This window comes from Musa acuminata, chromosome BXJ1-5 (assembly GCF_036884655.1).
Source record: "Musa acuminata AAA Group cultivar baxijiao chromosome BXJ1-5, Cavendish_Baxijiao_AAA, whole genome shotgun sequence".
Classification (NCBI taxonomy): Eukaryota; Viridiplantae; Streptophyta; class Magnoliopsida; order Zingiberales; family Musaceae; genus Musa; species Musa acuminata.
In genome coordinates, this window is record NC_088331.1 from 38,413,027 (window position 1) to 38,484,861 (window position 71,835).

At 39.9% G+C, this 71,835-nt stretch overlaps 7 protein-coding genes across 7 annotated transcripts in view; 3 read left to right on the forward strand and 4 right to left on the reverse strand.

Annotated features, from left to right (window-relative positions):
• Positions 1 to 1,936, reverse strand: part of LOC135674197 (WEB family protein At4g27595, chloroplastic-like) — a 3,933-nt gene extending 1,997 nt beyond the window's left edge. The window contains exons 1-3 of the mRNA XM_065183799.1: positions 1,644 to 1,936; positions 983 to 1,187; positions 1 to 888 (exon numbers count right to left, since the gene is read on the reverse strand). The exon at positions 1 to 888 is cut by the window's left edge and continues 1,997 nt beyond it. Coding sequence (XP_065039871.1) covers positions 1 to 888; positions 983 to 1,187; positions 1,644 to 1,663 — 1,113 coding nt within the window. The 5' untranslated portion in view covers positions 1,664 to 1,936. The remainder of the gene's footprint in view (positions 889 to 982; positions 1,188 to 1,643) is intronic.
• A 3,297-nt stretch (positions 1,937 to 5,233) lies between these two features.
• Positions 5,234 to 7,823, forward strand: LOC135674198 (transcription factor MYC2-like). The gene has a single exon (XM_065183800.1). It carries the CDS (start codon positions 5,456 to 5,458, stop codon positions 7,526 to 7,528), a length of 2,073 nt encoding a protein of 690 aa, XP_065039872.1. The 5' UTR covers positions 5,234 to 5,455; the 3' UTR covers positions 7,529 to 7,823.
• Positions 7,824 to 7,931: 108 nt separating this feature from the next.
• On the reverse strand, positions 7,932 to 11,796 carry LOC103985318 (inosine-5'-monophosphate dehydrogenase). The gene is made up of 4 exons (XM_009402977.3): positions 10,702 to 11,796; positions 10,327 to 10,506; positions 8,786 to 9,043; positions 7,932 to 8,159 (listed from the first exon to the last, which is right to left on the reverse strand). Exons 1-4 carry the CDS (start codon positions 11,689 to 11,691, stop codon positions 8,088 to 8,090), a joined length of 1,500 nt encoding a protein of 499 aa, XP_009401252.1. The 5' UTR covers positions 11,692 to 11,796; the 3' UTR covers positions 7,932 to 8,087.
• A 16,924-nt stretch (positions 11,797 to 28,720) lies between these two features.
• LOC135674199 (protein RGF1 INDUCIBLE TRANSCRIPTION FACTOR 1-like) lies at positions 28,721 to 30,358 on the forward strand. Its single transcript, XM_065183801.1, has 4 exons — positions 28,721 to 28,914; positions 29,026 to 29,220; positions 29,498 to 29,713; positions 29,786 to 30,358. The coding sequence occupies exons 1-4, from the start codon at positions 28,855 to 28,857 to the stop codon at positions 30,035 to 30,037; spliced, it is 723 nt and encodes a 240-aa protein (XP_065039873.1). The 5' UTR covers positions 28,721 to 28,854; the 3' UTR covers positions 30,038 to 30,358.
• Positions 30,359 to 35,183: 4,825 nt separating this feature from the next.
• Positions 35,184 to 36,912, forward strand: LOC135674200 (E3 ubiquitin-protein ligase Os04g0590900-like). Its single transcript, XM_065183802.1, has one exon. It carries the CDS (start codon positions 35,420 to 35,422, stop codon positions 36,557 to 36,559), a length of 1,140 nt encoding a protein of 379 aa, XP_065039874.1. The 5' UTR covers positions 35,184 to 35,419; the 3' UTR covers positions 36,560 to 36,912.
• A 573-nt stretch (positions 36,913 to 37,485) lies between these two features.
• Positions 37,486 to 38,730, reverse strand: LOC103985326 (RING-H2 finger protein ATL29-like). The gene has a single exon (XM_009402986.3). It carries the CDS (start codon positions 38,479 to 38,481, stop codon positions 37,750 to 37,752), a length of 732 nt encoding a protein of 243 aa, XP_009401261.1. The 5' UTR covers positions 38,482 to 38,730; the 3' UTR covers positions 37,486 to 37,749.
• Positions 38,731 to 40,408: 1,678 nt separating this feature from the next.
• On the reverse strand, positions 40,409 to 43,441 carry LOC135674202 (NAC domain-containing protein 71-like). The gene is made up of 5 exons (XM_065183803.1): positions 42,869 to 43,441; positions 41,824 to 42,101; positions 41,433 to 41,729; positions 40,966 to 41,233; positions 40,409 to 40,861 (listed from the first exon to the last, which is right to left on the reverse strand). The coding sequence occupies exons 1-5, from the start codon at positions 43,023 to 43,025 to the stop codon at positions 40,758 to 40,760; spliced, it is 1,104 nt and encodes a 367-aa protein (XP_065039875.1). The 5' UTR covers positions 43,026 to 43,441; the 3' UTR covers positions 40,409 to 40,757.
• Between the last annotated feature and the right edge of the window lie 28,394 nt (positions 43,442 to 71,835).

A 71,835-nucleotide genomic window follows, 5' to 3' on the forward strand; every position in this document is an offset into this window, starting at 1 on the left:
CGAAAGTAATTTGGCAACATTCAGGGCATGCTGGTTTTCAACAATTTCGAGCTTCGTCCGCCACTCTTCTTCTCTCTTCTGAGCACTTCTGATTTTGTCTTGCTCCAAATTGCTTGCACGAATCTTGTAAGCTTCCAAATCCTCCTCAGCTCTTTCTTGAGCCGAAAGATTCTCCTTGAGTCGCTCACTAGCTTCATCAGCCAACCTCTTGGCTTCCTTTAATTCCTCGAGAATGTGGGTCTTCTCTGCTTTAGCAGAAACCAATCGCTCATTTGACTTCTTAAAGTCCTCCCGAGCCACGTTTAACATTGCTTTCAAGTCCATTTCCTTCTCAGCTAGCTCTGAAGCTTCAGTGTTCTTACCCTCCACAGCTGAATCAAGCAAAGCTTTGAGGCGGCTAACTTCCCTGGATAAGAGCTCCACCTTGTCTGCATTGATCTCAGCAATCTTCATCGCATCGTCAGCATGGCCCAAGGCACTGTTCTTAGCCTCTGTGGTCATTGCCAGTTCTTGCTTCACCCTCTGGAGCTCCTGAGTTGTGGAAAGCAGTGCCGCAACATCAAAAGCATGCTGGTTCCGAACAATTTCAAACTCCTCCTCCCATTCGTCTTCCTTCTTCTGTGCAGCATCGATCCCAGCCTGCTCCAACTCATCTGCCCGGAACTTGTCAATCTCTGAAGCTTCTTCTGCTATCCTCTGTGCAACAAGCGCATCTTGAAGCTTGTCGTTCGCCTCATTGGCGGATTTCTTTGATAATTTTAATTCCTCAAGAATTCGGCTCTTCTCCTTCTCAACAGATGCCAACTGCTCTTTTGCCTTCTTCAGATCCTCCTGAGCCGCACTCAGCTGTGTCTGCAACTCCAATCCCTTGACCGAGCGTGGTTGCTTCTGCAATTAAAACCGAAAAAAATCCAAGACACCAAGTTATTCTTCAGAGAGAGAGAGGGTAGCTGAATCATACCAAGGGACTCCAGTGTCTTACATCAGAAGTGGTGATCTTAGGCGAACGGTGCTCGATGGTAGGCCTAGATTCAACTGACTTCGGTGATCGATCGATGGAAGCGCGTGATGGCTGCTGAGGTGAAGGCGAAAACGGATCTGTCTTGGTAGATCCACCCCTTCCGGATTTACCAGCCCTAGGAGTTGCTGGTGTGCCTTTGCTAACAGAAGCTTCAGATAATCCGGATCTGTGTACAATGTATGCATCTTAGAGCTTCTAAGCAACCAAATCAAGCAATTGTAGCACAAAGATCAGCAATGCCAAACAAATTTAACCCTAGATCAGATTGAAATGCAAGAAAAACGAGAGTGATAGCAACCCTCAGGGCATAGTCCCATAATTCACAATCAGATCGAGACTACACGAGTGAGAGAACAGAGTGCATATTTAATCCAAACTCGACGAAAAAGATAGGAACTTGACGACCGGATCAAGCCCAATAACCCCGCATGTTGGAACTAGGAGTGAAGGAGTAGAGCACGAAGGCCGAACGGAATCAACGCAACACCGCAGGTTACTAACTTTTCACACGCATTTCAAGCGATAAAAGAGACGGAATGGACCAAAAGATTACATCTTGAGGGCAAAATTGGAGGGAGGCAAGATTCGCCCACCTGAGATCTGGGGAGAACAGGGTACTTACTTGGATTTGGAGGACAGCATCGTTGGCGGCCCGAGAAGAGCAGCAGCGAGGTGGAAGTGGAAGAAAGAGGGAATGCCGACAGGTCGAGATATTGGAGAGGGTTTTGGAGTTTGGGAAAGGGGACGCTTTTGGCCAAGAAGAAGAAGAAGAAGGAGGAGGAGGAGGAGGATTCGAGCAATTATAGCAGTTGGGTTCTGCAAAAGATTACTCTTTCTCACGACTCGTCTTTCTCTGACACCAAAACTGCAACCGCAGTTTTCAGCAAAATATATGTAGGAGTGTTGAAAGGAACTGTCTCACCTTCATATTTATTCATGCCTATACTCTCTCTCTCTCTCTCTCTCTCTCTCTCTCTAGTTAGGTCTGTGCGTGAAGCAAATCTGTCACCAGATTTTGCTCTCTGCAGCAACGAGACTCGTGGTTGACCTCAAAAAATACATTAGAACTTGGCCACTTGGACCTTCGTACTTGTTCTTCTGGCGTCTCGATCGGGAATTATGATGATTACATGTCTGTCTCCCAGTTCGATTAACTATCATATAAATAACATTGCAGACTGCCTCAAGTGGATTCAACTGCTGCCATTTCGATAGAAAGAAGTGAAGAGTTACTGTCCATACGAAGTGATGCTTCAATCTCTCCTACTGTCGCTCACTCTGTTGGCAATTAAGGCTTATTTAAGGCCATACAACGAACACAGCTGAGGACATGAACGACCTGATTTCGTAACAGGAAGGAACCCTAATCTCTGCGATGCTTGTCATTGAAGATAAAGCAGGGCGCCATGAATGCAAGAGAGTAAAAGGTTAAGGTACGGAGTTGACTTGCGTGGCGCGAAAGACCAAATTGAAGTGTGCTTCGACAAATGGCTGGCTCTGTTATCTGTCCACATCCACCTCCACCTCCACCTCCACCTCCGAACTGTCCGTCGTCCACTATCTGCTTTTGGCAGTCCCTTCCGCTGCGTCCAGAGCAATAAAGACGGAAGCGCAGACTTCGTCACGGCACGGACCGAAAGCTTCTCTGTTGCTTTAACCACTGAGGGGAACGAGTAGGTGGAGCGACAGTTGCGTCACAGTTTGCCCTCGTCTCAGTTTCTTCAGCCCAATAAATTGGCCCCATTTCCCATTCGCCCTTACTCCGTCGAACTCTTGGTGTCTTCGGACAGCGACTACCCTCCACTTCGAAGTCAGCTTGACCACTGTTCTGCTGAGTTCCTGTCGATATTTATTTCCACATGCCCAAATGGCATCGCCTATGAGATGCACGACACGGAGCCTGTGGTTATCTAAAGTGGAAGAAAGGATGAAAGAAGAAGACAAACACACGCAGAGATACCTAACGAGCCCGTGTTTGACACCGGCCCACTTCCGGCTGCATTTAGAATCGGGTTCCTTGTTCCATGGCCCAGTCTTGGATGCGAGCGCCGCTAGGGTGCAGCCTTGGGTACGGGTAAACGCACATCGCCGCCGCTGCTGCTGCTGCTGCTGCGAGTGCCACGAACAAAAAGACACAACAAGCCCAGAGGGATTCATTCATTGTGCCGGACCAGATCTCACCCTTCTCCCTCTGGCCGAGGATATCGACACTGTGGTGTCTCTCTCACGTGGCTCGACCATTGCTCTCCATCCGTGTGGATCCCACCATGCCACCTGTTTCCTCCACTCTCATGATGGCGCGTGTACACGTGTCTCACGGCTCAGTCGCTCCGACGCCATTGACGGACGATGATTGAAGTCGTTCGACAATCACGTGCTCCACGCGGCGTCTGTGCCCACGCCGCGATGCCGGCTGCACATGGTGGTATCCACCAGGCATATGTGGAGCTGCGGTACTTCCTCACCCCCTGTGCGTCGCACTGCCCGCGTGTGACCCACCGCCTTTGGGCTTCATTCAAAGCCTTGATAGGTAGGCGTCGGGGTAAAGACTAAAAGCGTCGCCATAGGGCAACAGAGAGCTACGCGACAAGTCACACGTCAGGCGGCTGGTCGTCGTAATGTTGCCGACTTCTTGTACCTCAAAACTGCGTGCGTCGTTGGACTTATCACCCGTTCAGACACGCCGAATATATATTATTGGACGATTTTTCCAGAAAATATCTACATTTAAAAAATTTAATTAATATTTAATTATTTTTTTTCAAATAATATTTTTTAAATTAAAAATATCTAAATTATTCTTAAAAATTTTTATCTTGTTTTGATATATTACAATTTTTTTGACCTATTATGATATTTAATCATTATAACAGAAAAATATAAATAATCTAAATAGACTTCTAATGTCAGTCAAACTAATCAAAAGACTAAAAATATAATATTATATAAGATGTACTGAAAATACTATAAAGGTTAATAAAAAATATTATAATAAAAACACTAAACATGGGTTAAAAAAACCAGACGAAAAAAATTGGTGAAAAAACTTTTGAAGAATATTTTAGATATTTTTAAATTAAAATATTATTTAAAAAACCTAAGATATTAATATTTTCTAAAAAATCGCCCTATATTAATAATTAAAAAAAAAGAATTTTAGAGCTGTCACACCAACCAACTCTCTATTTGCTTTTTATTTTATCTCAACGTTTACCTACAAATAATTTGTATTAGTTGTTTCTGCGGCCTCAGGGTAAACTCTTTTTTTGTTAGATGTTTAGAAACTTTGAACTATGAATCAGATAGCACACGTATAAATTGAACTCACCAGCCAGAAAACTAGCACACATCTATTGAGAAAAAACAAGTCAAAGGTCGTAGAGTTGACTTGGGAGGGGTATGAATCATGTGATGACTAATATAACTCACGTGATACCATAGTTAATCATGTGTATATATATATATATATATATATATGCGCGCCGTACCACATTGTTAAGCATCTTTAAAGTGAATCAATCACATTAATGAGATCATGTGGCACTGATGCGTCCGTCCTGTCGTCCAATAAAATACATAAATAAATAAATAAATAAAAAGAATGGCCGAGCCAACCTTATCACATGGCCATGGGCTTCCGCCACGTGACGATAAGGACAAACGAACACCCAGCGACTATAACGTAACGTGTCGCTCCCTACACCACATCCAATGCTAATGGAACCCCCACCTTTCAGTTTCCATCAAATGGAACCATAGAAATGAGGCCGTGGACGGTGGCGGCCCACTTAAATATTCGTGCGGCTTTGATTGATACCTTTGTGCGCCTGTGATCCCCCGCGAGAGGTTATCGGCTCCATTTGGCACGTGCGACGAATCAGCGGTCAAACAAACCCGCCAGTCTCGCTCGTCACCCGCTTGCTGTTGTGACTTCACCACAGTTAGTTTGGTAGTCATGAGCAGGTTAAACAAACTGCATTAAAATAGACTAATTTCGCAAAAGAAAATGAATTTAAAAAAAAAGGCTTTTCGTAATTGATTAATTGCTTATATAAGGGAAATCAATGAAGCTTAAGAAAAATAAATAAAGGTAAGAAAGAAGAGCAGTGGAAGCATTGAGGAGGCATGGAAACATCCACAGTGAATGGAACTGTACGATTGAAGTGCAAACAAAAGCGCACACACGTGAAATGGACCCACCACCAGACCATTCTTTTGCGTGTGCGTCTCCATCTTTCTCCCCCCTACCACTCCGCTTACCTTCCTCTTCTGCGCCTTTACGCCCTCTTTCCACGCCTTCTTCCTTGCTCTGTCAACGGTAGCTGCCAAGCTCCCTGCTCTGCTCTCTCTCGCGCGCACGGTGGGTGACAGGAACAGAGGGATCCGGTTCATGCGCAGGAGGCGGACCGCCTTCGGTGATCGATCGAGAAGAGGATGAACCTGTGGGCAGATGATAATGCCTCCATGATGGAGGCCTTCACCGATCTCCAGGGCTTCCCGTGGGCGGCTACTCCTACTCCGTCCACCCCACCCCTTCCCACAGCCTCGGACCCGGGGAGGGCCCTCATCGGCCTTCCCACTCCCGCTCCGCCTCCGACGGCGTACTTCAACCAGGAGACGCTCCAGCAGCGGCTGCAGACCCTGATCGATGGGGCGGGGGAGAACTGGACGTACGGCATATTCTGGCAGTCGTCGGTGGACGCCGCCTCCGGGGCGTCTTTCCTTGGGTGGGGCGACGGCTATTACAAGGGTTGCGAGGAGGACAAGCGGAAGCAGCGGGCCGCCAGCGCCGCCTCTGCTGCCGAGCAGAAGCACCGCAAGCGCGTTCTGCGGGAGCTCAACTCGCTCATCTCCGGCGGCGGGTCCTCGGCTCAGGACGAGACCGTCGAGGAGGAGGTCACTGACACCGAGTGGTTCTTCCTCGTCTCCATGACCCAGTCCTTCGTCAACGGCGACGGCCTGCCCGGCCAGGCTCTCTACGCCGGCGCCCCTTCCTGGGTTGCCGGCTGCGACCATCTAGCTGCCGCGCCTTGCGAGCGCGCCCGCCAGGCCCAGCTGTTCGGTATCCAGACCATGGTCTGCGCCCCCGTCGGGTCCGGCGTGCTCGAGCTCGGATCCACCGACGTGATCCTCCACAGCCCCGAGATCATGGGCAAGATCCGCGTCCTCTTCAATTTCGGCTCCCCGGATTCGCCCTCCACTGCTGCCGCATCCTTGATCGCGCCGCAATCTGCAGCTGCGACCCCCGCTGCAGACCAGGGAGAGACGGATCCGTCGATTCTGTGGCTAACAGAACCCTCCATGGTCGAGATCAAGGACTCCGTCTCCCCTGCCCCGGCCGCCGCCGACATCTCCGTCACAAAACTCCCGATCCAACTCGAAAGCAACCCTAGCTCCACTGTCCACATCGAAAACCCTGCTTCTTCTATGGAGATCCAAAAAGCCCTCTACGGCCACCAGCAACAGATCCATCATCCGCAGCATCAGAGTAGCGGCAGTAAACCGCAGAGCCAACCCTTCTTCTCCAAAGAGTTAAATTTCTCCGGGTTCGCCTCGAACGGCTCCGTGGCTTTCCACTCGGTCAAGCCGGAGTCGGGGGACATCCTAAATTTCGCCGGCGGCAAGAGGAATTCCTCGCCGGTCCCTGTCACCGGCAGCGTCTTCTCCCACCACCAAGCCGCCGCTGTGGCAGACGACAAGAAGAACAGCAAATCCACGGGGACGACATCCATGGTGAGCAACAACGATGAGGGGATGCTCTCGTTCTCGTCGGCTCCCACAAGGCCGCCCTCCAATAGCCAACTGAAGTCTTCCTGTGGCGGCGGTGTCCTCGATGGTGCTGATTCAGATCAGTCGGACCTGGAGGCGTCGGTGCGCGAGGTGGAGAGCATCCGGGTGGTGGAACCGGAGAAGCGACCGAGGAAGCGGGGCCGTAAGCCTGCCAACGGTCGTGAGGAGCCTCTGAACCATGTAGAAGCCGAGCGGCAGCGCCGTGAGAAGCTCAATCAGAGGTTCTATGCGCTGCGTGCGGTAGTGCCCAACGTGTCCAAGATGGACAAAGCCTCTCTCCTGGGTGATGCCGTCTCATACATCAACGAGCTCCGGTCAAAGCTTCAAGCTTCGGAAGCCGACAAGGAGGAGCTGCAGTCACAAATGGAGATCATCAAGAAGGAGCGCGAATCCGCCCCTGCCCGCCCAGCGCCGCCGCCTCGATACGACGTCAAGATGATGAAGGGATGCCATGGGGTGGAAATCGACGTCAAGTTACTGGGATCGGAGGCCATGATCCGATTGCAGAGTCAAAAACGGAATCACCCAGCCGCAAGGCTGATGGCTGCATTGCAGGACCTCGATCTCGAAGTGCATTACGCAAGCGTGTCCGTGGTTAAGGACCTCATGATCCAGCAGGCAACGGTGCAGATGTCGAGCAGGGTGTACACGCAGGAGCAGCTCAATGCCGCCCTTTACTCTAGACTGGTTGCCGAGACACCACCATTCAGCAGATAAGTCTGCTGAGAGCGAGGACAGTTTTGGCGAGGATTGCTGGCTCAGCCTGCGTTTACTTGTGGCCGGCCGGAGTTCGTAGTTTATGTGCCGAATTCTGTGTCATCTCTACTGATATATAAACGGAACTGTGGAAGTTGTCATGTCTACTCCTTAGGGTTGCAGTAAGTTTCTCAAAAGTGAGACGGAGCTGCGGCCAGGAAGGTCGGTATTTGTACGCAAGGAAGGTGGTGCTATGTCTCTGTCGATGTATATATACCTATGTTGCATGTCTTCTGCTGCAGCTTTTCTCGGATCAGAGATGGCCTTCTGGATCTTGTTTCATGTGAAACGTGGCTTGCTTCATTTTAGATCTCGCAGGCACTACAGCAGTACAAGAGGCCAAAAGTCATGCTGTAAGAGGCACTGGCATGAACTTGAGGTCCTTTGTTTCTTAGTTGGATGGTTGCCATTATTTAAAATCCAAGAACAATAATTTTTAGATGTGCATGAATCACAAGCTGTCACTCTGGAATAGAATAGAATAGAATAGAATACTTCTCACAAAAATGTCTGGTAGCACTCAGAAGGATTTCTTTTCGTATGAAACCAAGCCATGCACTCCTCCCTCCGCCTGTGCAGCTCCTGTTCGGACCTGGAACAGGAGATATGGACAGAAAATAAGCATCTAAATAAATGAGAACTTACATACAGTAATTTCAACATCTTCCTGTATGACATATAACTGTCTTGTTTTTTAACCTAAATGAAAAAAAAAAAACAGTTGTTCTTGTGCTGAAATTTTCCAACTCATATCCCTTTCCATACAATCCTGGCCTTCTTTGGGGAGGGAGTCCTTAATGAAGTTACAAAAAAAGATAAGGAAATCTGTAATCTGCACAATTTTGGTGGTGGTGGTCATTACCAACATTTCATCCAACAAACAGTAAGAGTATAGGCATATATCTTCAGAGAGAACAGAGCTAGATTACATTGAGATACATTTTAAATTATTCTAAATCAATCACCAAGCAAGCCCCACAATAAATTTTACGAAGCCAATTAAATTGGAGATGAGATATGCAACATGGTGTTTGTTTCGACATTTTCATAGCTCATCATCTGAGAATACCAGAGGCCTCTTCAGTGGTTACAGTCCATCGTATTCTATCACTATAACTAAAAGAAGGAACGAAAGTTGATCCAAATACCAAGCTCCACAATCAATGAGTAACGGTTGATTAGTATGTAACAAGTTTAAGCTATAAAAACAAGTCATACCTCGAATCTTAGCACCTCCGAACGTAACAGATCATGAGCCGACTCCAAAGATGATGCACCAAGATCCTGAAATCCTTGCTTGACAGCTTGCATGGTGTAAGGAATAAACTTCAATATGGAGCCTTTGTCAGCTACAGCACCAACAACTCCCTGAGCAACCTTGAGCTTCAGTGTGTCCCCCAAGTAGCGGGCATCACTACCCTTTGTCATAGCTTCTAAAGAGCCCATGCCCCGATACTTCTTGACTCGGCGACCATTCTGTAAAAGCAGATATCAGGCAGGACAAAGTCATCGCAGTGCAACAACAAAATATCGAGCCCTAGAAAGATAATTGGTGTACAAATGCCATCAAAAGCTTCAAGATAAACATGCTCACTTTGCAAAGCAAAAAAGTCTACACGTGTGTCTTTTGATGATACACTTGAGCATTCAGTCTTAACTGAGTGTTTGCACTTGAGTATTAGTTCTGGGTATCGGGGTCAATTGGTCACTCTTTATATGGCTTCAACACTTCATTAGGTGCTTATTTTTAAGATTTGTCCACCAAACTAGAATTACATCAACTTCTTTTAATTTAGGCAAAGAAGATGTACCTACCTGTTTAATCTCTGCAACCAGACGTCATTTCCTATAAAGAAACATTAAATGAATTGAAGTCCCCATAAAATTATAGGCTTATTCTCCAGACATATTTTCTTTGTGGTTACTACATGATCTCTAGCATGAAAGACAAGGCAACGGGCCTTATGGCTCTGATAAGATGCTACATTCTTTGGTTTGAGAATGTGAATTTGAAAAGAGATATTCATGTTATGTACTCTTTCATTATATGGCATATATTTCAAATGTGAACTTGAGATAGGCATCTACCAGAAAACAGAGCTTTAACATAAAGCGAAGACAATTGTGTAAACCCAGCTATGCGAGCATACAAGATCATCTAGTTTGAAGCATTTCATTCACTACGCTGATCATCAAACAGCACGAGTTAAAACACATGGATATACAGAAGATGTCATACTGTTTAGATGATACGATGATGTTAAAACCATTGACCAGAAATTTTTTGCTCTTTTATGACAAGTTAAATGAAATTTCCTTCCATCTAGGGCCCATTAACAATTCATTCAGCTAAGTTAAAAACTCAAATTATGCCTGACCTAATTAACAATGCATGATCATAGCAAGTCAGAGATTAGATGCATGACTAATTCAAGAATATGTAACATCTGGATATATAGAATGCATGCTGCATGTTGCATGCAGTGGCAGATGATCACAACTCAGAGGTACGTCATAATAAACCAGTAAAGACTAAGAATTTCCCGATCTCCAGGTAATGTGCATGAGGACATTGCACAGCACATGCTGGCCTTGATCATCATGCATAGTTGATGCATTTGAGCAGTTGCCCATGAAAATAAACAAACAACAACAAACGGTTATTACAGCAGGCATAATATATCAACGAGGGAAGTTGTCTAAGAACATAAGCAAATATATCCTAGGTTTTCAAATATTTATCTCTTAATAAAACATACCAGATACTCATAAACACCAGGAGCCTCACCACTACCAGCTAGAAAACTGCCCATCATCACAGTAGAAGCCCCTAAAACCAAAGCTTTCACGATGTGTCCAGAATTTGAAATCCCACCATCAGCAATAACAGGCACATCATGGTCCTTTGCAAAAGATGCAACCTTGTATACTGCTGTTGCCTATGCAAATCAATGCAAGCACAGCGTTTAAATCTCTAATAGTCTTAAAAGAATGTGTGAAGTTATACAGAATGATTACACCTTTGCAGCCACTAGAAGAGGCTTAATGCGTATTGTAAAAATTAGTAATCGACAAAGTATTATTCTGCAGGTGATACAAAGCACAATGGGGATGAGGTAGTAGAGATAGCATACCTGTCCTCTGCCCACAGCACAGACCTCCTGGGTGGTACATATGGATCCCGATCCCATGCCCACCCTCAACCCATCAGCCCCGGCCTTGATCAGATTCTGAGCCTGCGGAATCGTGACAACATTCCCTCCGATGACATCCAACTCCGGGTACGTACTCTTTGCATGCTTGATCATCTCGATCTGGTAAATCGAGTTCCCCTGCGAGCTGTCCACCACCACGACGTTCGTCCCGGCCTTCACCAGATGTTCCAGCCTCTCCTTGTCCGCCTCCCGGGTTCCTATCGCCGCCCCTATCACGAACCGCCCATCAGGTCCCAAGGATGGCACTCCCAACCTCGGGAATCCCTTGATCCTCTCCACGTCGCCCTTGGTGACCAGATCCACCACTTCCCCATCCTCCGCCACCAGCGGAGCGTACTCCAAACCCCCGCCGGCGAGGAAAGACGCCACCTTTTCCAAGTCGTAGCTCGCCGGGGCCGACGCTGGCGCCGGCCTCATGTACTCGGAGACAGCAGCGCCCCTGTCCGCTAGGCCCTCCCAATCGGACTTGGCGACGACGCCGACAACCCTCGATTTGGAGGTACCCGACTCGGTGACGAGGGCGTAAGCGGCGGGACCGAAGTCGGGTACGGTGTCGGAGGGCGAGAAGAAGACGGGATCGGTAGCAAAGGGGATGCGACGGGCCTTTGCGGCGCGGACAATGGCGGCCTGGTCTTCGGGGGGGGCGTTGCAGTGGACGATGGCAGCGCCGCCAAGGGAGGCCATGGCGACGGACATGGAGGCCTCAGAGACGGTGTCCATGGGGGAGGCGACACAGGGTATGGAGAGGGGGAGGCGGCGGGAGAGGCGGGTGGAGAGGTTGACGGCGTCGGCGGGGAAGTCGATGTAACCGGGGAGGACGATGACATCGTCGTAGGTGTACGAGACGCCCTGGGCAAAGAGTCGCGTCGCAGGGAACCCGTCTTCCAGCTCGTAGCGAGGGCCGTTCATGGAGTAGTCGTAAGGTCTTCTAGGGTTTCAACGAAGAGCGGGCAGCGAAAGAGGTCGAACACGAGAGAAGGGGGGGCGGGGCGTTACACCCCTGGACACGCCACGCTTAGAGAGGTTGGTGAGGATCCTATCCAAGAACAATTTTAATTGGAACCCCTGCAAATCGTCTCAGATCTGGACCGTCCATCCACAAGCGGCCGCAATCACCGTCACCAACTTCTTCAAACACCGAACACAGATAATTGGATAGCATCCGAAGTTGGCGGGGGTCGCCACTTTGGCCGCAGCAGTAACCGACGGATATACTAATCGACGGTGGAAATTAGAAGGAAGGAGTGGCACGCATTGGACCGTGCTCGGATGGGTGACAGCGGTACTCTTCCATCTACTTAAGGCTGATACATCATTTATATGGATTGAGATTTTTCCTAATTGTTCGGCAGTCATATCACCAGCTTCGGCCAATGATCTCCTGCAGTGTTATTTCTGGGATCATCTCAAAGCTTTTGATTCGCAAACCAAAGGTGTTCGTCCTGTAGCCACAATCTGACTAATCTCCCCCTTTCCACCTGCGTTCAACAAGCGGTCCAGTTTTATCACAAGATCGGACGGTACAGATTGACACGAAAAGAAACAACTTCGACGGATCCGTCGATCAATAACTCTCGACCTTTCACGGTGTTTCATAAACATATCATACATGCGGAAACTTTACCCATTGACAGCGGTTAATTTGCTGCTTTGGCCGCGTGAAAGGTGGACGACTTGAGACTTTCCTACGGGTCTTATTTAGCTGTAGTCGGTACCGCTAAAGCGGCGGCCTCTCCTGTACCACATTCGTCGATCGTCGGTGCCGGAAAGGGTTCATGGGGCTCGGAAAATGCCATCGCCATCCCCCCTTTCCCCTCTCGTCCTCGCCTCTGGATCCCGCCAATCCCGCCGCACCAACCGATCTCGACCTGGATAGCTCCACTGCTGCTGCTGCTGCTGCCGCCGCCCTCGAGAACGGCCAGAACGACGCCCACCTCCTCCCTCCCTTCGGCCGCGGCGGAGCTCCGCCGCTGTCTACGTGGCTGGCGACCGGTCTCGTTTCTCGCATGAGCTGGAAACCGACGGATCTGGACCGCCGGAAGGCCGGCTCCCTCTCGATCAACCGCGATACGACCCCCTCCGCGCCGATCCCGCCGCTGCCTCCGACGGATCCGGTGAGATCGGTGAAGGAGATTGAGGACCGCGAGGAGGATGACGTTGATGAGGAAGACGAAGAGGGGAGGAAGCAGCCGCAGGGGCGTTCGTTAGCGCAGTGCGGGCAGAGGCGGAGGAGGCGATCGCGAAGGCAGCCGGAACAAACGCCGTAACGGGGCTGGGAGGTGAATGTGTGCTTCCGGCATCTCCACCCCGCTCCCTCCTCCTCATCCTCCGTCGCCCACAGGACCATCTCCTCAGCCATCGATCTCCGGGCGCCTCCCATTTCCTTCTTCTCTGCTTCTCCCCTTCTCTTCTTTGTGGGGATTCTTCGACGACGGTTCCGTTGAGGAGGCGGTCACCTGTGGTGTTCGGCATATATATACACACAACAGTGTGGTGATAACAACCGGTTTAAGGTAACCGCTAATGGCTTACCGGTGGATTTAATTTTGGGTGGGTGGAAGGAACAAACGGCTGGAATGCGTCGGGGAGCATCATGATCTCTTCGAGGAACACGCGATCATGATGATGGATGGATGGAGTGGAGGAAGCGAAGAAGGCATCGATGGAGCACGAGACCGCAATCATAGCGATGTGGGCCGACCATTCTCGTGCACTCACTCGAATACAGATGCAGATTTATATTTCATAATAATTAGTTTGATATGCTAAATTATGTGTATATTTATTAAAATTGCAGAGTCACATACACACACCGACCTCAATTATCGCAATTGATTGGGCTAAGAGACCTTTTGACTCCGGTGGTTTCGGCCATCATCCTCGCTCGTTGTCATCTTTAGGCCGCTTTTCTTGAAGACTATCCTCTGTTTAGCAAATGTAGTTCATAACATTCACTTACCATTGTTTATATCTAACAAATATGTTTTTAGTTCCAATCGATGACATAATTTTTGAAGGAAATGACCGTGGAATATCCTACTTCTAGTTTCATACATATCCTAAAATAATATATTTTAGTTTAATTATTACTATCAATAAGAGTATAATAAAAATATATAATTTTAAAATTAAAATTAATTAATTTACTAAATAAAATGATAAGATTTCTTTTGTATATACTGATCTTAACACTTGTAGGTAACTATAACTTTTAACCAAAAGAAAAACACACACATAATATATTCAAAAGCTATAAACATAATATACTTATAAGTTATCATCCATATCTATGTTGCCATGGGCTTGCATATACTTACTTCCTTATCCAATCACTTGAGTGAGGTTTTAATATTCTTATATGCAAAATAGTATCATATTTTAAAATCATCAACATAAGATAATTAATAGTTAAAACATCATTATAACTTTTTTAGCAAATATAATCCTACAATATAGTATATACAAAACAAAGAGGAAAATTTTACTTCGAAATAATTTAAAACACTTATATGCATATATAGGAAACATATCAAATTTATAAATTTTTATATCTCATATCATAATATATATGAGCATTCTCACATCATACATTATAATATATACATGTATTCCGACATCGCACATCGTAATACATACATGCACTTCCACAATGTATATTATAATATATATGTATATTCTTATACCGTAAGTTATAATGCATGCAAGCTCTCCTACATTACATGTCATAGCACATACTTACATTGCACGTTATAACATATTCATACACTCTCTGCATGTCATAAAAAACACGTGTGCTCTAATATATATATATATATATATATATATATATATATATATATATATATATATATATATATATATATAATTTGAAATAATGATCATATAATTTGAAATAAATTTTTTGAAATACATTAAGCATATGATAATTTATATGACCATTATTTTATAGTGAATTAAACTTATTCGATTGAACTCAAAAATAAAGATATCAACGAAAGATCACATTATATAATGAGCGAGCGTATTAGGAGAGTAATACACCTATCAAATTGGGAGTATAAGGTCATGAGATGTTTTAATCAAGAACTCTACCTCTTGAATTATTAATTTATAATAATTAATTATAATAATTTATAAAAAAAAATTGATAAAATCTCTTTAAAATAAACTATACTTAATGTAAAAATTCATCTAGATTCTACTATCATTTTTGTAATAATTCACTATATAATTAAATAAACTAGTTACTATCAATCGAACCATCACATAATTTTGAGAAGAAATTTTACTTCATTATTTTAGTTGACCAAAGGATCTTGAATTATTATGAAATTTTATAAAAAATTAGGAGATATATAAACTAAATATATACTAAATTTTAGCTTAAAATAGAATTATTTGGAGGTTAAACTATTATCCTAATTTAACTATCAATACCTATGTTTTATTAAAATTAGGATGGGACTGTCTAAACTTATAAATCTCGTTGATAAGAGGTGATATTAACTCAATTCTAAATCTTATATAATCCTAAGAAATGTTTTTAAAATATATTAAAAGGATAGAACATACTCATATCCGTAAATGGGTCAATTTAGGTAGAATAGAAACCTTTCTTAAAAAAATTAGGAGATTACGAGTATCTCAGATTGAGATAGTAATAACTTTATATTTCAATTTCAGATTAAAATCATACTAGAGACCTTAGAACCATAAAAAATCCATACAAGATATATAGAAAAATTAAAAATTAATTTAAAATATAAGTTACTCAAAAGTAGTTGAAAAAATCAGTATATAATTTGTAAAATAAAAATCCTAGGTATAGAGAAAGAATTAAAATTTTCTTATCTTAATCTTCCTTGGGTTGAGGTTTCTTTGACTTCATGAGAAAAGCTGAAAGAATGACGAAAGAAAAAAAAAAAAGGGTCATGAATTATTAGGTTGACAAAAAAGATATTTTTATCTAAACTCATCCTTCAATCTTACTTATCTATCTCAACATTTAATATAACACATATTTTTTTTATTTACATCTTTAATTAACTTTTTATTATTCCATTCATACCTAATTAGTTTATTATCTTCCACCTACATTCACTTAAGATCGACTAAAGTTGAACCACTACTTTTAATCACTATACATATAACTTAGGCTCGAATCAGCTAGTATATTTAAACTTGTTGTATTGAAGAATCATGCCTTTTGGTTGCAAAATATGCTCAAAGTAAACTGTAATATATATATATATATATATATATATATATATATATATATATATATATATATATATATATATATATATATATATATATATATATATATATAAAATATACTTTAATCCTAAAAGTTAAAAACATCAACATGTCATCTGTAAGCATAGACATCATAAATTATATCACTAAGTAAAGATAATATATACATATTATTTATATCTTTATTATCATATCAATTATAGTTGAATGTGTGTAAGATTCAAACAACATTACTTATTACTTACTGAAAGACATGCCCTTTTGCATTTAAGATTGTCAAGTCGAGTCTATTATAGTCGTAAAACATGATTTAGATTGGCCCACTTAAATGTTCTTTATCAGTTGCCGAGAAAATAAGATCAAAGCATCATAGATGGAACGGCATTTGGATTGGGCTACATGAATTGGAAGATGCATATTCTGAAATCAAGATCAATGCATTGTCGAGGTAGAACTCACATGTTCATGGAAATGCTAATCTTGGAAGAGAAAACACAACAAAAACAAATGAAGAAAAGTGCCCTTAGCATCTCCCAAAGAACAAAAAAAATTTCTTGATCGAAAAGAAAAAACAAAATAGAGGCAATCATCTTACCATTCCTAAGTGGATCACCCGAGGGACAACGACAATAGATTCACATCAACTTAGCCTACTATGCCAAATTAAATCATATTCATAGTCATAGTGATCATATAGATTATAAATATCAAATTGTATTTACAGACATCATGTAAGTCGTGAATATGAAACCATTTTCAAAGAGATTATGAGTAATCGATTCTTTATATTTATTCTTGATTATAATCATCTCATATATCGTATCATGTACGATCAGTGAGTCTTTATCTCTAAGTTTTAATGTCACAAGTGAATAGCAATCTTCATGTTCTTCACAATTTTCACGTAATTTGTCTGAGTGCTTCTTGATCAGACACCATCAGTCTTCTAATATATCCAATAAATTCAAGTTAGTGCTACTAATTTTTCGTTAGCATCTCTATAGATTGATTACTACCGACTATGTTTGTTAATTACTTTAAAAAAATATTAAAATTTTAAATATCTAAACTATCTCTCATCACTATAAGTTTTAGTTTTGTATATTTAGAATCATTATTGGTAACATGAGCTTCACCTTAAGAAGAAAATAAGGTACGTCAAATATTATTTTTGGTGTAGGCGATGACAATGAAGACAACAGCCATCTTTATATTTGTTAAAAATTTATTAACATTGGTCCAAGTTAAATCACTTACCATTAACATATATCGAGCCAAACACAAAATTAATCTAAAAATTTAAGCTAGTGGTCAAACAATAATTTAATCCAAAAACCTAAATTACTAGGTTATGGGTCAAATTTAGTATATATAATCCGACTTTATTTTAAATATTTTAAATATTTTAAATATCTTATCTATCAGAATCTACTCAAGCATATTAATACATCTTCTCACATATATTTTTTTTTATTCATTCAAATTATTTTTTTAATCATGCTATGATATTATGTTAGAATTTAAATATTAATGAGTTTTGAGTCAAATTGATTAAGCTTAACATATATTCTAACCATATACCAATTTAACCTAAAAATATATAAAATCTGACTCTTTCAATCTTTAACGGGATGAGACTATTTGCTCATTCTATAACACCCCCAACTTAACTGATAGATAGACTACTATATATATATATATATATATATATATATATATATATATATATATATATATATATATATATATATATATATATATATATAACTTGACTCTATTTATAACATCTTTAATATTTTATCCAAAAATCTGCTCAAACATATGAATCCATCTTCCCACATTTTTTTAATATTTTATTTTTTTTATTTATTTAAATTAATTTTTTAATTTATGCTATGATATTATGTTAGAATTTAAGATGAGTCTAAGTCAAACTGGTTAGGCTTAATATATATCTAACAAAATATCAATTTAACTCAAAAGTACATATAATCTGAGTTTTTCAAGCTTTAACAATCATATAATTAAATCAGATAGGTTTTTCAAGCTGAGGATCATATAATGCCACAATCAGATAGGTTTCCTTATAAGAATGCAAGGTCAAAACCAGAACAAATAACTCTCACAAAAAAAACTATTACATAATTAAATCCATAATCAATCTACCTATAAGATATTCTATAATATATTTAATAAATTAATTATATAATTCAATCAATAATCGATCCATCATGCTTTCACTGTGCATCTAAAAAATTAAGAGATAATCTCTTGGATTAAGTTTAAAGAAGTCTTTTATAAAAAATTATTTTCCTACAAATATTCAAATGCAAATGGAGGAAAGTTTTCTGAGGCAAAAACTGTTGAATTGAGAAATATATGACTTGTTTTATTTATTGATAAATATAAGTTTTGAGGGAGAGATTTCTCGACCCGTAATCTATGATTTATCCTTAAATATTATATTTCCATATATTTCTCTATCAGTTCTTTGATCATGCCCCCGAAAGATTAATCTTCTATCAAGAATGTCAATCTTGAATGTCATAAGCTGCAAGAGAGGAACCTAGCTGAAGTAAGAGAATAACGATGGGTGCGCTTAAATCTATTTTGAGAAAGATAACAGGCGGATGTTATGATTTAGTTGAAGTTTGTGACTTGATTTTTTAAGTACTAAGAGCAGCGCGAGAGTTGTCAGAATTGGCAACGATGTGCACCTCCAAGGATAAGGGGGCAAAGAGGAGGTAGTGGGTGCTTTGCTAGTCATATGTATGTGCCTTGCAAGCCAATCATGTGAGTGCTAACACGTAATCTTTTTGCTTATTATTATTATTTGATATTTTATCACTTTATACTGACTATTGTTTGAATATATTGTGATGTCTATGGATATATGCAATGGAAATCGGATCGTGATGAGATCACGATAATGAGACTAATTCGTCTTTAAACACATATCCTAAATAATCTCGGTCATAGGTTACTCGAGAGGGACATCGAGATAACTGAACAGACTAGTGTGTTGTATACCCGTCCATATGATGAATGCAGCTAGTCTTATAGTTGATCGTGTGGGGACACTATGGATATAGTACAAGTACTCATTGGAGAATTAGTTTACTGATTGATCCACTTACGGAATGCTGGATGGTTGATGATACCTTATTGTTAGACAGCGATTCTGTAGTCATAGTGGTGTATCTGGTCCTTAAACTTAAGATACCAAGGATGTCCTGTACGAGTAATTCATTTTTTGATACCAGACTTATAGATTTGGAGGTTTCAGATCTAATATAGCCGATTATCAAGAGTGATAGCCAACATTACAAGGATTATTGAGTGTCGATAGAGGATCATTCACTCTCAGTGTCATGAGAAGAATATCTTATATGTTCTTGCTAAGAAAAATCCTTGGTTAGGGTCATTCGGATTGAGAGAAAAAGAGTTCTTCGGGAGAATCCGATCAAAGCGAGACTTGGTTAAAAATCGTATGGGTCTGACAGCACCGTACCCGATATACGATCTTTGGGATATTAGATGAATGAGGGACTATAGATACATGATAATTAAGGACAGACAGGTCAATGGATTGAATTCCCCTTTATTGTTTAGGGACTATAGTGTAGTGGCCTAGTACGTCTACAATCGATGAGTCGAGTGAATTATTATGGAGATAATAATTCACCGAGCCAAAAGAAGTTCTAACAGGTATGACTCACGACCAACTTGATATTGGGCCTAGAGGGTCACAGACATATGGTAAGCGTTGTGATGAGTAGAGGTTCGAATATGAGATATCTACCGAATCCTCTATCTTATTGGATATCCAATAAACCCCTGAATTATTGGATTCTATGGATGAGATCAAATAAGAACCCATGAGAGATTATTAGATAGAGATCTACTAATCTAAGAGACTTATGTAGTTAGATGAAGATCCAATACCCAATAGGATAGGATCCATTAGGATTAAGTTGACAGTGGACTTCTATAAATAGAAGAGAACTAGTGGTTCATAGGCTAGAGCTTTTTGGTTCTCTCTTATTCTCCTCCCCCTCTCTACCTCAAAGTAGGCCTGGTGTTTTGAGGAGTGTCGTCGTAGTCCTACCGTATGGATCACCGTTAGAGAGGATGACACTTGACTTTCTTCACCCTCTCCTAGAGATATGCAAGGATTCAGAGATATACGATCTCCCTAGGTAACACAATCTATCTTATACGTAGTTTTAAGTTTTGTGAATTTTTGCGCACCAATCTTCGTACGATGACGAACACATATTTGAAAATTTATAGATTTTATTTTTTTCTATTCTTCCACTACGTATGTGATGTCGCCCCCCAAGATTTTTCAACATGCTTGACCTTGCACTATACAACCTAGGCACTATAGAACTCGACGGAGATCAACCCACGATAGGAGGATGGCATAAGAGTGACAGTAGTAACAGTAAGATGATAATAGTAGTAAGTTGACCCATAAGAGGGTCGCCAAAAGAGTAGCACCAATGGGAGGCTAGTGAGGTTGTTGGAGTAGGAAGGAGGTCGTAAAAGTAGGAGAGAGAGGAAGAATAATAACATTAAGTTTCTTACCATCGTTGGTCTTGGTGGAAAAAAGAGAGATAAGGAAAAGGACGAGTGAGAGTGGTGATAAGGCTTGAAGCAAAGAGCTGAGAGGAGGAGGGTGCGGTGGACACCATGAGGCAGCCATGCAGCACTTGATGTAGAGATGAGCGCTCTAGAAGAGAGTGCTTAGGGTAGAGAGCAGTAGTTGATAGAGTTGCAATGTTGGAGAAGGCATTGATATAGGGAGGAGGAGGTCGTTGGTTATAACAAGGCAAATCAGGGAAGTAAAGGCGAGCGCTTAGCTCGCTTGAAGTCCATTGGCGAGGAAGATCAATGGTGGTAGAGAGCAGAGGAGGAGCAGCAGTAGTGAGGAGTTGTGGTGAACAAGCCAGCGACCTTCTTGAAGTGGATTAAAGGCATCGTAGTAGTTCTCTGAGGAAAGAATGTTATTGTCGCTGTAACAATGATGACAAATTGATGGTGTCTAATATATATTAACTACAGAAATAAAGAGTAAAGTTGCTAAGCAGAGGAAGAGACTGGGCAATGCTATAGATGGATTATCGAGTAAGGGAGAAAATTAATAGCTGGGAGAGGAGGGATTGCTATCGTTAGACAGTGAGAAAGGAGAAGTCTTCGATGGGCAATGACCACGAAGAGAGGCAAGGAAGTAGCGAGCATAGTCCAAAGCATGGAAGCTTAACAAGTCACAAGAGAGAGGGGATAACCGTGGAACAAGAGGAGGAGGAAATAAGAGAGAGGAGTAAATAAGGTTAAAAGGGTGGCGACCACGAAGAGGGCCGAGGAAGGGAAGAGAAGATCTAAACCTAAGAGAAAGCAGGGGTAGATCGGAGAAAGGAAGAGATCGAAGCTTTAGGTCAAAGAAAGAAGAAGACCAGGTAACGTTTGGTGATCGAAGAGTGAGGGTAGTTGGTGGGTTTTTTAGGGCAAAGAAAGAAATCAACAAATGCGAGGATCGACGAAGACCGCCGTGGTGGCTTGGAGTCTACTGATTGGCGACAGATCTGTAGTTGCTATTGTCGACAGTGAAGACAATGAGGAAGAAGAATCTTGCTCAAGGTAAAAAAGAGCTTTGATACTATGTCAAATTGAGGAATACACTATGAAAGAGTCTTGTTTTATTTATCGATGAGACGAGTATTTATACAAGTTCTGAAGAGATTTTTCTTAATCATGCACTCAAATTACATAATCAAATCAGCTATTCAAATATATGATTTATCCTTAAATATTAGATTTTCATATATCTCTCTATTATGATCTTCTATCAAATTAAGTTTAAAAGATTAACTAAGTATGCTAAAAAAATGGTTAGAATAGAGATTTATATCTCGATTAAGAGACAAATCAACATTTGAATTGTCGATGTGATTAATAAAACTTGAATTATGGAAATGAGACTCGAAAAATTTTGAAGAGAGAATCAAATAAAGATTCAGAGCAAAAAAGAAAGGACTTCAAAAGAAGATATGTAATCGTTCATGCTTCCGTCAAAATCAAACTTATTATGAGAGGACCAAAAGGTGAAATATTTAATAATAAACATAGAAAGTACAACAAGAAATGAGTGAAACGTAAATATTATAATAAATTTTATTTTAATAAAGAATAAAGAATGTTGATGACTCTCTAGAGCATGATTATATTATGGTTAGAAGGGTCATAAGATTACCGAATATCTTTTATAGAAAATACATACTCAAAGGGATAGAAGGGTCTAATTTGAAAGGATACCCTCAACTTATCATACCGAGGCTAGCTATAAAAATTCTAAAGCATCAGAAAGGTTTATATTATGAGACCATAAGAAGCTCATATTTCTAATACTATAGTATCAAGTAGTATGTTAGTGTCATATGCATTTGTCTTAATATTATTTGATTCGAGTGCCCCTCGTTCCTATGTGTCTATAAATTTTGTTAAGAAGAAAATTAATATTTATAAATCTTGCATAGTCAATATTAATGGTAAAAAGCTTCGTGCTGATTTAACTGAACTAGAAATATCATTTTTTGATGTTATTATGGGAATGAACTAGTTATCCAATTATTATGCCACCCTTAATTGTCAAAAAAAGATTATAAATTTTTAGATCCCCGGTATAACTAAATTTAATTTTTATAGGTGCCCTACCAATATTCCTCCTTGAATCATTTCAACTATTCAAGCTAAACATCCCGTAACATACTATAAATAATATGTTTAAGTTAATTTTAGATAAATTTGTTTTGACTTTTATTGATGATATTATGATATATTAAAAAAGTAGAGCATAGTAGAAGAATATTTAAGAATTATTTTATAAGTCTTAGGAGATGATAGGTTATATGGAAGTTGAAGAAATGATAATTCTAATTAAAGAAGGTAGCATTTTTGGGTCATGTGATTTCTAAAGAAGGAATTTCAATCAATAAAATGAAAGCCATTGTAGAATGGAATAGATCAACTGATGTATGTGGGGTTCATAGTTTTAGGATTGGCTAGCTATTGTAGAAAATTTGTAGAAAGATTTTCTAGCATTGTTGCACCTTTTAACTCATTTTACACAAAGAAAAAAAACTAAGTTTGTACGGTCAAATGATTGCGAAGAAAGCATTATTATGTCTTTTTGTTATGGAGGCTTGACTATATATAGTGGTGCTTCAAACAACTAAAATTATATAAAATTATTTTTAATTAGTAATAATAGTCTTTGCTTTGAAAATATATAGACATTATTTGTATGGTGATAAATGTGAGATATTTACTAACCATAAAAGTTTGAAGCATATTTTTATTCAGAAAAAAAAAATAAACTAAATTTTAGATAGAGAAAATGACTTGAAGTATTAAAAAATTATGATCTGACTATAAATTATTTCCTTGTATGAATAAATATTGTTGGTACACTTAGTAGGAAAAGTAGAGATAATATTGCGACTATGATCACTACTCAAATATATGTTCTAAAAGATTTGTGAATGTTGGGAATTAGAGTACGTTGGCATGAACTAGGGGTTCGAGTTACTTATCTTACTTACCATTCAACCTTACTTTGATTGAAAGAATTAAATATACTAAGGAGAATGATACTTATTTGAAGAAAATTTGAGATCCCTTCATAATTTAAAATTCATAAATATGGCTCTTTTTGATTTGGTAATAGAAATTATGTGCCAAATAATCTAGACTTGAAAATAAAATTAATAAGAAAAGCTTATAACACAAGTTATATAATGCATCAGATGGACATAGATGTAAGAGAAAATTTTTGGTGGAATAATATGAAAAAAAGTTGTAGAATTTTTTTGTCGATAAATAAAATTTGACCATAGGAGATCATTTGAAAAATTAGAACCTTTACCAATACCTCAATGAAAGTGGTATGATATATCTATGAATTTTATGTCAAGATTACAAAAACTCACCACGAAAATGATGATATTTGGGTGATTATGGATCGAGTTACTAAATCAACTCATTTTATTGCTATCAGAATTGGAATTGATACTTTCACTTGAAAAGTTGGCCAAATTATGTATTGAAGAAATTATTAGATTATATGATATCTTAGTGACCTGTTTCAAATAGAGACCTAAGATTTGAAAAAGTCTTGGTAAGTCTTTAAGAGCATATCAAAGTTTCAGTATAGTTTCACGTCGATAATCAATCAGAAAGAGTTATACCGATGCTTAAAGACATGCTTAGAGTTTGTGCTATTGATTTGGGTGGATTTTGGGATGGAAGATTATAATTAGTGGAGTTTGCTTATAACAATAACCATCAAGCAAGTATTAAGATGTGCCCATTTGAAGTAGTCCTACGTGAAAGAAAATATAGATCTTCTATATGTTAGGATGACATTAGTGATAGTAAGCACTTGAGACCTGATATAATTGAATAAACTATTGAAAAGATCAAATGATTAGATAGCACCTTCAATAATATAGAGTAGACAAAAGAGTTATACTAATAATAGAAGACATGATTTGGAATTTAATATTAGAGATCATGTTTTCCCAAAGTTTCCTAGCAAAGGTGTTATAAGATTTGGATTATGTGGTAACCGAGTCCTAGATTTATAGAATCATTTGAGATATGAGAAATGGTTTAACAAGTAGCTTATAGACTTGTCTTACCACCTGCACTGCACTGGATGGACTCCATAATATGTTTTATTTGTCGATATTGAGTAAATATATTCTTGATCTAGATTGTATAATTGAGCTTGAACCAATTTAGTTGGAAAAAGATTTATCATATGAAGAGCACAACAACATAGGTGAATGTGTAATGGAGTAATCATAGCAAAAAAGAAGCAACTTGGGAACTCGAAGAGATTACGAAGATCAACTAACTTTAATTATTTTTTGATTCAAGTATGTTAAGTTTAGAGGACTATTATTTATTTATTTATTTCTTTTGGGTAGGGGGAAGGAGAGAATGTAAGTAATACCCATGATATGATATGTAATTAAGATTACAATATGGGACATATTTGAAAATCGAAGATATTAGAGTGTTTAGTGTGTAATCTCTATTGTTTTCTCATAAGAGTGTCTTTCTTCTTCTACACATGAAAAGAGGTGGTTTTCTAGAAAAACTCTATGGGGTCAACACCCAATGGGGAATCAAGATCGTGCCACGGAGTAGGTAAGGATTATGATCTTTCTTATAATTTCTTCATCAAAATTTTTAGATCGTAAGAAAAAGAATCTTATGATTTGATCAGGCACAAATCTTGATCTTATAATGAAGAAAAAAAAGAACGGTGTCACAGCAAGTCGTGGATGACTGACTTACGGTGGCGTATGGTGTGATGTGTGTGAGAAAGGAGTTGCACCATAAAGAAGAGATGGAGTGCCTCGTGAAATTTGGTGGGGGAGGAAGAGAATGGGTGATGTGTGTGCATGGTAGATTTGGCAGAGAGAAAGAAATGATTATAAATAAATAAATAAATAAAATGATTATTATTAAGATAAAAAAAAATTTATATATAGGCATTAAAATGGTTTCTATTCACTTATGTTTTTGTTATAAAAATATATTCAATGATTATGTTTGAAACTTATTTTATATATAGGCATAAAGGAATATTTAATATATATATATATATATATATATATATATTTAGATACAAATTTAAATGCATAAAGGATATACAGGTTTAATAATACATTCTTTTGTTACTAGTTTTAAAGTATATGAGTTATGATGCCAATAATATATCTTTTGTTAAAATTTTTCATATCACAAGGAGTAGATAAGATTTGATTTTACCTTGAGCAAATAAATTGTATTATTTTAAGGTATCCAACTCTTAAAGACTTGTCATGTAATAAACCTTTAGTTGAATGTCATTTGGTGAACTTATTTATATTTGAGAGTTCAACATATCACTGATGTTATTTGTGAACATTTTGGATGTATCTATTTTGTGTTGTATGAAGTGGATGAATTTGATTTTAAGCTGTGTGTAAGTTTAGGTCTTCTAATTCTCATAAGGATGTTTTGTGTTGTGTGAAGTGGACGTGACTTATGTTCTCTCTCTCTCTCTCTCTCTCTCTCTCTCTCTCTCTCTCTCTTTTATCTCATATACAACAAAAAATATTTCCAACAATTTTAACATTGCTTATATAAGTTGTGATACAGCCCTCCAAAGCTACCAAAGTGATGACTTTAATCTCAAAGTTGCACGCGAGTCTTGTTGACCTCCCTTCATAGATGATGGGTATGCATGGCATGGCAGTCAAGGTCAAGCAAGCATCCATCAAGAGTCGCTTTAGCACGTGTGGCCCCCACCCCCGCCCCCCCCCCCCCAACCCCACCACAGTTTGTTTGGACTCCAAATGCAATGCACCCTCTCGTGCTTCATCTTTTTCATTCCCTCGCCCCACGTTCTTCGTCCCAAACCAATCATTCTAATAAGGTTTTCCAGTGGACGGTAAGATTGACGTCTTCAATGTTGGGTTGGCTGTTTATTGTGATCCAAAGACATGAGTGAACACACACAGTGGGTAAGAATGTCGCTTTGTCAAAAGTCGTACCGAGGTTTTGCTTTGTAGAGATTGCCGGACAAGCTTGGTTTGGACTTTGGACCAAATAGATGCTTTGCTAATGCAAACAACAGTCGCTGAGATGGACAGCTGACCTTCCTCCAAAGAAGAAGAAGAAGAAGAAGTCCTTATCCTTTACTAATAACCTTATTCGGTCAGTAACCATATATGGATTTGAATTCTATAATATGTTGATTGGGAGTTGCTTACTGTCATCTCCATTATTTTTTTGATTGTACCAATAGGTGTTCATTCAGCTAATGCTGATGGCATTGCTTACTTGTTTCTCTAATTCTAGTGTTTCTTGAAACGCAAGCTTCGTCGATCGTTGACCGACTCATGTGGAAGAAGACATAGTTATATGTATATTATTACCACTGCAGATGCTTATGGTTGAGAGATTCAGCAGTACTAATCACTCATCTAAGGCTTATTTCAATGTTTGCTATCTATCTGGCAAATCAAAACACTTTGCAGATTAGAAAGAAGATGGACATGGTAGGTTTGACTTCCTTGTCTATCTGAAGAAAGCACTACATTAGATAAGTTGGCAAATGAAGAAAGAAACTAGTTAGGCTTGTAACAGTGCATATCATTGTCTCCTATAATATGCATGCTCATGAATGCTCTGCAGGCCCAGCGGCAGGGCAGCAATGGGATGCGCTCTCGTCACTTGTGCTCCGATTCCACGCTGTTACTAACACCCCCATTTCCATGGTCTTTCTCGAGGAAAAGAAGCCATGGCAAGCAATCGAAAGACGACACAGACGCATCCGTCTTTCTACTTGTCCAACCACCCAACCAGCAGATTGCAGCCCCATCACTGTTCCTTCTTTTATGTCTTCCGTTAGCCATGACATCACCTGCCCACCACGAGTGTGTGTGTGTGTGCGTGCGTGCGTGCCCATTGGAGTCGGGTCAATCTTGTCACCTAAACCAGGGTCTCTTCCTTAACCTCGGGATGAGGTTGTCCATGAGGTGGACCGAGGACGACACCCAGCAGAGCTCCATAGCTCCACCGTCACCCACCACTAGAAAATTCTCGGATGCTGAGTACCATCTTCACTAGAAGAATCGCGCACTCTTCGGCCTTTCTCTCGAGTTCAACCTGCATGCAGAATTCCACGCCACCACTGGCCACTGTGGTTGGCGACTTACCATCACTCATCAACTGTATTATTCTATGATAGATATTCTACCCTCAGGCAGTGGATGGGAAAAGGTAAAGAAGCTCGGCGTGGTGTGGTATGGATATCCACACGGAATTCCCCATTCTCCGAAGAAGATTATACTTAATGCCATCATCGGGTTCATTTCATCAAAGTTTCTTTTGCCCCAGCAAGTGCTATGTGAATCAAAAGGAATTGGGGCAAAAGCAGCTCCCCTCCTCCACAGTGCACACTGTTTTTGGAGATAAGGCTTGTTCATATTTGTTCATCATGGAAGTTCCAAATGGGGAGTTGCATTCATCACGAAGAAAATGACCCAAGGAAGAAAAGTCCAGACGTCTAAAACTAAAGCAAACAGCATTAGCTGCCTTTCACATATAATAATAGTAGATGAGAGAACCTAGTGTTAGGTCAGTGGGGTTCCTACCTAATTAATTAATTATATATATATATATATATACATATATATAATGTATGAGATGAACTGATTAAAATGAAGTCTTGGTTTACCAAATTATCAATTACCAGCCAATTAAACATAAAGAAAGTGGTCCAGAGTGCGGTTGATGAATGTTACTTGGACATGAGTGCTGCTGAATTAGACACCACATGGATTGATGAGGACGTGTAGTGACATGTAAGATGGTAGCTTAGTTATTACAAGGCAATTCCATGGTTAATTTATTGGCCAACAAATGAGGCCACAAAGGATGCGCAAGTAGATCAGATGGAGGGATAGAATTGACATGCATTCACAATAAACAAATGGAGGAGGTAATGGTAAGGGCGGAATGGTAGAGAAAAAGGAGACTTCCTAGCAATTGAACTCGACACAATAGAGGAGAGAGAGAGAGAGCGGATAGGAACGGCCACTCTCTCTCTCTCTGTCTCTCTAAAGTCTACAAAGGCCACAACCCCTGCCCTTAGCAGCCCTTCTTCTAAGCCCGCAGTCTTCCTCTTTCCTTGCTCGTGTCTTTTGAATAGAAATCAGCAGGAACACAGACAAGTGGAAGGTGTTGACGATTGAAATGGCGATCGATCAGGAATCCCCCTTCAAGGAGCTCAATCTCAAGAACCGACGAGTCATGGTGATGATCTTTCTTTCATGTATTATCGTTTGTCTTTGTTGGTTCTCTCTAATATTGGTGCTGTGGGTTTCTGATGTGGTGGTTGTCTTGGATGGATTGGTACTGGAACAGGGCGGAGGAGGGCCGGCGGACGACAACCGGTGGCCACCGTGGCTTCGTCCCCTGCTGTCGACGAGGTTCTTCGTCCCGTGCAAGCTCCACGCCGACTCCCACAGGAGCGAGTGCAACATGTATTGTCTCGACTGCACCGGGGGCGCCTTGTGCTCGCTCTGCCTCAACCATCACCGCGATCACCGCACCATCCAGGTCCGCCTCTCTTCTTCCTTTCTTACGCTCTTCCCTTTGCATCCGTTGGCCGGCATAGCCCTCGCCATATGAATGGCGGCTTCTTGATGGAGGATAGATGGATGGATGGGTTCCGCTGTTCCTTCCCTTCCGCCGATAAAGGCAGCACCTTCGGTAGCGGTTCCGTGTTTATTCCACCCAAAGAAATCCCCACCTTCTCTCTATCCATCGCTGGCACTGCTTCATCCCGAGGCAGCGCATTCTACCTCGGATTAATCTCTGTTGGTTGTTGATGCAGATTCGGCGCTCGTCCTACCATGACGTGATCAGGGTGTCGGAGATCCAGAAGGTACTAGACATCACCGGCGTGCAGACGTACATCATCAATAGCGCCCGTGTGGTGTTCCTGAACGAGCGCCCCCAGCCGAGGCCAGGCAAGGGCGTCACCAACACCTGCGAGGTCTGCGAGAGGAGCCTTCTCGACTCCTTCCGCTTCTGCTCCCTCGGCTGCAAGGTCCGCTTCCCACTTAATTCCCCTCCGCCGATTACACATCTATTGTACTGAATGTCGATACGCTGAATTCAGATTTCCGGCACCGGGAACGATTACAACGACAGCAGGACGAACAAGTCGACCACGAAGAAGGCGATGGCAGAAGCATCGGACTCGGAAGAATCATACACCAGCTCAAGCCGGGGCAACGAGAAGAGCAACAACGTGAAGCAGAGCTTCACTCCGTCCACCCCGCCGCCAGCTGTCGTCAGTTACCGGAGCGCCAAGAGGAGGAAGGGCATTCCACACAGAGCCCCCTTCGGAAGCCGCATCTTGGAATTCTAGGCCATGCCGCCCTTCTTCATTACCACCACCCACAGTGATACATACTGATACGCTACTACTACTAGTGTCCACCACATAGGCAAACTTATCGAAGCAGTTGCTGAAGCTTAAACCAAGGCATGGATTCTACAGTTATTACTATGTGATGGGTTAGTTAAGAGGAGGGACAGTTAGGTTGGTGGACTGGGGATATCTAAGTTTTGTGATGGTAGATAGGTTTTGGGCTTGATAAATGTAAATACTGATAAAAAGGGGAGCCATAGGGAGATGGTTGGCTACATAAAAGGATAGAAGAATGTGTAATAAAATGCTCCTTGTCTACTTCGTGTTAAAGATCGGCCATGGGTGCGACGGAGTGTGGTGGCTGCACCCGCCATCTCCAGCTTTTTCCGGTCAAGGCGGGTGGCGTCGGCTCTCGCTTCCTGGGGCCCACGCTCGTGGCCTCCGCCGTGGTGGCCCGCGTGCGTGCAAGTGGTTCGTGGGGACGGGTTCTGTAACGGAGGGGTCCACGCTGGCGGCGTTCCCTTGGTGTTGCGTTGTCCACAGGACCAGCCTCCACCGTTGACGTCGTAATTAACCACCACCACCTCGCTTACCAGAATAAAGTAATTACACTCGGTGCCAAGGAGAATACTTAATCGGGTCGGATCCTAATCTTAGAAAAGTAGAAGCAATAAGGGGAATATGTTTTCTTGGCGACGGTGGCGAGCCCCACACGTGCCGACCGTGGCACTCGGTACGTTTCGTGGCTCGGATTGAGCTTCCACTGTCCGGGTCCCACGTGTCGGCCCCGTCGCGGGAACATCCCGTGCACCTGAGTAGATTTTTTGTTTCCCCTCTTCCTTTGTATGTCGTGGGGGCGTGTCGACAGATGATCATGGCCGTTGATGTGATCTCACGTGAATCCTGCGATGCGAATGTGCTGACTCAACTAGACGGGTATTAATTGGTGGGGGTCCACGTAGGGCCTACGTTCTCCAGCGAGAGGATAAGTATTGAATTAATTGAAGATAAGGATAAATATAGCAGATGGATTCCTGGGCATGGCGTGGCACGTGTTTCTTTCCCTTTAAGCATGGAAAACGCGCGGCTCACACGTGCTTCCTCCACCGACGAACGTACGTATCGGCGTCGTAGCTCGGCATGAACGGCGTCAGATATCAAGTCAAGTCTGACACTTGATCTTCCGCTACTGCTTCTTCCTCTTCTTCGTGTTGCAGTTAAACGAGAGCTTTGGATGCGCATGAAGTGGCCCCTGCCGAGAACAGCAACCACATCCTCCCGTGAATTTGTTTCTTTATTCTCCTCTCCTATCTCATGATGTGAGTTGCTTGCGCATCCTTCATCCTCATCCTCTACCCGACAGCTGCTCTGTCGACTGCGGGACCTTTCGTGCTTGTTCTTCCTTCCATACGGTGGCTGGGAAACCGGCAAAGTCTTGTGGATATGGAGGTAGAGATAGCCAATTTGTTTACGGTAATCGCGGTCTTAGAACGTGATTAGAAAATGAACACTTCCGGACGAAGTGGAACTTTCACACATCAGTCGCACCATTTTACACAAACATACATCATTAGAGGAACACACCTCATCTCTCTGATGGTGTGGGAGAAGGTGGACACCCCCCTTGGAATTGGGTGGCCAACTTGCAGTCCATTATTGGTGATGAGAGCTCGGTTGGACCTCTGAGGAGCGCCCATGCCCAAATGTCTCTCAACCTTCCGGAAAAGTCTGTGTCACAATTGAGGGGATGGGTAAGCATACAGGTGACTAAAAGGGAAACAGTGGAGTAATTCAGGCGTTACTTGTAACTCTAAAAAATGAAACAGCGCAATGACAAGTGACGGAGCCGAACTCGTCCTCCTTACACTGGCTTGGGTCAGTGTTCTTGGTGGCATGTTTCTACTCCACGAGAGCCTAACTCGTGGGCATGTCCTCGAGTGACCTTCCGGACAAGTCCATTAAAGGTTGTATTGTCTATAAACAGGCCCATCACTTTCGATGAGGTGAAGATAGTAGACTTAGTAGCAACATGCTCAAACAACATATGCCAACTAATTTAGTTAGTCAAAATCTTAAAATTATACTAAAAAATCTCTCGAAAATATAGTGGGATCAAGAGATCACAGAAGAAAGTATGGAGGAGAATAAAAACTTACAATCTTTTAGACCTTGAATCTCTGAACTTCTTGGCTCCTTATCTTTGCATTATACGAACCATTTATCTATAGAGGAGTAAACTCAAAATTTTAACTTTAACTATAATAGAAACTCTTATCTAATCACAAAGTTTGATTTAATATTTCAACATCCTCTCTTAAATTAAACTTTACAAAAAATATTATGGAGAGCCTTGAAGCTTTATTGTGTGTAATGATTTCTGGATTCTATTAATTTTTGAGCCACACAATCTACAGTGGTCATCCATGTGCTCAATCTATCTCATTTGTCTTGAACCAATCTTCAAATATAAAATCAATCTGATCAACATAACCATTTGCATAAAAATTGAACTTCTTTATCATAGAATATTCATTAGTCTTTGTTGCCTCTAGATCTTCAATAATAATCTTCAAATCAGCATTAATAACATCTTTTGAATACTTAATAAGTGATTTTATAAAAACTTTGTTTTTATAGGTTGGTAAATGGCTTTTACATTTTTCAATAAAAATAAAATCATCTACTCCAAAAATAATCAATAATATCCCTGCTGCAATATGAATCTTGCTTTAATCTCAATAAGAATACTATTGGGAGAATCTACCATATGTGATGAGGTCTCTTTTTTATCTTTTTCAGTTGAAATATCTTCACTTTTTTCTAGTTCTTGTATTTTTTTATATTTACTTTAAGATGATATATATCTCTTTTATAAATATCTTTAGTGTTATTTTCTCATATTCTATGCTAAAAACCATTCTTTTTTCTTATATTCGAAGAGTAATTCAAAATCTCTATTATCCGTCATATCTTTAAAACCATCAAAGATAATTTCTTTTAAACCTTTCGATCCAAATAAGTTCTCATCATGACTTTCCATCTCTAGTAATTTTTTTTTTTTATCAAATCCAGGTAACAATGAGATCCAAAATAATTCATAAAAGTCATCATCCTTATTTTCAATCATTTCTTTTGAAAGTAATCAAAATTTTAATATGTCGATATTTCTTTGTTATCTAATCAACATCAGTGATCTCTTTTACTTTTTCTCCTATTATAATGTAATTTTGTTGATTGCTTTCTTGATCTCAATATCTTCTCTTATTTGATGGTTGTCATGATCAAATTTGTTCTTTTCCCTCATTAATTTTTCTCTTTCTATTATTTTTCTCTCTAAATAGTCTTATTTTTTTTCTCTAAAGTTTTTTTTAATATTCTAGTCGGTAGGTCATATACTCGAATCTCATCTTTGTCATTTATCCTTGTAAAAAAAAAATATTTGAAGAAAGAAAAAACTCATAAAATTCTAGGCAAAATCCAATACATATAATCGGAATCCTTTCATCCTTAAGAATATTCTTTTAATTTTCATAATATTCACATAAATATTTCTAAGCATTATTAGCACTAGGAAGCCACATGTACATACCAACTGGGATATATTATATTTTTCTGAGAGAGAATAAAGGATTTATTTGTATGTAAGTCTGGGAGACAATCTTTTTCCTTCCTGTATATTATCAACGCTAACTTTAAGGAGTTTGATGATGTTACGGTCATATCAGCAGCAGATGCAGCTTTAGATTTCCTGTCATCGATATTTCAAGCCCCTGCAGAAATGAAACCGTAGATCATGATCATGGAATCTTTAGCGTTCCAAAGTATCATATTGGTGACTCTCCAGAAACCAGATCGATCTGTGACGTTGGAAAGATTGTCAGAAAGATTCGTCTCTCCGTCCCATCTTTTTTAACTGGTCAGTTGCCCATCGTGTTAAACAGTGGCAACTGCGTCAAAAGACTCACGGGAGGAGTCATCAGTCACTACTTTGCATGCCCAGCTCAGTGTCTCACTGCTGACACTCTGAGGGCCCCTGCAGGGATTCACTTGGCCGGGTGGACTCCTAGCTTTTGCGTATACGCGTTAGAGAGAGAGAGAGAGAGAGAGAGAGAGAGAGGAGGATGATGGTGTCTTAGCTTTATCTGATGCCCTTTATTCCAGATTGCCTCTTTCTTTCAAGCTTGTTAAGCTTGTTTGAGACTCCACTTCCTGGTTGGTTTGCCGATGAATTCTTCTCCCGTCACCCTCGGCCTTAATCAGCTTCGTGGATTGTTGAACCACTTCAGAACAATTCGACAAAGCTAGAAGAGGAACGATGTGGCTTCTTTCTTGCAACCGTAAGACCTATCCTAGCTAAATGTCATACCGACAGCATAATCCTCTTCCAGCTTATCTTCATCTGTTTGTTGCATACACATTTCGGTCCAACCTCGCTTTTCTTGAATCAGGAGATCTCACTTTCATAACCTCGGCAGAGAACATTCATTTGCTAGCCTCTTTGATCTTTTTACTGACCCCATCACGTGCTCCAGTTGGTACACGAAAGACTCTACTTCTCTGGTGTCACTCTGGCATTTACTACGAACCACTTGTGTTCTTCCTGCTGTTGTAGAGGTGTTATCTTTATGCTCCATGGAGCTGACTCACCGATGATAACCCACATATTCGATTCCCATGCCATGTTGATCATGTGTTAGTCTAAAGCCGTCGAGGTGGGCGACTGGAACTGTGGCGAAAAGGAGATCAGCAGTTCAGATCTTCGAGAAAGAGACTGGATTCTGAGACAACATGTTCTCGCCCTCCAAGAACAAAAAGCTGTGTCTTTGACTGCCGATAAAGCCAACACATCCTCAGTTTGGTGTACACCGAGACCGACTGTTGGGTTGAGCAGTAAAATCTGATCCCAACATTGGCCATCGGCAGATGCTCACCGAAGCACATGAGCAGTGACCCACTGGAGGATTCCCTTGGCCTTGATTTGACTTCATGTCGATGAGGAGGAGTTTGTCTAATGTCGATTGTCACCAACTCTCAACAATAATGTTGCAGTAATGTTATTGGCATCCTCCTCGGTCAACCAACCATCAACCCTCCCACCACATGTCCATCACCCACCCTAGAAAAGAAAAACAAAGGAAATATGGAAAGATAAAGAGCCAAAGGAGCCTTGACAAAAGCAATCTAACCATCATCTCTCTTCCTCCACACTTTGCTTTGCAATCAAGCACGTCTGATTCCTTCACCACACTTCATAAACCCACCCATCAAGCTGAAGTCGAGCTCTTTGTCTCTCACCACTCCTCTTCCCTTCTCCCTCTTTCAGTCTCCCAGTTCACTTCCTACTTTGATCCCCATCAATTTCTGCGCTGCGATTTCTTCATGGCCGCTTCCGACAACCAACAATCTTGGGTTCCGTATGTGCCGACTAGAGATTGCTCTATGGGCTTCTGTAGCATCTACTGTCCGCAGTGGTGCTACGTCGTCTTCCCACCCCCTCCCCCTGTTGAATTCACCAGCGACAACTCCGGCCTCACCTTCTCCCCCCTCGTGATCGTCATCATCGGTATCCTCGCCGGCGCCTTCCTCCTCGTCTGCTACTACGCCATCGTCTCCAAGTACTGCGGCACCTTTGACTCGCTGCGACGGTGGCTCGATCCGCCCGGCACAGATAACCGCGAGGTCGACGATGGTAATGTCGGACAATCTCGCCGCCATGAAGCTTGGCATGCCTCCCCGACGAACGGGCTCGACGAGATCTTAATCAGTAAGATTGCGGTCTACCAGTATCGGAGAGGCGATGGCATGGTGCAGGGCACCGATTGCGCCGTTTGCCTCAGCGAGTTCCGGGAGGATGACAGCCTTCGGTTGCTCCCCAAGTGCAGCCACGCCTTTCATCTCCGGTGCATCGACACGTGGCTGAAATCGCACTCTAATTGCCCCCTCTGCCGTGCCAATATCGTAACAGTCAATCCAACGTTGCCGCCGCAGTCGCCGTCCGCTCCAGAGTCTCAGAACAACCCTGAGGTCGAAGAAGCTGCACAAGCTGATGAGACAGTTCTGGTTATAGAAGATCTAGTCGTCAATGCAGAAGAGGAGACAGATCCCGGAAGCAGTCGCGATGCAGCAAAGGATCCTTGTTCACAGATCTACCGTGATTCGAGAGGGGTAGAAGAGACGGACGCAATAGTTGAGATCAGAGACGACGACATCCAACCGATGAGGCGATCGTCCTCGATGGACGCTTCGTGTTGCGACCGGGTTTCGATCGCCGACGTATTGCAAATGAGCATGGAGGATGAGTTGCTAGCTGCAAAGGAAAACGGGCTGTGGGTGGCTACCAGCTCCTCGAGGCGTGCAGCGGGAGATCACAGCAAGGTCAGGAGATCGCAAGAGAGCAGGGGATTGCATGGTGTTATGAGCGCAGTGCCGATGAAAAGATCATTCTCCAGCGGGAGGTTCTGCTTAACCAAGCAAGGAAGGCGAAGGAATGGTCTTCAGGTACAAGAAGCTGCCGAATGATCTTTTGTGGAAGAACTCACCATTGTTGAGTTGGACATGAGAGAAACATGGTGATTCTTGGGCGAATAATTCTGGTAAGAGCTCCCTGGTTGTTCTGTATACATGCTTCGGTTTGAGTGGCTTCGAATTCGTTCAACACAGCCCATGCTTGGTCTCCATGTTGTGTCTTTGTTTCTTCTCTTTGCTTTCTTTCTCTTATTCTGCTTCATACGACTTCGACCTCGCGCACGGCCTTCTGGCTTCATCTTTGGTTTTGTTCATTGCCAAGTTATAGGTAACTCAGAAAAGATGATCCTTTGTACGAAAAGGAAATTGTGGATAATTACCTGGTGTTTGATGTATTGTCTCTACAATCTTTCATTGGGTTGGTAATGAAATCAGTTAACATTCGATGAAAACATGGTTTGCTGCAAGCATCGAGTGGGCACGGGAGCACATAAGGTTGTAGACCAGAACAAGCAAAATTTAACTTTTTGTCAGGGATCAAAGAAACCCTCTGGTTCTTTCCTGGGGACCTCTCCATGGTCAGGACAAACTCCATTCGAGTAGCACTCCATTCTTGATCAAAGGGTTAGGTAGGTGGTGGAGGGTTGAGAGGTTGGCCAAAGCCAGGCGGCTGCCCGTGGAGCGTCTTATTCTGAGGAGGTTGACATACTACCCACCTGAATACAGATCCAGTTCAGGTTGATGTTCGCCTTGAAGCTTTTCGGCCTACCAATGGCTTCCCATGAATTATTTCGACAAAGAAAGCTAACAGAGGTGTTTGTGATGTCGTGGATTCCCTTACCTCAGAGTTAATGAAAGTGGACCTTCTCTATCCGCTTCAGCTGACATGCCGAGGAAGGAAGCATGTGGGAGACACAATACAATGTTCTTGTGGGAATGATTCGTATAGCACGAAATCCACCAAACTTAGGGTCGATGAGTTGACATGCAGCAGGATATCGACAAGTGATTGTAACAAAGCACAGGACGCGTCCAACTACATGCAGATTGTAATCTACTAAGCTAATGGCAGAGCCACTAGTAACTTAATATTGTCATCGATTTCAATTCCCGTGTGTTGTTCGTAAGCTCTAATAAATCTCGGCAAAAACTCCGATCAAATCTAAGTCGGAAAGATACGAGCATTTATAGCCACGTGTTTCCTATGAGGTCCGCTCCTTCACGGGCGCTCGCACTGTTCGTCTTCATCGTGCTGCACCCTCGTCGGCATCCTCCCTCCTCTCTCCTGCATTCGTCGGGTTCGAGGTCCTCTCCGGTGCCGATTTCTCCAACCGTCCCTCCGCCCCCTCCCCGTCGTCGTCGATCGAGATGCAATGGCTGTCGCATCCACCGTCGACGGCCTCCCGCACCGCCATGACGGCGGCCTCGTCGGGCGGTGCCTTCAGGTCGCAGCGGCAGAGGGGGCAGGTGGCGTGGGCGGCGAGCCAGGAGTCGATGCAGGGCGGGTGGAAGGCGTGGCAGCAGACGGTGAGCAGGCGGATTACGTCGCCACCGGCGAACTCGGCGAGGCAGACGGCACACTCCGCTCCGCACTTGCCCTCCTGCAGCCCCCTCACCAAGGAATAGGGCAGCGTGGGGAACGACGCCAGGATGTCGGGGTCCAGCCCGCGCAGGCAGGAATCCGCGGCGGCGGCGTTTGAGGTGGTGGGCCGGCGGACGGCGCTGGGCGACCCTCCGTAGAAGAACGCATAGGTGAAGTGGAGGATGTCGCGGAAGAGGAAGATCGAGAGGAAGAAAAGGAGAAGGAAGAAGAGAAAGACGATGGGGAGGAGGATGGGGATGGAGCGGGACGGGGGGAGGGCTTTGGAGACTCCGGCAGCGGGGGAGGGAAAGGAACAGTGGGGGGACGGAGGAGAAGATGGGGAAGGGAGGAGGGAGCGGCAGTGGTGGTGGAACGAAGGTGGGTTGCTCGCCATCGCCAAATGGGTCTGGCTCCGGGAGACCGGTTGGCGGCGCTTCGCATGGAACTTTGGTCGAACAATTGGTGGCGCGTGAACTTGGCCACAGATTGTTACTCGTTCGCTTATTTGCTTCAGAGAGAGAGAGAGAGAGAGAGAGAGAGAGAGAGAGAGAACGGCGAGTGTCGGAGTGGTTCTTCTGTGGTGGTACGTAGGAGGGGGCTGGTAAGGACGTGGGGGACGGGGTTGGGAGGCGGGGAGAGAGGCTCGGTAGAGAAGAAGACTCGGGGAGAGCGGTTAGCGGTGGACGGCCGCTGCTTCGCGTGGTTAGTGAACGGGGCTCATGTGGCTGTGGGCCGCTTCGCGGAGATCGCGTCGTGTGTATGTGTGTGTGTGTCGAGCAGCAAACGCGGCCACTCACACTCCGCGATCGCTTCGGAATACGGACACTTCTCATTTGGATCCGATGTACCCGCTGGGCGACGATGAAGGGTGCCGCATTGCGTCGAGTCCAGCTGACCGCACACCCGCCTATCATTTGACCGCTCCCTTCCTATTTTGACCCTCTTCTTTGTTCGTTCCATCACCACCATGAAACCTTGATGAGATTTGTGCTATATCTGATTTTGATGTACCAAGAAATCTACAGTATCTGCTTCCATGTTTCACCAGTAGTCATTGCAGGAACACGACCCATTTCTGAAATGGTGGAATCGGCTTCTATCCCTTATCGTGAATGCTCGCCGGCGGAAAAGTCCTGAAACCAGTTTGATCGCCGTATGACAGTCGCCGCACACTCTTAAGGTTCTTCATCATATCGATTTCATATTTCGGTGCCATCTTTATCAATCCAAACCACAGCTAACTTCTCACTGTGTTGAGAAAGCGAGCCTTTCTTTTCTTCCTCCTCGACGTTGAGCAACAGATCTGATGTGTCCGGCACATGACCTGCTGCACTCAATCTTTCGCTCATCTAATTTAGCATCGGATATATGCTCTCTGACTCTGGATGAGACTGATCCCCCACCATGAACTCGTATTTGATCCCATCTACCACGATCGAGCTGCACCCCGGTGATTTCCTTATCCCTCTTTGGTGCATCAGGCTCCTCACCTTTCTCACCTCTTCCCATCTCTCTTCTTAGCAAAGATGTTCTACAGAAGCACGTACACGCCAACGTTGTTTGGCTCTATTTCCAGTAGGCGTTCAGCTACGTTCTCGCCGACATCGATGTTGTGGTGGACTCTGCATCCGCTAAGCAGAGCACCCCGCACTGCACCATTTGGCTCCATGGGCATCTTCTCGATGAAGTTTCTGGCTTCCCTGAGCAACCCAGCTCTGCTAAGGAGATCAACCATGCACCCATAGTGCTGCTGGCATCTTGGAGCATGCTCACGTATCCTGAGATTGCCGCACTGGGCGAGCTGCGGTCGACGAGTCCCCTCAGCATCGTGTTCCGTATCATTGTACCGGGTTGCTCCGTGTGGTTGAAGACCATGCAGGCATAAGCCAAGCTTGTGTTGTCTGAAGTCGCAGAGGAGGCCAGACAGAGAGTGGCAATGGACGGCACGCCGTGTACGAAACCAGTTTTAATCATCTGGGCATGGATTTGCTGCAAATCTTTGAGGTTTGAGCAGCTCAGCTCCAGTAAAGGGAGACAACTTGTGATGTTGGGGGTGGGGTGTACTGCTTACAGCGGAATCATCATCTGTGACATAACACAGGTTGAAGAGAAGCCTCAAGCTTTGACTTCAAGGTTTGTCGAATAGCTTCAAGTATCTCTTTGTGTGGTCATGGATAATTGACTACAGTTCATATCTACTGGTAGGACTCACTCACAAACATAGAAAGTGAAAGAAGGGGAAGGAGAGTAACCTGGCACAACACAAAATTTACATGATTCTACAAGCAGGCTTAAGAAGAATCACAAAGATGATGACAAACTTACACAAAGCAAACCATTTAATAAAGATGTTACAGTCATGCTTACATGGTAGATCCATTTAGAGACATCACCACCTGTTATGACTGCAGTGATCTATGAAACCTAATCATACATATTACACATATTTCTTGCCTAAGGAGACAGATGAATTCTTGTATCCTTCCACCGCCAGGCACAGATGTTTGGAATGGGTTGCCTCCATGCAGACGTTCTTGGCACCACTGTAGCTCCAAGTGCAAACACTAAAAGGCATTGCCTGAAAGGGCTGCCCCTGTACAACCAACTGTATTAACGTCTCTAATGGCCTCTTAATATTAGGGCCATTAGAACAGAACACCTTACATTATATCACTTCACCAAGATGTCTTCCTGCAACCACAAGCTCAGATCTTCTCCTTCACTTGCTTGCCTACAAAGAGACGCAGGTACTGCTGGATTCCAAGTCTCAGTGCCTGAAATTAAAAGACAAAGTAAGATACAAGGCCTCCAAGTATCACTAGTCAATAGAAAGGTTTAACAGCTAATATAAGTTGGTCATTCTAAGAGGAAAGTTTACCACTGTATGATGCATTCAGATGTTTTGGTACATCCAATTCAAGGCTATGGAATGTGATGTTTTCTGCATTGCCATAAAATCCCATGCAACTCGTGGGGCTTGGAAAAGAGGGCAAACTTCCACTCCATGAAAGTTCATCCACCATGAAATCTTCCTCCATCAAGTTGACGACATGTGAGGGGGAGAGATTTCCTGGTGTGGGTGATTCTGTTACATTAGTATTACCAACAGTAATTACTGACTTGGAGATGCTCTCATCCGGAGAAGTCTGCAGAGGCATAAAAAATATCAAACAATCATGCAGACAAATTGCTGCTAAAGTTTATTCTTATGACAAAATGTTTCTCTCATTCTACCATTGCAAAGTTTTTTATGCTAATTTCATAAATGAGATCCTCACAAGCAGAAAAGCAGTGAATAAAACCTTCCTCGGCATCTGGTCATGATTAATGATTCTTTATTCATACCTTTGAAGCATTGGCGACCATTTGTGATTCCCGGAAGCCTTTCATTATTGGCTGTAGCTGAACCTCTCTACCGGTCTCTGGAGAAGTTATGGGTGTTGAATCTTCATTTTTTTCAGACACATTTGTGACCACAGTGCAATTTTCTTCCGAAATGCTGAGGACATTGTCAATGTATCCTCTACAGCCAGATTCAGCTGCAGAAGAGGAACATCTTTTAGCTTTGGATTCTGCATGAGGATCACCAGCTTTCAGCCCATGATCATTTTTTTTGACTACACGGCACAGCGCAAAAGCTCCCTGGTCACATGAAATTAGCAAACAAAAGATCAATCAAACAAAAGCTAATAACTTCTCCGACTCAAAGATGTTCTATGATCGAGAAGTCATCTACCAGAAAATTGGTAGATCCTTGATAAAGATCTTCACAAAGACGATACTCATGCATCACCCAACCAGTCCTTTCCCCTCCGGGAGCCCTTCCGCGGTAGAACACAAGGGTTTTTCTCACTCCATATACTGAAGGCTCACATGCAATTTTCCGGTCTTTACCTGTGGCTTTCCAGTAACCAGATCCTGTAGCTCTGTTTGTGCGTGTGCCATTAGGATACTTACGGTCTCGCGGACAAAAAAAGAACCACTCCAAATCTCTTTTAGGAAGAAAGGACTTGTCTGCATTCATTGAAAGAAGGTGATCTCAGATGTTTTCACTCACTTTAACCAAATGAAAATTTAGATATTGAACTTATAACAGTCATTTACAAAACCATTATAGGTTGTAATTCAAAGTCAGATTTCATTCTTTAATAAACTGCATTACTAAAATTAAGTACAGGAATCTATTGACAACATTACTTTATCATGCAGATGATGTTTAAATCTGTCAAAGCTGTATGCTGCGATTACTTTTGGAAGAATACAGAGTGACTGATCTATCACTAACTTCACACACAAGTTTAATGGGTGTACTCAATACCTGTAAGTATGGAAAAAGCTACAGAACTCAGATTTGAGCAAAGACATGAAAAGCCTTCCCTCATCTTTCTAAGGTGCTCGTGTACTTGGTGCAAGTTGAAGCTTCCGCCTATTTCTTTAAAGTGCGCATGCAAGTACCTCTTTTCTATTGTAGTCGCTCTTTAAAACTTGGATGATCAACAAAAACAAAGGTCATGATATGTTAGATTGGTGGTGAGATTAAACTTTCCCAGATCAAACCAAGGAGCAGACAATCAACAAGAAAATGTTGATAGTAATCTTTTTACTCATCATATCTTTTACCAGAGAAATCTACAGATCTTACTAGTAAGCAGTAGAACTAGATGAAGGAAAACAAATCGCAACTCAAACCTCATGATAACATCTTCGAAATCACAAAGCAATATAGAAGCATGGCATGCTAAGGCATTTTGGCAAACACAATCAATACAAGCAGCCATCACCTGGTAAATCCCATGGATCGTACTTGTACAGCTCGATCACCGGAATGATCTCCAGCTCAATGCTAAGTCCAGCGACTTTCCTCTTCAAGTAATACCCCACCAATTCATCATCGGTCGGACGAAATCGGAACCCCGGTGGCAGCGAGACAGAACTCATCTTATCCACTTGGAGGTTTGGGAAAAGGAGGAGGAAACAAGGAGAAACTATCCTTCTAAAAGCTGAGCACGTGGAACTCTAAACTCTTCAGATTTACAGATCCTTGCTCAAGATGAAGATTTGGAATATCCAAAAGAGGAAACTTTTCTCCAATCGAAGCTTCTCCATCCACAAATTCCGAAGGACGAAACCTTTGAACGTCAAAACCATCCTCCTCCGTGAACTCAGAATATCAGAAAGCTTAATCCAAACTCCCCAAAGAAAGGAGAGCAAGGCGTCAGGTAGGGATAAGTGGGTAGAGAAGGTAGTGGTAGTAGAGGAGGGAGCAAAGGGAGAGACAGATTTTATAGAGAGGGAGGAGGAGGAGGATGAGAAGTCGTGCGGAAGCAGCCAGAGGCCGGCTTTGTGTGCCCGAAGCGAGTGGAAGCGCTGAAAGGAGAGAGGCTACGCGGGCCAACGAAATGGCTCCCTTGTTCACACTTGAAAGCTGGTTTCCCGGCAATAGTTAACTGCCACCAGCAGTCGTCGTCTTACTGTCACGCATGAAAAGCACACGATTTCAGCCTTAGTCTTATCCACTTATCATATAAATAAAACAGCCCACAAGTAACTTTAATACCAAAGGTTTCAGACAACAGATGTTTACTTGCATTCACATCTCGCAACTCCGGTAATAGATCGATACGTCTAGATTCTGCTTCTACCAAGAAAGAAGTTCACATTGCTTTCAACAAAAGGAAAAATGGGCAAAAGAAACCATCAGGGTTACAGGTCGAGAGCGATACAGAGAGAGAGAGAGAGAGAGCTGGAAATTTGTCGATGGACTTCCACGTCAAATAGACCCCGGTAACTCGATGATGTACAGTGTCAAGAAATGAGTTGCACGAGACATGGTTAGGTGATCATTTGACTACTATGTAAGATCTCAATCGGAGACAGTCTGATTCTAAATGGCATGCAAACGATTCCCTGAAGGATTCCTACGAGATTCCTCGGTGAAGAAGAGTGGAAAACGGGGATTAGAAAAGGATAATATATTTGATGGAGAATATTGAATTTGTACAGTTAATATGTTAGATTTGATTTCTAAGAGGAGAGAAAGAAGGAGTCATACAATCATGCAGTTATTCTCATTCAATCTAAAGTTACAAAACCCTTCTCCTTGTTTTCTTCCATAGTCTCTCTATTTTAAAACCCTAACTAATACTTCCATAACTTCTTTAAAAGACTCAAACTCATCTCTTGACAGTGCCTTAGTAAATATGCATGCTACATGATCATTGGAGTTGCAGTACTTCACTTAATATTCTCTAATTGTTTCTCTGATAAAGTGATGCTTGAATGTAATGTGTCTAGTGCGATCGAGTTCTTGGCTATTACTATTGCTCATTTATTGTCAAGATCTTCGTTCCTTTAATTTGCATTTCTCTAAGATCTTCAAGAATTTTTCTCAGCTAAATTGCTTGAGAAGTAAGTAGCCATGGATGTTGAAATATATTTAGCTTCTACAGAGGATTGTGCCACTGATTGCTACTTCTTTAAGCTCCAAGAAAATACACCTACACCAGAAGAAATTTTCATATCATCTGTACATCCACTCCAATCACTATCACAAAATTTAATCAGCTTTAGGTCTTCTTGCTTGTCAAAACTTGATTTCAACTCATTTAGTGGCTTACAAATATTGAGTTTTTTTTTTTTGCAACTCCAAAAGATATGTGACTAGGACTATTCATGAATCTAGAAAGCATACATGTAACAAATATAATATTTGGCCTTGTAGCTATGGAGTATAATAAATTACTAATCAAACTTCTATAAAGAGTAACATTAATCTTCTTTCTTTATTTTTCACTAACTAGTAATGATGTTGCTACAGGATGATGATATTCAGATATATTAAACTTCTTCATAATTTTTCTCTTGATGTATCTCAATGTCAAGAAAACACTTCTACCATTTTTGTACTAATTTATGTAAGCATCAAATCATCAACATAAAATCCAACAATAATTATATGTGAACCTTTTCTTGGTTTGGTGTATATCACTCTTATTTTTTGCCAAGCCTTTTTATATTGAAGCATCCATCAATCTCACTGTACCAAGCATGATGCTTGCTTCAATCCATATAGTGTTTTCTTCAACCTATATGCTTTGCTTTCTTGATCTCCAAAGCAGCACTTTGATCAAATATAACATCTCTGCCATGGTATCCATTGTGTTCAGATGATAGAGAATATTGAATTTGTACGACTAATATATTCTAAGAGGAGAGGAGGAAGGAGGAACACAACTACTCTCATTCAAACTAAATTTACGACAGCCTTCTCATTGTTTTCATTTATAATCCCTACTACTTTAAAACCTTAATTAATACTTAATTTATTTATAAAACTGCCCCTCATATTTTTTTTAAATATCAACCCATCAATACCAACAATATTCTCTGAAAACGATAACTCTGATGTGATCCTCCGACATGCATTCCACACGTTGTTGCACAACGTATCACTGGATCGATCTGTTGGTGTGTAAAAGCAGTCAGAAAGCAACGCTGATTAGCTGCTACTTAGTAACCCGGATTCCTTTGAGGACCATGGTTTTGCTTCATGCCTCATCGGAATGCACTATGTTAATCTTTCTTTCTTTAATGTTCTTGATCCCTATCTTTTTCATTTCACGTGAACTTTGGAAAGAATATATAGTCTTTTCAGATATGCACTCCTATATTCGCCTACAGGGGAAGAATCTTTTGCTGCTACATCAGTCTAAATGAATCGGCATCAGTTCTTGTACGAGATCTGTTGTTGCATTGATGCCGTAGAGTCGTCGCGGCTTGGTTCGGTCTCGAAAATACAAGTTCATCAAGGGGGTCCACAGGAGTCATGAGAGGAGACTAGAGTGGAGAGTAAATCTGGTTGGTATGATCCTGAGGCACTACTTGCTTGCTAGAGATAGATTTGGTGTCATCCCGAGATACGCCTTAACCTCGTCAAGGTCTCTACATAAGTGGTCAATATTAAGAGGATGTTCTCGACCCAATCTCTTTGATGGTAAAATTAGTTAGGAGATAGAAATAATAGAGATCCTTGCTCCTTTACGCTTTAGGACTAGCTTTTATACCTAAGCAACCGATGGAGTGTGGTCGATGGCTCATAAGGGAGCCTCCCACATCATTCAAGGCTCATTTATGTCGACGACTAGTGAGCACGCCTCTCTGAGGGTGGCATCAGGGAAGGATGACAATGAGAGCATTGTTTGTCAGGGCTGGAGTCTATCTAGGATGAGTAGGAGATGATCCCATGTACTAGGCATCCGAAAGGGGGAACTAGGCTATGCTGCTTGGTTTTAACACCCTCTATATTTGGGCATGGTGAGGTTGATAGGTTGCTTATGATAGGTGACCCAAACGAAAGGAGCAACCAGGAGGATGGGCTTTGCTGCCGGGGATTAATGCATCTTGCGGCTAGCTCATATGGCCCTCCTCGAGATTGAGGTGGGCACGATCTTGAGGAGGGCATGGACTAAAGGATTGCGTTCCTATTGACAACTGTAAGGGAGGGGTGTGGGTTCTTCTGTGCATGTCATCACCTAGGTGGCAATCCACGGTTGGGTGAGTCAGTAGTGTAATGCTTACATCATTACTTTTCCTATCATTTGTCTCCCCCGAAAGATATACTTTGAGGCTCTAGTAAGAGGATTATAGGCATGTCATTCGGTTGTTTCCATTTTGTCAAGGTTGAATTTTATGGTTTTTGTGTTTGGGGCACAACTCGTTTGGCATGCCCGGATGATAAGTCATGGGCCAGGTTTTCATGACTTGCTTGTGTCAAAAATGCTATGGCTAGTGGTAGTGTTGGTCAGGTTTCTTGACCTATTTGTCTAGGGGTGTGTGGCGCCTTGTTTACCCATCTGTCATGGACTTAGTTGATTTTGCCTAAGTCGTGCGATACCCTTGCGTGTCCATCCATAAATGTCAGCCTCCCCAAAACCTCCCATGGTCCCTTAGGACCTATAAAAGAGAAAATATGTTAAAGAAAGTGCCTCACTCGGGATCCACAAGCAAACATTTCAGAAAACACTTCATAACCAATGCAAATGACAAATAGACTTCACAAGCTCTAAACGGTTGCACAACAAAGGATCCAAAATGATCCCCTATAGACCGAATATCTCTCACAAGTATCCATATGATATAACCTTTATTTATAAGCCTAAAACAACTACCAAACCCAACTAAAATAAGGTTGTTAAGCCTTTGACTGTCCCTCTACATGCTGTGCAAAGCATGAACAAATCAAAAGACATGGACATATATGAGCATTATATTTAAACACCCTATTTATAGTCTTGTCCGTGATATTCTCCCTCACTTATTCCTTTGAGGTTCTCGTCGAAGCATTTGTCGACGCTGCAACTCCTCACCTTTGCTGAGTCTTCAATCTTTTGCTCCAACTACAATGCACTTCTTGGTTCCTAGTTGCTCTCCACTGTTATTGTTGAGTAGCTGAACTTTTGATCTATCATGTTGCTTCAACTCGCCAATAACTTTGACTCTATTGTGGGGTTGGTTGAGTTGTGTTAATCCCTATTGGTTCTTGTGGATCTTTCAAATAAAGGAAAAGACCATTCTTACTATGCGCTAGTCTCTCAAATGCCTCATGCGGCTTGAATTGGGTGGATGCTTGTTGAAGCTTTAACAAGCATTGCCTCGTAAACTTTTAAAGTTTTTGGATCCTTCATCCACAAAATTTGCTCATCGACTCTTCTTTTACTTAGTTGTAACTTCCAAGTAGGTTTACATCACTTCCACTTTCAATTAGCATTCTGTTAGGAAATAAAGCGGATAATCTACTCTCAATAGCATTGATCACCATTGGTGAGGATTTGACAACTATTGTCATTCATTTGGTTTCTTTGAAGGGTCTTTGAATATATGCAGAGCTCCTCTGCGGGATAGATAAGAGAATTATGGTACTCGATTTCACCCATTCTCTTAAGAGTTGAGAAGGTAAAGGTTATTTGACTTCGCTTGCCTCCTCGAGTGTTGACTCTATACATTAAGCATCGAATTTCTGGAATGTAGGAAGCTTTCACCCTAACTTGGAGTAAGTCTCTAATAATTTTGGTCGCCTTTGTGATCGTACTGTCTTCTCCATCAACCCAGCCGCCTACTCCACTGAGTAGCAAAGGTACAACATTGCATACTGTCTGCTTCGTTCCTTGATCGTGCACTCTTGCATTGACCCAAAGTCCTCTACTTTTGGCTATCATGATAAGAAGCTCGTTGATATTGGTCTTACAAAATTTCCTAGGCTTTGCCTTTCAATCTTGTCTCGGTACTTGGAGTTTGCCTCTATATTCTCCACCTCCTTGATCTCTTACATGACTAAGCGCTCTCCCCCCATGAGAATAAGGGATCGATGACTTCACGGAAGTCCTACCTTTGTGGTACCATGGTGCTGCCATGCCCATGGCCCTACTATCTATCACCTCACTTCTGCATCCATTTCTTCGCGATCGGTAGATATGCCTCTATGGCATTGTGGCACTCCTCCGAGTCTACCTCCATTCTAATCGATGCTTGGTTTTAGGTAGCTAAGTCCCTTTGGACTCGTCATCGCTTCTTCGCCCCTTTCGACCCCCTATTTCAACACCTCTGTGTTCTTCAAGCAGTTCCCTTTGGTCGATGAAAAGACAAACTACAACTCCCATGTATGGCCACTTCCATCATGTTATAGGGTTCATACTGATTCTATTCTCCTTAGCTTCCTTAATAGCAACGCTTGCTTACTCGGCCTTGTTCTTTAACTTGTCGGGCTCCCTTAAGCGAATATAGACTTTGGAGTAGTCCAACTCTCCAGTCGCTCTGATCATACCTCCGCATGATCAAGTCCCTCCCATGGGACTCATTGGTAATTGTATTCAAACTTTTTCCTCGGTGATCACAGTTCCCACGTACTGATGACCAAGGCTTTTATTCGATGCATAATTCGATACGCGCACGGAAGACCCACCATTGCGGTACCATGACATTCACTCCTTAAATACATAGCCCTTCTTTCTGTCATATTGTTCATCAAAGTGGGGCTCTCAGTAACTTTCGATCATTCCTCCGTATGATATAGTCCATCACGGGACAAGACTCTATTCGTATATACTCAATTCTTGTATGAGAATGATCGTGAGTCTCTCCTGCGTGCATTGACAGGGAACATTGGCCTCACGATTACGTGTGATAGCATCATATTTACGTAGCCTCTAAATTGACATGGACACGTCAGTCGTGGGACATAATATGAAAAGAGTAGCAGTAAAGAGCAGAAAAGATGATATAAATAAATGGCAGTGGGCTTCTAATCTTCATCTCTGACGTCGAAGTCTCGATAGTACATGCGAGAATCAATTAGTCTCTTCTTTATAATTAAGAACGTCAAGAGTTTCTTTACTAAGACTGCAAATATTATGATTCATGTGCAGGGAAAGAGTCATAAAGAATTTTCTCGGAAAAGAGTAAAAAGATGAGAAATCTCTGGGTGTCAACACTTATCACTTTTGACATGACAAGATCATATACTAGTTATTCGTGTATACACTTCTTTTTTCCGATGGAAAAGACATCATTTGAAGAGAGAAATAAAGCCAACGATAAAATAATGAACATAAGAAAACAAGAGACACTCAATCCACGTCAAGTTGGCTCAACTTTCGGCAACTTTCTTTTGTCGATGGTGGGGTGCTTTCATCGATAAGTCAGAATACGAATGCTAAATGCATGCCTACTCTCTATCCTTTTGCGCTTTTGGCGCCTCCGTTTCTCCTACGATCCATGTCTCGATCAATCCTTGGAACAGAAAGATATTCTTGTGCGATGGAATCAGAATTGGACTGAAAAATAATCCCCAAATAGTTAAGAATTAAATGAGTACTATATATATATATATATATATATAAACTTTTTGATTTTATTAAGATAAGAAGGACGTTGTTGACCTATCTGCACCACACATCGACATATCAACTCTATTTTATTATTACTATTATTTTGACACATTGCTCCACGTGATGCAATGATCCCCCGTTTACGATCAATAAGATCATAAGTCCAATCGATGGTCTCTCATGTAGTGTCACTACCAGCCCATCCATACTAGCATTTGACACCATGTGACTGCATCCAGTAGGTGTTGGGATATAAAAAGAATAAACTTTATTTACGAATAAATATTAGCAAATCATAACATACAGTGAAATTAAATAAAAATTATAATCAAATAAAATACTAAGATTTACATATAAAACCTAGGGTAAAATCATGAGGCAAGCTAGAGAAAATCCACTATAAAAATAATGAATATATAAATATCAAAGTCTCTTGCTGAAAATCCAAGCAACAATCACAAGAGAATAATTGAGATACACGGATTACGTCACTATGCACAATATCAAATATCTCTCCAAGTAATCACAATAAGAATCTACTATAGATCTGATCTCTCTACATTATCCTTATTTTCTTTCATTTCTGTTTCTTATTTATCTGTTTTTCCTCCTCATTTTTAGAATCATGTAGCTTTAGTATTCTGGCCCTTTTCATAGCCTAGCCCACTTTCTCTTTCCCTAGCTGCCACCCTCTTTTTGTTAAAAGGGTTAGGGTTTTTAGGTTAAAGAGAGGTGGGCTATGGGCTGAACTCATGGGCTATCAGCCCAATAGTAGGCATCAGTTGGAGAGTGGCTATACCAACCTTTGCACCCTTGTCACTATATGAAGAATATAATAGGCAAAGTGTAACGGTTATGGTGGGCCATTGTGATGGCTTGGAGGGCGATTATGATAAGTTCTCATGTTTCTATTATCATACAAATCGCATAGTGAATGGGCACAACAATTCTAAATAGGAGATGTACAGGTATATTCAAATATAGAATTATTTCAATCTGACTTATTTGATTAAATTATTGACTTAAGCATGGGATGGACATTGTCAAGAGCCCTCTTGACATAGTTTTATAGCGTTCACATATGATTCGAGAGGTTTTCACATTGAGATTGGTTCGAGGAAGAATAAGGTTGGATCTAGATTGGCCTTCAATCAAAATTTACTCTAACAAATTGGTGCTAAAAGAAGAACCCACCAGTATGTTTGAGGGAAACTTTGTGGATCTATCTCGGATGAATCCCAAGGACTTGAAACATTCAAACCCGAATGGACCAAATTTGATGGTCCTAAATGCACCCTTATCGAATCCTTTAGTTTTAATAATCCCGAGCGAAGGACAATTAGGCGTGTCGGTCGATCTAAACTCTCTACTCATACCAAACCTTAATCTTTTCCGCCAGACTCTTATAAGACTCAGCCTTAGTCCAACTACCTCTATACAAACCACTTATGCCACCAGCTCCTACAATAATGCCTATTCCTGCCAAGTGTTTCACACCTTAATCCAACTAAGTGTAGGTTTTAACTAAAGTAGTTCAAATTATTTCTCCCTACCTTCCTCAACTTGCCAAGCAAACTCCACCTACCCTTATTCCACCACCCATTTATGTCCCCAGCCTAACAGTAAGAGTGTCACCCAAGTTAGGCCCTGGTGCCACCCAAAGTGCACTCTCCTACATTGGCCCCAAATATGATTCTCCCACTAAAGTCAGAATTCAGTTAGTCGCCCAATCAACCAACATACCAACTAAGGTTTGAGACTACCTTAATAAAATAGATTAGCAATCAGAGGATATTCACAAAGAACTAAAGAAAGAAAAACAATCAAATGTAAAATCATACTTGTCAAATTCTAAATTTTGATGATAAAATCGATTAATGAGTTTATGAGACTAATATGCTTTTGAAATAAGTGACATAAGTTCATAGGCTTGAACCATCGAAGGGCCAACTAACGAAGTAGAAGAGTTGAATATTGTGCAGAGAAATTTTCGTATCGAAAATTGGATATCGAGTCCGAAGATTAGTCGATGTGTCAAAGATTAAACATCATATTAAAGATTCAAACATCATGTTAGAAGGATTGAATATTGCACAAGAAAATTAGATATCATAAGAAAATCAATATACTAATAAAATGTGTAATATACTAAAGGAAATAGTGATATACCAGAAGCTCGAACGAAGTGCCAAAAGATCGGATGATATGCTAGAAGAGTGTACAACATGTTGAAGGCTTCATAAATGTGTCGAATGTATGGTTGATTTGATAAGGTCTTAATCAAAGTTATTTTGAATTAGTTTAAGTGGGCTGAAACAAAGCCCACTTATTAAAAAGTCATTGGGTTTAAAGCCATGCCACATTAAAAAGCTATATTAGTAACCTAAATTATGCTTAAGTGATAGTACCACTAGGCCTAAGTAGTAGTACCACCTAAGTCAACTGATAAGTATAGTTTATTCTTTGTCAACTTTTCCAATAGTGGTACCACCTATGGCGATGGTGGTACCATCCAAAATTTAAATTTTATGATGATAGTACTATTGGAGTACATATTTGTGATATTAAAAGTTACGATGGTAGTACTACCAGTATCTCAAAATTTTTGACTTTATTCTTAAAACCTTTTGGAGCCTATAAATATCTCAGTTAGGCTTGGTTGAAAAAGTATCCATTTCTAAACCAGTGAACTATTATAAGCTCTCATTCTGGACATAGTTTGAGTTTTCTCCTCTTATTGAGTTTGGTTATAATTTTAAGTTATAGGAAGTAAAAGATCTAATGTAAAAAGAGAGTATGAAGTTTCTCTTCTAAGCTTAAAATAGGAGAGAATTATAATAAGGATAGCTTATCTTCGTCCATTAGAAAGAAGATCGGTAGAGAAAGCTACTGGCCTTAAGGGAAGAAGAATCAGGAATGGATGTAGGTCGGAAAGACCAAACCACTATAAATTGGTTTTGTTGAATATGGAATTTTGATGATGACATCAATTGGTGAATTAATAATCTAATCCATGTGCTGAGATAAGTGATGTAGGACTGACTATGATCAAGAGAAATGCAAAATGATGAAAGAAGAATCGAAGTTGGGCCGGAGTCAATAATCGGGCATCGAGTTAGATGAATCGGGAGATACACCGAAGGATCAGATGATGTAGTGAAAGCTCACTGGGAGTTCATCAAACGCTTGTCGGAAGATTGTCGGGAGTTCACTAGAAGTTTATTGAGAGTTCAATTGAACCATTGATATGCAGGACAACTTAAATTGCAAGTAGAATAATTATTTTAGCCTTAACTATCATAATTAGGACTTTGGTTACAGTTAGTTCTAGGAGAAATCCTAGTAACTTAAATAGGGGCCAATTGAGCCCAAATCAAGGCTGAATTGGGTCGGTTGGATGGCCCATTCAGCCACTTGGAGTCGCGTCAAGCGATGGCACCGCTCAGACCGGGCATTGCAACTGCTTGAGGTTCGACCTCCTAGGTGGTCTGGGCGGTACTAGGTAGTGGTACCATTGATAGTTATTGTTGTCAGGTGATGGTACTGCCCAGTGTCAGTCTACAAGTGATAGTACCGTCCAATAATGGTGGTGGTACTGTCAATACCTCGAAAACCCAGGATGAGATACCTTTTGACTCTATTATGAAGTCATTGGGGTCTATAAATACCCCACTCTTTCCTGTATGAAAGAGCAATAAAAGTATGAACAAAACTCTTGAGATCTTGGGTTGTAAAATTGCTAAGTGTCTTCCTCCTAGCTTTCTAGTTTTGTGATCATTTAAGAGATGTGTGAGGTTTGTAAGGGTTGTCTCCTAAACCCGTGAAAAGGAGAAAGTATTATAAGAAGATGGTTGGTCTTTGCCCATTGAAGGAAGATCGTTAGTAGATACCGATGGCCTCAATGGAGGAGGAATCGGAAGTGGATATAGGTCACGATGATCGAACTACTATAAATTTGGTATGCACTCTCTTTTTGCTCTTCATTACTATTATGTTTTTAATTGCTTATTACATTTGCTTCAAGTGAACACATTTTCGATTTCAATTCCGATATGGGTTCCATCGAATGTAATTTTTTAAAACTGATGTTTTTATCTTAAGCACTAATTCACGCCCCCCCTCTCCCTCCCCCTCCTCTTAGTGTCAACTTGATCCTAATAGTTGGTATCGGAGCGAGGTTACTCTCTATTTAGTTTAAAACCCAAGAGAGATAGCTTTTGCTAGCAATCAAGAGGGACTTTCTATCACTCATCCTCCCATGTTCAATGGGACGGACTACACTTATTGAAAAACTAAGATGAAAATTTTCTTGCTTTCTATGGATTTTGAATTATGGAACATTATTAAAAATAATTTTGAGAAGTCTTCTAAACCAATGAACGAATGGAATGATTTGGAAAAGAAGACATTTTTCTTAAATGCTACAACGATGGACTCTTTATTTTGTGCTTTTGATAAAAACAAATTTAATTGAGTTTCTATATATGAAACTGCACATAAGATTTGACACACACTCGAAGTCATACATAAAGGCACAAGTAGGGTAAAGAGTAAAAAATAATCTTTTGGTGCATAATTTTGAGTTGTTTCGAATGAAACCAAGCGAAACCATTTGAGATATGTACTTCCGTTTTACGAATGTTGTCAATAATTTAAAAGCACTTAGTAAAAGTTTTTCTAATATTGAACTTGTCAATAAAATACGAAGATCTCTTTCAAAAAATTGGGATCCAAAATTAATGACAATACAAGAAGCAAAGGATTTGAACAACTTTGCTTTTGAAGAACTTATCGGGTCATTAATAACTTATGAAATAACATGCAAGATACATGATAAACATGAGAACAACCTTCCTAAGAGCAAGAAGGATATGATACTTAGAACTAAAAAAGTCCAATCGAGCGAAAGCTCATGTGATGATGAGGACTTGGCACTTATAACAAGAAAATTCAAAAGATTCATAAGAAGAAACAAAATAAATTTTGTAAGACAAGATACTAAGTACAAAAACAAACTAAAAAAAGACACAATTATATGCTACGAATGCAAGAAGCTAGGGCACTTAAAAAATGAATGTCCCAAAGTGAAGAACCTATTAAAGAAAAAAAAGGTACTAAAGGTGACTTGGGATGATTCAAGTGCATCCGAAGGCGAGGAGCCAACCAACAAAGAAGAAGTTACAAATTATGCATTAATAGCACTTGGCGACGAGGTAAGTGACTCAGTCGAAACTCATTTATCTTTTGATGAATTATTAGGTGCTTTTCATGATTTGTTTGATGAATGTAAATTAGTTGATAAAAAATATAAATTATTAAAAAAAGAGTATGTTTCTCTTGTTAGTGAATTTGATAGATTAAAAAATGACCATAATGTTAGTATGTTAGCTCCATGTACACAATGTGAAGAGTTAGAGTCATTTAAAAAGGAAAAAATATTACTACAAGAAATATTAGAAAAAATTAAAATGGGGAATAAATCTCTAAACATGATCTTTGCTAATATGGGTCATGTTCATAGAAAGGAAGGAATTGGATTTATGAGTAACACTCAACAAAAACAACTATCTTCATTAAAGGACCTACATTATATGTCTCACCGATAGAAAAATATAATTTTTATAGAAGATGTGGTCATTTTGCTTACAAATGTCCATTTAAATGGTTTAGTTCATATAAATTAGTTTAGATTCCTAAAGGAACCATAAATCATTCAATGATAGGTAGTTCTACATATGAGGGACCCAAGGTTAAATGGGTACCTAAAAGAAAACCCCCTTTCTTATAGATGTATTTACAATTGCAAGCTAAGAGCAAGAGATGGTACTCGGATAATGAATACTCAAGGCACATGATCGGAAATCCAACTTATCTTTTAAGCTTACTAGCTAAAACAACAATACTAAAGAAAGATTATTTGAACCAAAATGTTTTAAACTTCAGGATTTTTGATAAACCTTTTGATTAAAGATGGTTTATGTAGTGTCTTTCGATTTTAAATAATGATGCATGATTTTTGTATGAAATACTACATCATACTAAAGCTAAAGAACCTTAGCTATCCATAATTTTATAGGAAACTATCTACATTGCTTTCATTGGATTTCTTAAAAAGTGATGATAATTTTGGATTTATTTTTATATGAGATGATATGTTAGTGTTTACGACTTGAGATGTACCATACATAAAAAAATCTTCTTAATTCTCAAGGATATTCATCCAAACAAATCTTGATTCTCTCACTATCTCTTTTTAAGTTTTTCATTAACTATTCTCCTATGATTCTACCCTACATTGACTAAGGAAAGGAGTTATTCAAATAAACTATGATATATCACTAAATTTCTTGATGTCTATGACTTGAATGATTAGCACCATTAAACTATTAAATATGACTGCTAGGAAGTTAAAGGGTCAAATGTTGAAGCTTGAATGATTGAAAAATAAAATTGCAACTTGAAAATGAGCCGAAGGTAGTGTACAGCAGTAGAACTACCCCTAACCCTCTCTACACCCCTCTAAATTGCTCCACACCCCTCATTCCTCTTACTATCCCTCTAGAAACTCAAGAAAACCCTCATTCTTTACAAAACTAAGGATCAATCTCAAACCCCCTTTGGTGATCACAAGAAGTTTAAACTACAAAGGTAATTCCTAAACCCAATTGTTTCTCTCACTCTCCATTCATTACTTGTTCTTACCTCTTATTCTTTGTAATATATGTAGTCTCCATGACATTTAGAAGATCTTCAAGAGACAAAGGATAGAGGAGATTAGATGAAAGCTACGAGTCCATACTTTTTGATTCCCCTCAATTGCCTTTAAATTTTCAACCTTTGAGTCTAGGAGTATATGTAAGGAAAATATATAGATTTAAAAGAATTGAGTAATTTAGAACCAATTCAATGGTTTGCTAACTTAAATGTCCTCCCAATTCTTCAAATAAGTGAAACCATTTATCCTAGACTTGTTTGGTTGTTTTACAATAATTTGCATGTGGATGAACATGATAGGGTGTTTACTTATCTTTTAGGGCATCACATACCTATTATGGATAGTGTAATTTGCAACATTATAGGAATTCCTGAGAAAAGGAGAGGTTGCTATTATAGAGGACAATGGGATGCAGAATCGATTGGGATCACATATTCTGAGGCTTTAGGTACCATTTTTTGTAACACAAATTTGTTTATCATTCTAAAAAGTTATGAACATTTACTACCTTTCAACACAAAATTTCTTCATCACATCATGATAAGTATTCTACTTCCAAAATAACACCATCATGATGAAGTTAGTTAAATGGAATTAAGAACATTGTATTAAATTATGGTAGGACATGATAACTTTTTGGATATCTGATATGACAAAACATGATTGAACTGTTAACAAAAGATATGATACTTTCATATGGTAGCTTGATTACTGGACTAATACATACATATGACATAGCCATTCCACCAAACGAAGAAACCTTGAAACTAGATCGATTTAACGTTATCAATAGAAATCTATTAAGGAGATTAAGACGTATAATAAGAAATAATGTTTGGACTAAATTATCTAGAAGGATTGATCCTCCCTCACCTAAACCAGAACCAGAAACACCTATATATAAGGTAAGTCAATCTCCTCCTACTAATCTCTTTGAGGCAGCAACTCCAATAGAGCTAGTACCCTCCTCATCTATCGATTCCATAGTGACTCGACTGGATCGAATTAAACTACGTCAAGATCAAATCTTAACTAAGGTGCAACAAATTCATCAATAACTTAATACTCTGTTTATGCATTTTGGTTTACTACAACCTGAATAGCTTGTATATTTCACCTTTCTTTTGGTTGATAAAAGGGAGTGGCGAACTAAACAGTACTATAATGTGTTGTACTCCTTGATATACTATACTCTTTATCCTTATATTCTATGATGTACTTTTTGACGTTATATGCTTTTTAATATTAATGATGCATGTAACATTATAAGAATTAGGCATGTTAAATATTCCGACTACATAAATTCCTTTATATATTTTTTAAATTTCTTGGCTTTTTGTAACTTGAGTTTTCTTTTTAAATTGATATCGTTTCCTTCATTCATTGTTTTTGCAATTCATCAAAGAAGATATTTTATTCATGGATTTTTTATCTTTCATGAAAGAAGAGTTTTTATAGACTTTTGGTATACTTGATCTTTTATGCGATAATCAATGAATCATTCTTCCTTCTATTTAAAAGAAAATGGATTTGATTTATGAATTTTTAGTATGCACATTATGATGAATCCTTTCTCTTTGCAAAAGTAAAAGCTTGATTCAATGAAACTTAGTTTTTGGATTTGATTTGGTTCTTATAACTTGATTTTTCTTATGATAAATGAATTCCTCCCTTATTCTTCTTCCTCTTCTTCTTATTTTTATGACAAAAGGAAGAAAGAAACTTTCACATCTCAAGAAGAACAAAAAAGTGCTAAAGCAAAAATGCTAGCATGCCCATTTCAAGAAGCAAAAGTAGTTATCATGTAAAGTTTTTACTTAACTTCTCATTTCACAAATTTGCTATCTTGGATAACTTGTGTAAAATTTACTTGAATAATTTAAAATACTTGCATAAATTGTTGAATAATTCTCCTTTTATTGATGACAAAAGGGGAGAAATGATGAATGTTTTTGAAATCATGCCAAAATGAAGTTAATTTTGCTATCATACATGAAGTGATGAATGCTTCAGTATCATATAGGTGATGCCTAAATTATGCATGTTATACTTTGATGACTTGAAACTATGATGATGCTCAATGTATGAAATTTTGATATATTGCATTTGATCACTTTGATTGAAATTGTTTTACTTGAATTCAAAGGTCATGATTCCTTTTGAATTTAAGTTTGCTTTATCTCAATATAGGATATAGATAGGGGGCATTAGAGTTAACTCTATCATCGATTGATTGTCATCATCAAAAAGAGGGAGATTATTGAATCTCGGATTTTGATGATGACATCAATTGGTGAATTAATGATCTAATCCATGTGTTCAGATAAGTGATGTAGGACTAACTACGATCGTGAGAAAGACAAAACAATTAAAGAAGAATCGAAGTTGAGCTGGAGTCAATGATTAGGCATCGGATCAGATGAATTGGGGGATACACCAAAGGATCAAATGATGTAGTGAAAGCTCGCTAGAAGTTCACCAGGTGTTCGCCAAAAGCTTATTGAAGGTTCGCTAGGAGTTCACCGAAAGCTCGCTAGAGGTTTGCTAGGAGTTCACCAAAGGCTTGCCTAGAGTTCGCCAAAAGCTTGCCTAGAGTTTGTCAGAAGTTCATCGAGAGTTCGGTTGAACCATTGACGTGCAAGACAACTTTGATTGTAAGTAGAATAATTGTTTTAGCCTTAACTATCATAGTTAGGATTTTAATTTGAGTTAGTTTTGGGAAAAATCCTACTAACTCAAATAGGGGCCAATTGGATCCGGATTAAGGCTAAATTGGATAGGTTGGATGGCCTATTCAAACACTTGTAGCCACGTCAGGTGGTGGCACCGTTCAGATTGGACGGTGGTACCGTCCAGACTAGGTGGTTGTACCATTGGTACTTATTATTGCTAGATGGTACTGTCCACCCTATCAAGCAGTGGTACCACTAGAGCCCATTCTCTGAGGCTCAAGCGGTAGTACTGCCCAGACTGGGTGGTGATACTGCTTAGTGTCAATCTGCAAGTGGTGGTACTGCCCAATAATAATGATGTTATCGTCAGTACCCCAGAAACCTAGGATGAGACACTTTTTAGCTCCATTTCTAGAGCCACTGGGGCATATAAATATCCCACTCTTTCCTGCATGAAGAGCAACGAAAGTGTAAACAAAACTCTTGAGATCTTGGGTTGTAAAATTGCTAAGTGTCCTCCTTCTTGCTTTCTAGTTTTGTGATCATTCAAAAGATATGTGAGGCTTGTAAGGATTGTCTCCTAAACCTGTGAAAGGGAGAATGTATTGTAAGAGGGTGGTTGGTCTTCGCCTATTGAAGGAAGACCGTTAGTGGATGTCAGTGGCCTCAATGGAGGAGAAATCGGGAGTGGATGTAGGTCACGACGATCGAACCACTATAAATTTGGTATGCACTCTTTTTTTTACTTTTCATTACTATTATTCTCTATTTTTAATTGCTTATTACATTTACTTCAAGTGAACACACTTTCGATTTCAATTCCGATACGGGTTTCATCGAACGTAATTTTTTAAAATCGATATTTTTATCATAAGCACTAATTCACCCCCCCCACCTCTTAGTGCTGACTTAATCCTAACATGTTTCTTATTTTACTTATCTTTTTCACTTATGACTTAATTTTTTTATTTATAACTTTAATTTAATCAATCAAGTTTTTAAAATATGTTGATTTATTGATCGAGTTTTAAAATTAATTAAAAATACTATTGAACTAATTTATCTGCCTTCTTAGTATCATTAAGATCATAACAATTAGTATTAGAGAGTAAAGTTTTAATATTTAGATTAACATCCAAAAGAGAATAAATGATATTTTTAAGCAATCAAGAGGGACACTCTTATCGCACATACTCCCATATTCAATGGGATGAATTACACCGATTGAAAAACACGAATGAGTATTTTATTGCTTTCTATAAATTTTGATTTATTGGAATATTGTCAAGTTTGGTTTTAAAAATCTTTTAAACCGATGGATGAATGAAATGATTTTGAAAATAGATTTTTTTAAATGTTAAAATTATAAATGCTAGTCATAGGTGCCTTACAAGCCAATCACGTGAGTGATGACATGTATGACTTGACACACAGTCTTTTTGCTTATTATATTTTGACATTTATCACTTTATATTGGTTGTTGCATATATGCATATATATATTGTGATGTCCTTGGATTTGTACAATGGGAATCGGATCGTAATGAGATCATGATAATGAGACCGATTCACTTTTAAACATAGATCCTAAATAATTTCGATCATAGGTTACTCGAGAGGGACATCAAGATAACTGGATATACTTGTTTGTTGTATACCCATACATATGATGGATGCTATTGGTCTCATAGTTGCTCGTGTGGGGACACTAGGGATACAATACATGTGCTAATTGGGGAATGAGTTCACTTATTAATCCGCTTACGGAATGTTGAATAGTTGATGATGCCTTATTGTTAGACAACGATTTTGTAGTCCCAGTGGTGTATCTGGTCCTTAGACTTGAGACACCAAGGATATCCTGTATGAGTGCTCCACTCATTGATACTAGACTTATAGGTTTGGATGTCCCAGATCTAGCACAACCGGTTATCGAGAGTGGTAATCAACCATACGAGGGCTATTGAGTGTTGATAGAGGATCATCTACTCTTGGTGTCATGAGAGAAATATCCCATGTGTTCTTGCTAAGATAAATCCCTAGCCAGGGTCATTCGGATTGAGAGAGAAAGAGATCTCCGGGAGAATCCGATTAGAGTGAGACTCGAGTAGAAACCGTATGAGTCTAACAATACCATACCCGATATACGGTCTCTAGGATCTTAGATGGTTGAGTGACTATAAATACATGGTAAGTGAGGATAGATATGTCCAATGGATTAGATTCCCCTGTATCATCTAGGGACTGCGACATAGTGGCATAGTACGTCCACGATCGATAAGTCGAGTGAATTATTATGGAGATAATAATTCACTGAGTCAGAAGGAGTTGTGACATGTATGACTCACAATCAGCTTGATATTAGGCCTAGAGGGTTACACACATATAGTAAGCATTACGATGAGTAGAGGTTCGAATATGAGATATCTGTTGGAGCCCCTATCTTATTGGATATCCAATAAGCCCCTGAATTATTGGATCTTATGAATAAGATCTAATAAGAGCCCATGAAAGATTATTGGATAGAGATCCACTAATTTAAGAGGCTTGGGTAGTTGGATGAAGATCCAATACCGAATAGGGGAGGATTCATTAGGGTTATGTCGACAAGGGACATCTATAAATAGGAGGGATTCAATAGTTTCTAGGCTAGAGGGTTTGCTTCCTCTCCTATTCTCTTCCCTTTCTTCACCTTAGAGTAGGCTAGGAGTTTTGAGGAGCGTCATTGCGGCCCTACTGTATGGATCATCATTAGAGAGGAGGGCGCTTGACCTCCTTCACCCACTCCTAGAGATCTCTAGGGATTCAGAGATATATGATCTCCCTTGGTAACACAATCTATCTCACACATGGTTTTTTATTTCATAGATTTTTGCACACCAACCATCGCACGACGATGAACATATTTTTGGGAATTGGGGATTTTATTTTCTATTCTTCCACTGCACATGTGATGTCGCCCATAAGATTTTCCAATAGTGGTATTAGAGCCAGGTTGTTCGTGCGAAAATTGGTTTTGAACTACGTGTGTTGTGTTTTATATAAGCTTTTGACGTCAAAATCGTTGACGCAAAAGCGAGAAAGGGCAGCAATTGTTGTTGCTCTTGCTGCCATTTGTGTGCAGTAGGCTTGCTGTCAATGGTCGGCAGCCTGCGAGGGCCAATAGCCCGCATCTATAGGTGTCGCTAGGCAGTGATGCTTATGGCTGCTGCGCCCATGTGCAGCGGCGCCGCGGGCCAGTGGCACCTGCGGACGTTGCGCCCGCGGGGTGAGGCACTATAGGGCAATGTCGCCTGCGGGCAGAACCACCCGGCGGGGCAGCACCACCTACGGTCAGAACCGCTCGTTGGGGTGCCCACCTGCGGGGGCGGTGCCACCCGAGGGCAAAATGTCTACAGGCAAGGGCGATGCCCCGTGCCCCCCATCACACAGGCCGTCGCCGGCAAGGTGGCGGTGGCCGTAACAAGGGAGAGGGAGAAATGGGCTTATGGTTTTTCTAGGCAAAAGATAGTTTTGCCCTTGAAATTTTAAAAATTCTAGATTCTGTCCTTTATCCAAATTATAAAAATACCCCTCAGAATATAAAAAATTACCTACATGTCCTTGATTTCAAAAAATATTAATTAATTAAAAAGTTTAATTGATTTTTATTTTTTATTATTATCTAGTAGTCCAACATGATGATGATTTATACATGTGATGTATGATATATGGACGGATGATCATGAACCGTGTGATGTATTTACTTGTGACTATTATTATTGGGGCCTGCAAGCCTTCATTTCATTTCTCGTTTATTGTCGGGCTTATGTACTTATGATTAAGTTGTAATCACATGAGAAGGCACAATGGGAGTGTGGAAGCGATAGTGGGACCCACGAGACGGACGATCGCAATGAATGGAGATGCGTCGAGATGCCGACGGAACCGATAAGGACGAGATGGACGATCACAGGGCATGGAGATGCATCGCTGCATACATATATCTTGATGTGCGTGATTAGGCCCACTAGCTTGAGCCTGATCACATTAGAATATGGTCTATGATTATCTGGTGTAATTGCTCATGTGATGTGTGATTGTTTATACACCTATTAGATATATATATATATATATATATATTTGCATGCGATGTAGATATATATTAAATATGTATGTGTGTGACATGTCATATTAGGAGACCAAATCAAAGAAACCCCTCTCTTGACAATATTAAGTCGGTAACCGTGAGACAATTAGATTGACCCATGTGGCCTTCTATTGTTATAGGTAGGGACCGATTCTCGGTATAGGTTGAGTTGGTCAAGTCCCTTGAGGCTCACCTATATCGTGATTCGCTATCTTGCTTGCGACATAGAGATATACTGGTGGCCTTAGGACATGGTATGCTTGGTCGAGTCCCTCGAGGGTATATCATTAAATCAGACTCATCTTATAACGATGATGTCGGCTTAACTGAACATCATGATTGGTCAAGTCCCTCGAGACCATGATGATTCGGAGGCTGAATAGGACGAAAATCATAAGGAGCTGTGATCGACAAGAGTTGCATACCTTTTGAGCTTAGTGATTGGTTGAGTCCATTGAGGTTACACTAAGATGCTGATTGGATCCCGATCCCCACTAGAAATCTATCGGAGACTTTCGTTTCACATGCTGAGGGTATCGCGTGACTTGCCAATAAAATAGTGGGAGCATATTAAGATAGAAGTCCATATCTTGATTGTTTATTTTTGTAAAATCTGCATGATTTTTATTTCTGCTGTATCTTTATTTTAAAAAAATATCGCTTTTAAATCCCTTACATAGCATACTTGATGTTAACCGTCTCACTAGTTCAAATTATATCGATTGGCTCTGCAACTTAAGAATTATTCTCACAGCAGATAAAATCACGTATATCTTTGATACAGTGATGCCTACACCCGAGGAAGGGGCAAGTGAAGATGAGACCACTCGCTATATGAAGTACATTGATGACTTTGTTAGGAATGAGTCAGCACTAAGAGGGGGGGGGGTGGTAAATTAGTGCAGCAGTAAAAATGTCGGTTCTGAAAATCTTCATTCGTCGAAAGCCGATCGAAAATATGTTTAACTTAAAAACACTTACGTAAATGTGTAATAAGAAAGTAGAGCAGTGAAAGTAAGGAAGGGTAGTTTACAGTAAATGTAAATTGTAAGAAGTAAATGCAAACCGAGTTTTTAGTGGTTTAGTCATCGTACCTACATCCACTCCGCCAATTCCTCTTCCGTCAAGGCCACCGGTATCCACTAATGATCTTCCTTTAATAGATGAAGATCAACCTCCTCCTTAAAACTCTATTCTCCTTTTGCAGGCTCAAGAGAGAACCTTTACACCCCTCTTTTTACAATGCTTCCCTCACACTCCCGTAGAATGATATCTAAACTTTAGGAGGAGGGACTCTATACCTTACAAGGGTTTTCAACTCTAGAAATATAGAGTTTTTGTTCACTTTTCTTGCTTCTCCATGTAGGAATAGCTTGGGTATTTATAGACCCCAATTGGCTTAAAAAATGGAGCCAAAATTCAAATCCATAAAATTTCGGGATACGGGCGGTACCACCACCTACAGCTTGACATTGGGCGATACCACCACCCAGATTGGCGGTACCACCACCTGACATAGTCTCGAAGATTGTGCCATAACAGTTTCACCTATTTGGTCACTGTTTGGACCTTTTTCTTGGCCAAACACAACCCAAACTTGGGCCAAACTGTCCCGTAATTGGGTTGGTCCAATTCTAATCCTAATTATATGCTAACTACAAAATTTAAGGCATACACTAAGTAAATCCGGTCCGGTTAGTCTAGGTTTCTTTCGACGATCTTCCGGCGAACTTCCGAGAGATAATTGTTCTACCGGACTCTCGGTAAGCTCTTGTACTTTACGACGATCTTCTTCGTGAGTTCTAATAAGCTTCTTTGGCAAGCTCCTGGACTTCTTGGTTAATTCCGACAGAACTTCTGATGAACGTCTGGACTTCCGACGAACTCTCGAACCCCCAACGAAATCATGTTCTTGACTCCGAGACTTCATTTTGCTTTATGCCTTGCTATCATAGTTAATCCTACATATATAAAAACCAACTTCGATCTAGACAATTATTACAAAGCTTGAATCATGTTGTCCGACATGTCATTAGTTAATCGACGCTTCATCCGATTCTTCGGCACATCATCCTCTCTTGCGGCTTATTGCCCAATCGGCTAGTTGACCTCCACACTCTGATATCCTTGGCTCAATATCCACTATTCTTAGCCCGATGCTCGAATTCATGGCCCGAAGTCTTCTGTCGATACGTCAACCGATCCTTTGGCCCGATGTCCAATCTTCTGATATGTTTGCTCCGGCCCAACATGATTCTTCCTGCTTCAATTATCTCTCCTTGATCAAAGCTTCCTATGTCACTCAAAATGCATATCAAATCATAAACACTATCACTTGGTGTTATCAACAAAATCCGAGATTCAACAATCTCCCCGCTTTTTATGATGACGACCAATTGATGATTGAGTTAACCTTAATTCCTGGAGTTTAAACAAACTACCCCTATCAATATGCCTGAATTCTTGGCCCGATACCCGAATTCACGGCCCGAAGCCTTCTATCAATACATTGACCGATCCTCCGGCCCGACGTCCAATCTTTTGACATATTTGCTCCGACCCAACATGATTGTTCCTACTTCAATTATCTCTCCTTGATCGAAGTTTCCCACGTCACTCAAAATACATATCAAATCATAAACACTATCAATTGATTTCATCATCAAAATCTGAGATTCAACAATATCCCCCTTTTTGATGATGACAACCAATTGATGACGGAGTTAACTTTAACTCCCGGAGTTTAATCAAACTCCCCCATCAATATGCCATATTGATAGAACTCTTGGATTCAAAAAGCCAAGCAACATGTTATCATAAACTTATGCATAACATCATACTTCTCCCCCTTTGTCATCAACAAAAAGGAGAAGTACAACTTTTAAGTGTTTAGACATACAAGTTCAAATCATTGCAATATAATCTCAAGTTTTATCATCATGCAAGTAAGCAATTGTTTTGAGTTTTGTAAATTTTGCTAGATGTGCAAGTTTAGCATGCTTTGCTTATTGAGATAGGCAAGATAGCACTACTGCTTGATTATGTTCAAGATAGCAAGTTCTACATCATGCAAGCTAGTAAATTTTTTACATCATTCTTTTTTAAAAATGTAAGATAGCAATATTTGAGATGTTCAAGAAAGCAACTTTTGCTTTTTGAAATATGCAAGTTAGCGATATTTGCTTATCTTTTGAGATGAGCAAGCTAGCATGTTTTTGCATCTTCTTGACTTGTGCAAGTTAGCTAGCAAGCTAACTATCTCCCCCTTTGTCATTGTCAAAACGAAGGGAATAATACAATTTTGTATATTTTTTTTCCCTTTACAATAATTTTCAAAGCATGACAAAGATAAGTAATCATTCTAGAGTATCATTTCGGAAAATGATAATTGTTGACTTTCATATCATTTTATATAAAAAAAATCATAGTATTGCATGCATCATTCTAAATCATAAAAATTTCAAATCATGATGGTGTCGAAATGTCAAATTATATCCTACCATGCATGATCATAACTTCTCATTTGTATGTATCAAAATAATATCATGAGTATTTCATGCATTCATATCATCACATGAAGAGTATCAAGAAGAATTAATTGAGTGATGAGATACATGATTCATGAATATAAATTGTGAATATCAAGAAACATATTATGATTCCTTTTGGATAACTCAAATAGCGAAAAGAATCGTAGTAAATAATCTTGATTTATAAAAAAAATTCTCAAGTTATAATTCCGTGAAATCAAGAGAAACCATGATTCATTTTAACAAATCTCCTTTTAAATAAATAACAAAAAAAATTCTTAGGAGATCATTAAAAATCTTGATTCAACAAAGATTTCATGTTATAAGTCTCGAAAAATCAAGATAAAGCTCATTCAAATTCAAATCATCAAATCAAAATCATTTTCAAGAGATTCACAAAATTCATAACATAAATAGATTCATTATTTTAATTCCAATGATAATATATTTTCCTTTTTATGTGCTTCATTTTAAGTGAATGATTTCATATAAGCATGGTCAAGTTCATTTGTTTCAAATCAAAACATGAATCATTTTTAAAATTGAAAAAGCCACTTTCATTATGGTAAAAATCGATAATCCATAAATCACAAGAATCATCATGCATAATTTTGAAAGATAACTCATTAAGCATGATTTCAAATCATCATTACATTATTTCATCAAGCATGATTTTATAAAGTATTTTCAATTAAAAGGAATACAAAAATTATCAAGATACACAGTATCATTAAACCATCTAACATGATTTAAGTCTAAGATTTTGTTCCTCTATCATAACACATATAATTTTTATTATCATTTTCATAATTAGCTAGAAAAATAAGCATGATCCTTTTAACATTTTCATTACATTATTAAATATTCAATTTTCAAGAAAAATAATTATTCTAAACTAAATTAAAAATAACTCATGAAAAGCATCATGTAATTTTGAAATAAATTAAAGGAGTTTCGTTTGAGTTATTTATTTCATTGTCGAGAGTCACTAAAGTGAAGTTCATCATTTCTTCTTCATTAGTTTCTTCCTCATCTTCGGATGCACTCGATTTGTACTAAGTCGCCTTCTTCTTCTTTTTAAGTTCATTTTTAATTTTTGATTCTTATTTTAAAAATTTCATGAGGAGTTTAAGTTCACCATCACTTGAGCTTATGCTCGAGTGGTCTTCAATTGTTCTAAGTCCGAAATCCTTCCTATTCTTTGAAAGATGGTTCTCAAGTTCTTCATGTGCATTGCACATCATTTTATAGGTCATCAAAGACCCTATAAGTTCTTCAATTGAAAAATGGTTCAAGTTTTTTTATTCTTGAATAGCCATTACTTTTGAATCCTATGTTTTAGAAAGTGAGCGTAAAACTTTATTCACAAGTTCAAGATTCAAAAAATATTTGCCAAGAGCTTTTAAACCATTTACAACATCCGTAAAATGGGTGTACATGTCTCCAATGGTTTCGCTTAGTTTTATATCAAATAATTCAAAATCATGTATTAAAAGATTTATTCTAGAATCTTTTACTCTATTAGTGCCTTCGTATGTGATTTCAAGAGTATGCCATATATTGAAAGTCGTTTCGTAAGTAGAAACTCGATTAAACTCAATTTTATCCAAAGCGTAAAATAGAGCGTTCATAGCTCTAGTATTTAAATAAAAAGTCTTCTTCTCCAAATTATTCCAATGATTCATTAGAAGAGAAGACATTCGAAAACCGTTTTCGATAATATTCCATAAATTCAAATCCAAAGAAAGCAAGAAAACTCTTATTCGAGTTTTTCAATATATGTAGTCCGTGTAGTATTGTTAACTTATGATAAAATTATTTAATTTTTTTAACTAAAATTATGCATGTGGTTTTTACAATAATTACTATTAAAAATTAATAGAATTTATGACCAAATTATTTTAATTAAATTCAAGACTAACATTGAAAGGTTAGTATTATGAATTCAAGTTTATTATATTTTTAAGATGATATATAGATAAGGGGAGTCTGGTTAATACTCCATCATTAATTTGTTGTCATTATAAAAAATTGGAGAGATTGTAGAATCCTAGATTTTGATGATAAATCAATTGATGAATTTATAAGACTAATATGCTTTTGAGATAAGTGACGTAGAAAATGCTAGTCATACGTTCCCTACAGCCAATCATTGAGTGATAACATGTGTGATATGATACACATTCTTTTTGCTCATTATATTATTTGATATTTTATCACTTTATATTGCTTATTGCATGTATATATATATATATATATATATATATATATATATATATATATATCGTGATGTCTATGGATCTATGCAATGGGAATCAAATCATAATGAGATTATGATAATGAGACCGATTCACTTTTAAACACATAATAAACAGTTCCGGTCATAGGTTACTCAAGAGGGACATCAAGATAATCGGACAGACTGGTGTACTATATACCCGTACATATGATGGAAGTAGCTGGTCTCATAATTGCTTGTGTGGGGACACTAGGGCTACAACGCAGGTGCTCATTGGAGAATGAGTTTATTGATTGATCCGCTCATAGAATATTGGATGGTTAATGATACCTCATTAACAGATAGCGATTTTATTGTCCCAATGATGTATCTAGTCCTTAAACTTGAGATACCAAGGATGTCCTAAATTAGTATTCCACTTTTTTATACCAGACTAATAGGTTTGAAAGTTTCAAATCTAGCACAACCGGTCATCGGGAGTGGTAGCCAACCTTACAAGGGCTATTGAGTATCGATATAGGATTATCCACTCTCGGTGTCATGAGAGGAATATCTCATGTGTTCTTGCTTAGACAAATCCCTAGTAAGAGTCGTTTGGATTGAGAGAGAAAGAGTTCTCCGGAGGTATCTGATTAGAGTGAGACTCGAGAAGAAACTGTTTGGGCCTGATAGTACCATGCCCGATATATGATTTTTGAGGTATTATATGAATGAGGGATTATAAATATATGGTAATTGATGATAGATAGGTCCAAATGGATTGGATTCCCTTGTATTGTCTGGGGACTACGACGTAGTGGTATAGTACATCCGCAATCGATGAGTTAAGTAAATTATTATAGAGAAAATAATTCATTGAGCTAGAAAGAGTTCTGACAGGTATGACTCATGGCTAGCTCGATATTGAGCCTAGAGAGTTACACACATATGGTAGGCATTGTGACAAATAGAGATTCAGATATGAGATATCCGTTGGAGACCCTATCTTATTAGATATCTAATAAGTTTCTTAATTATTAGATCCTATGAATGAGATTCAATAAGAGCCAATAAGAGATTATTGGATAGAGATCAACTAATCTAAGAGGCTCGAGTAGTTGGATGGAGATCTAGTACCCAATAGGGTAGGATCCATTAGGGTTAAGTTGACAAGGAACCTTTATAAATAGGAGGGAACCAAAGGCTCATAGGCTAGAGATTTTTTAGTTGCCACCTCCTATTCTTCTCTCTCCTTCTCCTCCTTAGATAGTAGGCTTGAAGATTTGAGGAGCGTCGTCATAACCTTGCTGTGTGGATCACCGCTAAAGAGGAAGGTATTTGACTTCCTTCATCCTCTCCTATAGATCTATAAGGATTCAGGGATATATGATTTCCATAGGTAAAACACAATCTTTCATATACGTAGTTTTCGATTTTGTAGATTTTGCACACTAATTTTTGCACGATGATGAACATAATTTATGAAAAATTTAAGGATTTTTATTTTCTGTTCTTTCACTGTGCATGTGATGTCGCACCTAGATTTCCCAATAGAAAATACTTCAATTGCATACTCGAATCACCGAAGGGCCAATTGTCGAAGTAGGAGAGTTGAATGTTATGAAGAAAAATTATTGTGTTGAAAATTGAATGTCGAGTCAGAGGATTAGTTGACATGTCAAAGATCGAACTTCATACTAAAGGTTTAGATATCATACCCAAAGGATTGAATATTATGATAGAAGATAGGATGTTATGAAAAAGTCGACATGCCAATTAAATAGATGATATACTGAAGAAAAAATAATATTTTGGATGTTTGGATGAAGTGTTGAAAGATCGAACGATATTCTAGAGGAGCATATAATGTCCCAAATGTAAGATTAATTTATCAAGATCTTAATCAAGATTATTTTGGATTAATTTAAATTGATATTGAGCTGAAGCAAAGCCTATGTATCAAGAAAGCTCCTGAGCATGAAGTCAAGCAAAATTTGGCATGTTAAAAGGCCAAATCGATGGCCTAAATTAGGCTTGGGTGATGGTACCATTAGGCCCATGTAGTAGTATCACCTAAGTCAATCGACAAACATAGTTTATACTTTATTAATCTTTTCGACGATGGTACCACCTATGACAAGTGACAATAGTATCACCTAGAATTTAAATTTTATGATGGTAGTACCATCAAAATCTAGGTTTGTGATAACAAAAGTTATAATGATAGTACCATCCAATGTCAGTAGTTTTACCACTTATATCCTAAATTTTTTTAAGATTTAAATTTTTAGCTCTATTCGTAAAGCCTTTTAGGGCCTATAAATATCTCATTCAAACTTGGTTGAAAGAATATCCATTCCTAAGCTAGTGAAGTATTGTAAGCTCTTATTTTGAGCATAGTTTGAGTCTTTTTCTCCTCTTATGTTTGGTTATAATTATAAGTTATAAGAGATAAGAGATCTTATGTAAAAAGTGAGTATAAAGAGTATCTCTTAAGCTTGAAAAGGGAGAAAGTTATTATCGAATCTCGGATTTTGATGATGAAACCAATTGATAGTGTTTATGATCTAATCTATGCTTTGAGTGATGCAGGAAGCTTTGAT

Coding starts and splice junctions, on each gene's coding strand:
- LOC135674198 (XM_065183800.1), top strand. CDS start 5,456: ATGAACCTGTGGGCAGATGATAATGCCTCCATGATGGAGGCCTTCACC.
- LOC103985318 (XM_009402977.3), bottom strand. CDS start 11,691: ATGAACGGCCCTCGCTACGAGCTGGAAGACGGGTTCCCTGCGACGCGA. Junction 9,044..10,326: donor CTGGTGTTTATGAGTATCTG/GTATGTTTTATT, acceptor CTGCTTTTACAG/AATGGTCGCCGAGTCAAGAA. Junction 8,160..8,785: donor CGGAGGTGCTAAGATTCGAG/GTATGACTTGTT, acceptor CTCCTGTTCCAG/GTCCGAACAGGAGCTGCACA.
- LOC135674199 (XM_065183801.1), top strand. CDS start 28,855: ATGGCGATCGATCAGGAATCCCCCTTCAAGGAGCTCAATCTCAAGAAC. Junction 28,915..29,025: donor TCAAGAACCGACGAGTCATG/GTGATGATCTTT, acceptor GTACTGGAACAG/GGCGGAGGAGGGCCGGCGGA. Junction 29,221..29,497: donor GCGATCACCGCACCATCCAG/GTCCGCCTCTCT, acceptor TTGTTGATGCAG/ATTCGGCGCTCGTCCTACCA.
- LOC135674200 (XM_065183802.1), top strand. CDS start 35,420: ATGGCCGCTTCCGACAACCAACAATCTTGGGTTCCGTATGTGCCGACT.
- LOC103985326 (XM_009402986.3), bottom strand. CDS start 38,481: ATGGCGAGCAACCCACCTTCGTTCCACCACCACTGCCGCTCCCTCCTC.
- LOC135674202 (XM_065183803.1), bottom strand. CDS start 43,025: ATGAGTTCTGTCTCGCTGCCACCGGGGTTCCGATTTCGTCCGACCGAT. Junction 41,730..41,823: donor AAGGATCTACCAATTTTCTG/GTAGATGACTTC, acceptor TCATGTGACCAG/GGAGCTTTTGCGCTGTGCCG. Junction 40,862..40,965: donor TCTGAATGCATCATACAGTG/GTAAACTTTCCT, acceptor TTTTAATTTCAG/GCACTGAGACTTGGAATCCA.